This window comes from Hevea brasiliensis, chromosome 6, assembly GCF_030052815.1.
Source record: "Hevea brasiliensis isolate MT/VB/25A 57/8 chromosome 6, ASM3005281v1, whole genome shotgun sequence".
NCBI classification, from domain to species: Eukaryota; Viridiplantae; Streptophyta; class Magnoliopsida; order Malpighiales; family Euphorbiaceae; genus Hevea; species Hevea brasiliensis.
In genome coordinates, this window is record NC_079498.1 from 58,841,280 (window position 1) to 58,913,368 (window position 72,089).

Sequence of the window (72,089 nt, forward strand, 5' to 3'; positions counted from 1 at the left end):
AAATTGAAAGGAAACATGTATGGAAATCTAAACTAGGGTTTTGGCCAACTTAGAGGAAATTAGGGTTTTAATGTATTTTAGTTAAATTGATGATAAATCTAAGTTAAATTGAAGTAGTATGCATGATTGGGAGTAGTAAGATTTCATGAGATTGCATAAATTGAATTATGGGAGATTAGGGTTCATGGAAAAATCGGGTTTTGGTGCTAGAGAGTGAAATTGGTGTGTGTAGTGTTAAACTATGATCATTAAAGGTTTATTTAGTTTGAATTGACATTGGGTTGATGAATGGAAGTAATGAAATGGTAGGATTAAGGAAAATTACAAACTTTGGTATTTGAAAATTATGGGGTTTGTGCTAGGAAGTGCCACTGATGTGTCAATGCTAAATTATAGTCATTTTGGGTGAATTAAATGTGAATTGAGGTTGGTTAAAGGGAATAATTGAAGAAATGAAAATTTTAAACCTAGGGCAGAATTTGCACACTGAGTTCAGTGTGTTTGACAGCCCATAAATTGAGCTACACAACTCCAATTGGTGTGAAACCAATTGGAAATGAAACTTAATACATAGGGCTAGAATTTTCATGAAGAGACACAATTGCCTAAACCTTGGCTTGAACTTAGAGACACAACTCTGGAACCTGCAGAATTTAACCATATGAACAGTAAAATTTAGATGGCCATAACTCTCTCTAGAAAACTCTGATTAAGGCGATTCTTAAACCGATGGAAACCTAAGACATAGTAGAACATTTCATATGAAGAACTTGAGGCCAAATTATGGACTTAACCCAATCAAATTACTGAGCAAAGTTGAATCATCGAATCTGCAGAACTGTAGATTTATCATATGAATAGTAAATTTTACATGGCCATAAATCTTTCTAGGAAACTCCGATTTAGACGATTCTTAAACCGATGGAAGCCTAAGACATAGTAGAACATTTCGTATGAAGAACATTAGACCAAATTATTGACTTAACTTGATCAAATTGCTGAACGAAGTTGGATTGATAAATCTGCCAGAGCTGATTCTGCAGCATGAACAGTGATGTGAACAGTAACCGTATTTTGGTTGTAACTTGAGCTACACAGCTCCGAATTAGGCGATTCAAAAAGGAAAATAAAGTTAAGACCTAAATTAACAATTTTCATGAAGAACACCTCACCAAATTATGATCAAAACTAGGTAAAAATTGGGTTCAAAGATTGGGGCACCAAGTTGTCCCAAAACCAAAATATTCTAAAATTTTCAAAGCTAGCTTGGGATGCATTAGACATGCATGTAATGAGTTCTTGGCAGCAATTGAGATTGGTATTGAGGTATTCTATTTGTGTATTTTCTGTTGAAAAAGAAGTTGGAATGGACAAGGAGAAGTAGGTAACAAGAAAGGAGAGCATTGAAGGTTTATGCACTGTAACGGCCCAGCCCACTAGTGATATTGTCCGCTCTGGGCCGAAGCCCTCACGGTTTTAAAATGCGTCACTAGGGGTTACGAACCACCAACTTATAAACCCAGCATCTCTCCCGTGTTTTGTTGATGTGGGATTTGCCTAGGGTGTTACAATCCACCCCCCTTATGGGACTCAGCGTCCTCGCTGAGGTTTGCCCCACCATCGTTCAAGGTTGCACGCGGAGCAGCTCTGATACCACAAATGTAACGGCCCAGCCCACTAGTGATATTGTCTGCTCTGGGCCGAAGCCCTCACGGTTTTAAAACGCGTCACTAAGGGTTACGAACCACCAACTTATAAACCCAGCATCTCTCCCGTGTTTTGTCGATGTGGGATTTGCCTAGGGTGTTACAATGCACAACTAACATTTTCTTTGTTTTTGAACTTGTAAATTGCTTGGAATGTGTTAAATTGAATGAATTTGCTTTGAACAAGTTTACTTTGATTGAAATATGGTTTTTCTCTTATATTTAAGAAATTTAGGTGTTGCCACCTTTATTTGGATATTATGATGAATTTAAATGTGATTGTTGAATGGAAAATTTTTGAAAACTGTTTTGAAACCACAGTTAGCATGACAGTCCCTTTCAGAACTCCCTAGTAGTAATGGCTACTTGGGGTTGGTAATTGTTATTGATTATGTCTCCCATTAATAACTGTTAGTGGGGTAAGACTACATGAGCACTCATTAGCTAGCTTGCCCTTCCCTCATTAATAACGGTTAGTGAGGTTAAGATTGCTTTGTCGTGGTGTACAACACGGCACTGATCATGAAATTTTGTGTCATGGCCTGAACTGTGTGTTAATGTTGGCAACACTAATGCTTTGTGAATTGTGATTTATGAAGTATGATTTCTCATTTGAAATGTTATTCCAATAAATGGCTCTTATGAACTTAGAACTATTATGAAGTTTCCATGCTGAAGAAAAATGTGATTTATTATGCTTTGAAAAATTGTGTTTTACCTTAAGTTTTAAAATTATTAGTTATGCACCACTGAGTGATATACTCAGCGATAGCTTCTTTATGCTGTCGCAGGTAAGGGAAAGGAGAAGGCTACCGAGTGAGAGACTTGAAAACAGCATTTTGGTATTGATTGTGGGTATATATCGTAGGTATCTGTAATTTCCTTTTGATGTATTTTGTACCTATATGTATGGATGTACGGATATTGAGCAGTTTGTATTTAAAAGCATTGCATTGCTATCACATTTTGAGTTTGTAACTATTTTGTATTTTACTTTGAGACTTATGAAAATGTAACTTTTGCAATATTTAGTCTATCATTATTTCCAATGAATGTTTACATGGAATTTTAACTATTCTCATACAGTTTTCCACGAAAGAATTGATAAAAAAACTATGGTTATATTAAAATCCTTTGTAGCATAACTAATGGGTTATCGGTAGGTTGAGTTCGGTGATTCATTAGGTATGCTATGAGAATATGTCGTGCCTTATAAGGGATAAGGTGTGACATGTTTTAGTGGTATCAGAGCTTTGATTTTTATACAAGTTTTGAAATTGCATGTTTGAAATTTTTTGATAAGTACAACTGCTCAATTGTCATTATTGATACATATAGTGCATTACATCATAAATATGGACTAATGGAGGGAAATCTCCTTGTGTTGGTTGTTCAGGGAGTAGAATTCCTTGTGATTCAATATGGAAGAGGGGGATCACACAGTAGAGCAATCAGTAGCAGCTGAGGTATAGGGGGAAGCCCCAGCTCCTCAGAATGCCAGTGGATCAGCTGCACCCATCCCACCCATGTAGTTTCCTGCTCAGTTCGTTCAGCAGATGGCTGCATTATTTCAACAAATGGCTGGCAATATACCAGTCCAAGCTCCTGTGCAAGCACCTCCAATGCAACCACCATCCCCAGCCAGACAATATGATAAGTTAATGAAATATGGGGCAACAAAGTTCAAGGGTACAGTGGACCTATTGGAAGCTGAGCAATGGTTAGAATGGATGGAGAGGGTCTTCAAGAAATTGCACTGCACAGATGAGTTGAAATTTGAATATTCAATTTCCTTGCTGCATGGAGATGCATATGAGTGGTGGAAGACCATTCCCCACAGTTTGGTTGAGCCGCCAGTGCTGACATGGCATGACTTTCTAAGGGAGCTTAGACAGAAGTATGTTCCTGATACCTATGTGGATATGAAGCTACAGGAGTTTCTCAGTTTGAAGCAAGGGAACAAGACTACAGCCGAGTATGAGAGAGACTTTTCTTGCCTCAGCCACTCTGCTGGAAGCCTACTCACTACCAGTAGAGACAGATGCAAACAGTTTGAGGCCGGTTTGAGGCCTAGTTTGAGATTGCAAGTGGTTGGGTTTCGACATGACAACTTCTCTGGGTTGATATCACAGGCCCTTGAATTGGAAAGGATATAACTGGAAGGGATATCTAAGAAGGTAACCACTGAAAAAGAGAATAGCAGTAAGCCTACAGGTCAGAGTCCAAGTAATAATTCGGGTAAGAGGAAGAGCTTTGGGGGACTAAGTAACAAAGGATCTAGTAAGGGAAGATTCTCAGGGCAGAGGCCACCTAGATACGGACAGCAGACATCTAGGGGTTCCTTTCCTACCCGTGCTTGTGAAACTTGTGGCAAGACTCATGGAGGAGTATGTCATAAGGCCATGGGAGCCTGTTATAATTGTGGTGGAAGTAGGCATTTTGCTAGAGATTGCACTAGTGCCCGTAGATCTGGGCCGCCTACTACCACTGAGGGATCTGTTCAAGGTTTTGCTTCTAGAGGACAACAGACAATTAGTAGAGGCAGAGGCAGGGGTAGAGGTAACACTTCTGGCAGCCAGGGCACAGTGAGCCAACCAGAGCAGAGTGGTGCACCAGTCAGGGTGTACACCATGCGCCAGAGGGATGAAGCTAAGACATCAGATGTTGTGGCTAGTACTTTCTCCATTTTTGATAGAGATGTATATGTGATGTTTGACCCTGGTTCTACACATTCTTATGCTAGTGCCAGTATTGCATGCTCTGTTGCTATTCCTTGTGTGAAATTGGATTATGATGTGCTAGTGACTAGTCCTTTAGGACAAGAGGTTAGGGTGAACAAATTACATAAGGATTGTCCTCTGGTGATCCAAGGACATACTTTCTTGTCAGACTTAATTGACATGCCCTTCCGAGATTATGATATCATCTTGGGCATGGATTGGTTAGCCAAGCATCACGCCATGATCGACTGTAGACTGAAGACAGTCACTTTTGGTCTTCCCGAGTATGCAGACATAGTGATACACGGGGAAAGGCAGTTATTGCCATCCAACATTATTTTAGCTGCACTTGCTAGAAAGATGATTAGAAAGGGATGTGAAGCTTATCTAGCTCATGTGATAGACACCCAGGTGGGGACTCTAGATCTTAAAGATATTCCTACGGTATGGGATTTTCCGGATGTATTTCGGGAAGAATTACCGGGATTGCCTCCAGAAAGAGAGGTACAGTTTGAAATTGAGACTATGCCTAGTATAGAGCCAATCTCCATCACTCCTTATAGGATGGCACCTGCTGAGTTAAAAGAGTTGAAGGTGCACTTGCAGGAATTGTTAGATAAGGGTTTCATCCGCCCTAGTGTGTCACCTTGGGGAGCACCGGTATTATTTGTGAAGAAGAAGAATCGTACTCTCTGTCTATGCATAGACTACATACAATTGAATAAAGTGACCATAAAGAATAGATATCCTCTGCCACGGATCGATAATTTGTTTGATCAGTTGAAGGATGCAATTGTATTCTCCAAAATTGACTTGAGATTAGGCTACTACCAGTTGAGGGTGCAGGAGCAAAGTATTCCTAAAACTGCCTTTAGGACTCGGTATGGCCACTATGAGTTTTTGGTAATGCCATTTGGGTTGACTAATGCTCCAGCTGCTTTTATGGGCCTAATGAACACTATCTTCAGGCCATATTTGGACCAGTTTGTTGTGGTGTTCATTGATGATATTTTGGTGTACTCAAAGAATGCAGAGGAACACGACAAGCACTTTAGGATTGTATTTCAGACTTTGAGAGAGAAGCAGTTGTATGCCAAACTATCGAAATGTGAGTTTTGGCTAAAGGAGATTTCATTTTTGGGGCATATTGTATCTGCAGAGGGTATCCAGGTGGATCCTAGCAAAGTAAAAGCCATTCTTAATTGGAAGCCACCTAGAAATGTCATAGAAGTTCAAAGTTTCCTTGGTTTAGCTGGGTATTATCGAAGGTTTGTGAAGGGATTCTCCATGCTAGCATCTTCACTGACCAAGCTACTTAGGAAATATGTAAAATTTCAGTGGACTGATCAGTGCTAGGAAAGTTTTGATGAGTTAAAGAGGCATTTAACTAAAGCTCCAGTCTTAACCTTGCCCACTTTGGGTAAGGAGTATACCATATATATTGATGCTTCTCATAACGGATTAGGCTGTGTGTTGATGCAAGATAGAAATGTCATTGCCTATGCTTCAGGCCAGCTTAAACCGCATGAGAGGAATTATCCCACGCATTTGTCTTTACCTTGAAGATCTAGAGACATTACTTGTATGGGGAGAGATGTTATATATACACAGATCATAAAAGTTTGAAGTACTTGGGGGCACAAAAGGAGTTAAATTTGAGGCAGAAGAGATGGTTAGAGCTAATAAAAGATTATGGTTATTTGATAGACTATTAGCTTGGAAAAGCTAATGTTGTAACTGATGCTTTAAGTCGTAAGACTATGGCTGGCTTGAGGGTTTCTCCATTGTCCATGGTGCATGAGTTAAGGGCATTGCATGCTAATTTGGAGATTAATAAAGATGGTCAGATGGTAACTGCTTGGCAAGTGAAGCTAATGCTGACAGAACAAATTAAAACAATTGCACATAAGGATGATAAGTATGTGAAGTTGATGGAAGAGGCTCGGGATGGCAAGAAACCAGAATTATCAGTAAATGATGAGGGCTTATTGTTATATAAGGGCAGAATGTGCATTCCTGATAATGTTGAACTGAGGCAGACCATTTTAAAGGAAGCACATGATTCACCTTTTGCAATGCACCCCGGTGGAACCAAAATGTACAGAAGTGTGAAAGAGCACTATTGGTGGAGAGGAATGAAGAAAGACATTGCATAATATATTGCTAAATGCCTAACTTGTGAGCAAGTAAAGGCAGAACACCAAGTGCCTGCAGGGTTGCTACAACCATTGCTAATTCCCGAGTGGACATGGGAAAGAATCACTATGGATTTTGTGACAGGACTTCCACATACACAAAAGAATCATGATGCAATTTGGGTTATTGTTGATAGATTGACCAAGTCTGCACACTTTTTGCCAGTGAGAATGGATTACAACCTGGAAAGATTGGCCAAACTATACATTGACGAAGTGGTGAGGTTGCATGGAGTGCCAATGTCTATTGTGTCTGATAGAGATCTTAGGTTCACTTCTAGATTCTAGGGTAGTCTCCAAAAAGCCTTAGGGACTAGATTGAACTTTAGTACAGCATTCCATCCACAGACGGACAGCCAGCCTGAAAGGACCATTCAGATTTTGGAGGATATGCTTCGAGCTTGTGTGATTGAGTTTGAAGGGAGTTGGGACACACACTTGCCTTTAATTGAATTTGCTTACAACAACAGTTATCAGTCAAGCATCGAAATGCCTCCATATGAAGCACTTTACGGCAGGAAGTGTAGAACTCCCTTATGTTGGGATGAAATGGGTGAGAGGAAGTTGATTGGTCTAGAATTAGTGCAGCAGACAGAAAAAAAGGTTAAACTCATTAGAGATAGACTCAAAGTTGCAACGGATAGACGGAAGTCCTACATTGACCTAAAGAGAAGAGATATTCGGTATAGTGTGGGTGACAAGGTTTTCCTGAAAGTTTCCCCATGGAAGAGGATCATGAGGTTTGGTAGAAAGGGGAAACTAAGTCCTCGCTTCATTGGGCCTGTATGAGGTTCTAGAAAGAGTGGGTCCATTGGCATATAGACTTGCATTGCCTCCGGAGTTAGAAAAGATTCACAATGTCTTCCATGTCTCCATGTTGAGGAGGTACAGATCAGACCCCTCTCACATTTTGCCAATAGAGGAGATTGAGGTGAATTCAGACCTGACATATGATGAAGAGCCTATAAAGATCTTGGCACATGAGGTGAAGCAGCTGAGGAACAAATAGATACCTCTAGTCAAAGTGTTGTGGAACCATCATTCAGGCCAGGAGGCTACATGGGAGCGTGAGGAGGACATGAGGAGACAACACCCACAATTATTCAGAGACTGAGACCAGGTAAATTTCGAAGACGAAATTTATTTTTAAGGAGGGGAGAATTGTAACAGCCCGAACCTCCGAGTTATGAATAGTACCATTTTTTGTCCGTGACTAGTACTATTCAAAGACACCTTGAGGACTAAAAATAAATAAAAAATTAATTGAGATAGACACAATAAAAATTTAAGTGAAGCAAAGACCTAAGGATTTAACGGGTATAAAAAAAAAAGGGTTATGACCCGATGAGGGGCATTTTGGTCAATTCACTTCAAGAGTTGATTTTTGACCAAAATATCAATTTAATTACATGAAAATAAAATATTGAATTATGAAGAAATATTGGGGGAAAAATTAGAGTAAAAGTGAAAAGAAAATAAAAGAGGCAAAAATCTACAATTTTAAATTGCATTTTTGACCTAAAAAAAAATTAAGGGACCAATGGGCTTGTGACAATTAAACTTAATTAACTAATTAAAAGAAATAAAATGGGTATGAAAGAAGACAAACCCCTCCCTTTTATTCTCTATGTGCCACCACCCATCTTCACTCTCCCTTTCTCTTCTTTTCTCTTCTTCTCCAATCTTTTTCCACCATTGTTTTCCCTTCCAAGTCTTGATTCACTTCAATTCCCTTCATAAATCCCATAACCCACTAAAAGAAAAGATCAAAGAGAACTTTGATTGAGGTATTGGAGCAAGTAGAGCAAGAGAAATTGGAAGAAAAATTGAAGTTGGAAAGAAATCACTTGAGGTAAGTTTCTTTTCATGTTAGATTAGTTGTGTAAGCCTTGAATGAAGTTAACTTATGATGAAATTTCATGAGAAATTGAAAGGAAACATGTATGGAAATCTAAACTAGGGTTTTGGCCAACTTAGAGGAAATTAGGGTTTTGATGTATTTTAGTTAAATTGATGATAAATCTAAGTTAAATTAAAGTAGTATGCATGATTGGGATTAGTAAGATTCATGAGATTACATAAATTGAATTATGGGAGATTAGGGTTCATGGAAAAATTGGGTTTTGGTGCTAGAGAGTGAAATTGGTATTTGTAGTGTTAAATTATGATCATTTAAGGTTTATTTAGTTTGAATTGACATTGGGTTGATGAATGGAAGTAATGAAATGGTAGGATTAAGGAAAATTGCAAACTTTGGTGTTTGAAAATTGTGGGGTTTGTTCTAGGAAGTGCCATTGATGTGTCAATGCTAAATTATAGTCATTCTGGGTGAATTAAATGTGAATTAAGGTTGGTTAAAGGGAATAATTGAAGAAAAGAAAATTTTAAACCTAGGGTAGAATTTGCACACTGAGTTCAGTGTGTTTGACAGCCCATAAATTGAGCTACACAACTCCAATTGGTGTGAAACTAATTGGAAATGAAACTTAAGACATAGGGCTAGAATTTTCATGAAGAGACCCACCCTAGAAACTGCCCAGAAATTGCCTAAACCTTGGCTTGAATTTAGAGACACAATTTTAGAACCTGCAGAATTTGACCATATGAATAGTAAAATTTGAATGGCCATAACTCTCTCTAGAAAACTCCGATTTAGGCGATTCTTAAACCGATGGAAACCTAAGATAAAGTATAACATTTCATATGGAGAACTTGAGGCCAAATTATGGACTTAACCCAATCAAATTGCTGAGCAAATTTGAATCATCGAATCTGCAGAACTGCAGATTTACCATATGAACAGTAAATTTTGCATGGCCATAACTCTTTTTAGAAAACTTCGATTTAGGCAATTCTTAAATCGATGGAAACCTAAGACATAGTAGAACATTTTGTATCAAGAACATTAGACCAAATTATGGACTTAACTTGATCAAATTGCTAAACGAAGTTGGATTGATAAATCTGCCAGAGCTGATTCTGCAGCATGAACAGTGACGTGAATAGTAACCGTATTTTGGTCGTAACTTGAGCTACACAGCTCCGAATTAGGCGATTCAAAAAGGAAAATAAAGTTAAGACCTAAATGAACAATTTCCATGAAGAACACCTCACCAAATTATGATCGAAACTAGGTAAAAATTGGGTTCAAAGATTGGGGCACCAAGCTGTCCCAAAACCAAAATTTTCTAAAATTTTCTAAGCTAGCTTGGGATGCATTAGACATGCATGTAATGAGTTCTTGGCAGCAATTGAGATTCGTATTGAGGTATTCTATTTGTGTATTTTTAGTAGAAAAAGAAGTTGGAACAGACAAGGAGAAGTAGGTAACAAGAAAGGTGAGCATTGAAGGTTTGTGCACAACTAACATTTTCTTTGTTTTTAAACTTGTAAATTGCTTGGAATGTGGTAAATTGAATGAGTTTGCTTTGAACAAGTTTACTTTGACTGAAATATGGTTTTTCTCTTGTATTTAAGAAATTTAGGTGTTGCCACCTTTATTTGGATATTATGATGAATTTAAATGTGATTGTTGAATGGAAAATTTTTGGAAACCATTTTGAAACCACAGTTAGCATGACAGTCCCTTTCGAAACTCCCGAGTAGTGACGGCTACTTGGGGTTGGTAATTGATATTGATTATGTCTCCCATTAATAATGGTTAGTGGGGTAAGACTACATGAGTACTCATTAGCTAGCTAGCCCTTCCCTCATTAATAACAGTTAGTGAGGTTGAGATTTCATTGTCGTGGTGTACAACACGGCACTCATCGAGAAATTTTATGTCATGGCCTAAACTATGTGTTGATGTTGGCAACACTAATGCTTTGTGAATTGTGATTTATGAAGTATGATTTCTCATTTGAAATGTTATTCCAATAAATGGCTCTTATGAACTTAGAACTATTATGAAGTTTTCATGCTGAAGAAAAATGTGATTTATTATGCTTTGACAAATTGTGTTTTACCTTAAGTTTTAAAGTTATTAGTTGTGCACCACTGAGTGATATACTCAGCGATAGCTTCTTTATGCTGTCGCAGGTAAGGGAAAGGAGAAGGCTGCCGAGTGAGAGACTTGAAAGCAGCATTTTGGTATTGATTGTGGGTATATATCATAGGTATACCCCTGTAATTTCCTTTAGATGTATTTTGTACCTATATGTATGGATGTACGGATATTGAGCAGTTTGAATTTAAAAGCATTGCATTGCTATCACATTTTGAGTTTGTAACTATTTTGTATTTTACTTTGAGACTTATGAAAATGTAACTTTTGCAATATTTAGTCTATCATTATTTCCAATGAATGTTTACATGGAATTTTAACTATTCTCATGCAGCTTTTCGCAAAAGAATTGATAAGATAAAAAGCTATGGTTGTATTAAAATCCTTTGTAGCATAACTAATGGGTTATCGGTAGGTGATTCATTAGGTATGCTGCAGGAACATGTCGTGCCTTACAAGGGATAAGGTGTGACAACTGGTGCCAGTTCTCACATTTCTTATGATATGCAAGAACTAGCAAATAGTAGCAGCTTGCGTTCTCAAGATGTTAGACTCCGGATTGGCAATGGCTCAACTATTAAAGCTTTAGCCATAGGATCTAAATCTTTTTACATGTTTAAACATGTTTTGTGTTTGGAGAATATTTTATATGTGCCTGATGCTTTTAAGAACATCATTTCTATATCTAGTTTGACTAGAAATGGCTATGAATTTCAGTTCACAGATGATGTTTGCAATATTTATTTTGGAAATAAATATGTTGGTTCGGGTTATATGAATGATGGTCTTTATTCTTTAGATAATAATGACAAACACAAAATGAATGCAAGCGATCTAAATGAATGCAATGCCATGGTGAAAACCTACTCAATTTCAAAATATATTTGGCACTTAAGGTTATGTCATGCTACAGAAGATAGGATTGAAAAATTGGAGAAAATAGGGATTTTATCCTCATTGGGCTCTGAGCCTACTCCAACTTGTGAATCTTGCCTTCAGGGCAAAATGACTAGATCACCCTTTGTTGGACAAGGTGTGACACCCCTAGCCCGTCTATAGTATAGCCGAGTAAAATATGTCACACAGTGTACCGGAACACCCTATTTTTATCTCAATCATTTTTATTCTTCCTTAATTTATTTTTATCATAGTTATGAAGTAAAATATATTTAATATAAGTTATTTATTGAAATTATAATTTATTTGAGGTTTTGAAAATTTTATATAAAATCTGGCAGAGTGCCAGCTAAAAATGGATAAAACAGTTCTTCGGAACCTGAGAAAAACACTTCCAAAATTCTCAATCAATCCCAAATTTCATTTCATCATCAAAATCTCAATATTTTTCAACAATATTTCCATTTATCAATCATTCATTTCATATGATATTCATGTAAGAGTCATCAATAAATATTCACTTTTTTATTCATAAACATAATTTTCACTATTTACTTTGATAACAAAATACATTATATGAGCTTCAATTTCACATGAGAAAATAAAAGTTAATTACAAAATATCAAAACAAAACCTAGTGTCCTACCAATGCACTGATGATGGTGAGGTGACACGGACACTGTGCAGAGCTGCAGAAGATCTCACCCAGTCTGTGGTCTACTAGGCTCTGGGTCGGTCTCTCCAGAACCTACACGTGGCAAAAAGCAACGCGCTAAGCAATAATGCTTAGTGGTGCCAATAATAAAATAAAAAGAAATAACAAAAAATAAATATGCAGTGCATGTCCTGATGTCTTATGCAGATAATTTTTCGATCATTATTAGTAATCTTATTTATTTTGTACTCATTATATTCATAATTTTATTAAATTTATTCACTTTCATTTTTGGTTGCCCAAGTAACCTATACTGGATGACTGGACTGGATAAACGGGTAAACTAGCACTGGGTATCAAGTATCTAGGGCCGTCACACCATCGGTCACATATGTATCTCCCGGTGTGCAACAGAACATCTAATGAGCTGTAATAAATATTAGGCACAAGGCCAAGTATCATCACAATGTCAGAATGGCTAAAAGCCATAAAATCACAGAATGGCATAATGCCATGTGTAGTACTGCTAACTGAACCCTATTGGCATGCCAACCTATCCAAACCAATCTTGCTAGGTGTATTAGGGCATGTTACACTTTTAAATTGTACAATTCTTAAAATTTAAGTTTAGGTGTTACTATTCATTTCATTAGTCAACCAAAATGTTGACTTTTGCATTGACAATAGGTACATTGGTTCTAATACTCCCAACATACCACATTTTGCATTCTAAAATTATTGGTATTGGTTGCAAATACCATTTCTAAGATTAGTGTTAGTTATTCAAAATTTTCAGATTTCAAGTCTCATATTTACTGTTCCATTGGTCATTTGTACAATAGGAATTTGGCAAAATTGTCTTCATGAAAGTTGTTCCTTATTTTGTCTAGTTACATTTCCTTTTTTGAATCACTCCATTTGGAGTTTTGTAGCTCAAGTTATGGCCTAAACACCATAAATGGCCGGATTAGACAGAATCCAAAATTCTGGGCAAAACTGGTTCTGCCAGATTTGGTAACCTAAGTTTGGTTGGCAATTTGACTAGGTTATGGTCAGAATTTGGATTTGTGTTCTATGAAAGTTGTAGGTATATGTCTCAACTTTCTGCTGGTAAAATTTCAGGTTAATTGGACCTTTCTACACTGAGTTATGACCAAATGAATAAACACTATTCATTTAGTCATTTTGCCCAGGCAGAATGCAAGTCACCCAGATTAAGGTAATTTTTAGGTCAACTTTGTTTGGTTTTCTGGGCAGGGTTTCTTCACTAAGGTGGTGCCATTATGTGTCTAGTTTCATTTTCAATTGGCTTTGTATCAATTGAGCCTCTACAACTCCATTTATAACTGCCCAAACCTGCTGGACTCATGCTTAGTCCTATAGGTTAGCCAAGGCAGCTCACCCATACACAAATGCCAAGCCTCAACTCACTTGAATTCCTCATCATACACAGCCAAATGGTCACTAATTGACCATTTAAACTTTCATTCACCAACATATAAACAAAATCCAAGTTTTGTGCCTCAAACCCTAACTCCAACAACTAAAATTTTTATACACATACAATCCATGAATTTCAACACCAAAATCATGTTCAATGGTAGCCATACACAAAAATTTTTGAAGAAATTGGCACTAACCTTGACTTAGGCACTTTCCAAGGCTTCAAAACTTCACTTTCTTCCCTTCTTTTTGCTACCCAAAGCTTGCTCTAGGTGTGACGATGTAACATCCCTATTTGCATAGTCTGGTAAGTTATACTGTTCCAGTGACCGGTGTAGGTCCGAAAAATTAAGAGAATTAGAACCACACTTAAGATAACTAGATAAGCTATAAACACAAGTAATTAGTAATTGATAATTAGTTAAGTATAAATAAGAAAAATAGAACATAAGAAGTTAAACGAGCCAAGAGTCACAGCGATGGGTGACCTTCTTGGGAAGGATTACGAAGTCGATTTAAACTCAAATTTCGAATCGTAAAATATGACGCCGCGGTCCTTAGGACTATTACGAACACAGTGGAAAAGAGAAAATTATGGAAAAATTTTGCTAAGCCAGTCAAATAATTAGGTCAGGGAACTAAAAGAAATATTGAATTATTTACAAACCGAGTTAAACCGGCGAGGGGCAATTTGGTCAATTGACCCTGAGAGCTGACTCCTGACCTAACTGTCAAATAAAATCGGAGAAAAGAAAATTTCAGAGTCGGGAATTAAATTAAAGTACTAATAGAAAAATAAATAGAAGAAAAAAGAAAAAGAAAAGTTAAAAAGGTAGTGACATCATCATGGTGACATCATACATGAGGTCATAAATAAATTTTATTTACTTGATAGTTTGACTAAGTTAATTAGAGGATAAATATACCAAATAAAGAAACAAAAATCATTTTTCCTTCTTCTTCTTCAAGCCAGCAGAAACCCTCTCTCTCCCTAAACTCCATGATTGTCCACCATTGATGAGTTATTCAAGCTTGAATAACTTGAATCTTTCCCATCAATTTTAACCTTGAACCCTAGAAAACTTCTAAATTACCATAGAAAGGAAGAATAGAGGAAAGAAAAAGTGAGAAATTGGAACAAAAAGTGAAGATCAAAGGCTTCACCTAAGGTTGGTATTCTAACCTTCAATTTCTATTTTGAATGCATTTTTAGTTACTTAAATGAACTTAGAAACTAAAGAAATGAAATAAAAACATTTGCGGAGGACCAAACTGAAAATTCAGCCAGCTAGGGTTACTGTACATATGCTTGTGTTTTGATTGAATTTAGTATGTTAGGCAAGTTTGTATGAATGTGGTAGTGAGATTGAGATGCTTAGATTTGGTTAAATGCAACAATTTAGTGAGTTAGGGTTTTGGACACTTAGGTTTTAGAGACAAAAATATGAGAAATTGGTAAATGATGTCTTTGACCTATTTTGAGGTGAGAAATGGTTATTTGTGACTAAATGAAGTGTGTTGGAAGTGTTGGAGTTGAGGTTAAATTCGGATTCAATGTGGTCATGCTGCTGGCAGCAGGACCAAGGTCCCTTTGAGGGACCAAAACTAAAACTTTACAAGTCCAATTGGTATGAGACCAATTGGGACTGAAAATAGACACTAAATGACACAATTTTCATTTGGGAAGCATGCCCAAAAAGTGACCAAAATCTAGTGAATAAATTGACCAAATCTGGAAATTCTCAGTCTGCCCTGTACAAACTGACCAAATGAACAGTGTTTGGTCATTTAGCCATAACTTGAGTTAGGCAGGTCTAAATGACCTGAAAGTTTACCAGTAGACAGATGAGATATAGACCTAATACTTTCATGAAGAACACAAACCCAAATTATGCCATTAACCTAGTCATTTGGCCATCCCAAGTTGGTGACGTAAAACTGCTAGAACCAAAATTTGCCCAGAAATCTGTGTTAAGTCCAATCTAGTAGCTATGATTCAAATGGCTATAACTTGAGCTTAAAAACTCCAATTTTAGTGATTCGAAAAGCAAAATAAACTTAAGAAAATAGGGAACATTTTCTATGAAGAAAGTTTTCCAAATTCTAACAGTAAAATGATCAATGGAACAGTGCAACTTAAGACACCAAAACTGAAAATTTGCAAATTTGCCTAAAAGACTTAGAATTTGAGTAAACAACCAAAACCAATAAATTTAGTGACCAAAATGTGGTATGTGGGTGAAGTTAGAATTCCCATACCTATTAAGCCTTAGAAAGTCAACAAATTGACTTGAATAATATAGTGAATAGTAACCCGAAACACAAAATTTAAAGAACGTCAAGTTTAGCACATTAGAGCTAGGTAAAAGTGAATTTAAATTTATTTTTGGATTTATGCTAAGTTATGATACTGAAAAACTGTGCAACTATGTGTTTCAGTGGAAAAGAATACTAGGAAGGAACCCAAAGAATCGAGTCAAGGCCAAGAGGCGACTCGCTTAAGATTTGTGCACAACAAACTTAAAATTCTTTGTTTCTACTTGACAATTCTTGAAATAAATGTTGTGAATAATTTTGATTGTTATGGCTTTGAAAATATTATTTGAAAAATAGTGTGTTGCCTACTTTGTAAATGAAAAGTTTAGAATGAAATATGATTTGTGAATTGTACAAAATATTTGAATAACTTGATTTAAATTGTTTTTAGTTCATACTTGGCATGACAATATTAATATGTTCCTCCTCCACTTGTGGGGTGAGTTTGATATTTGATCACTTTCCTCGCTCTTTGGCTACCTAGTCTGAGGGGTGAGTTTGGATGAGTACTCATTAGATAGCTAGCCACCTCCCTCATTGATTTCGATTAGTGGGGTGAGTTTGCCTTGTCATGATGTACACACGACATGTTCGGAAATTTTATGTCATGGCCTAAGTTGTGTTATTGTTTGGCAACACTATGTTTACTAAATTGTTTGATCAAGTTGTGTTATATTAAGCTTTGAAAATTATGATTTGTTATAAATGTGATTTGAGAAAAAAAAAATTGTGAAATACGATTATGAGATTTTTGAATGATGATTTGTTCATAAATATTTTATATTATGCATTTTCTGCTTTATTGTTCACCACTGAGTATCTATATACTCAGCTATAGCTTTAACTTGCTGTCGCAGATAGAGAAAAGGACATAGCAGTAGAGCGAGCTGCTACAGTTAGAGAGGAACACAATTGAAGAATTTTTGTACGGGTATTTGTCTATACCCTGGTAGTTTAATTTGTTGTAAATATGATAGTACGCATATGTATCTCTGTAATTTGAGCAGTTGTATAGATAAAATTGTAATAATATTATTTTTGAGATTTTGCATCTGTAAATTAACTTATGATTATAAATTAATGATTTAAAATGTAATGTGCATGAGTTATGAAATGTTTTGAGATATTAATTCTTGATTTGAAATTTGGATTTTAAATTGAAGTGCTACTATTTCTATTGATTTGAAGTTTGGCAGTTGCAAATGGAGTTGTGATTGAGAAATATATTGGGAGTGATGCTATTTTCAGGTTTTGAAGAACTGTTTTCTCAAAATACAGACGACACTCTGCTGAAACTTTTATAAAATTTGCAGAAAAATAAAATGGGCCAAAAATTTCAACTAGCTTTCAACTTTAATTAAATGTTTTGATACCAATTAGAAAATGCTCACCACTTATCAAAAGTAAGAAAATTGTTTTAAAATCCCTTGTAGGGTATTTAATGAGTTATCGGTAGGTGAAGTTCGGTAGTTCATTAGGTATTCTACGGAATCATGTTATGCCTTACAAAGGGGTAAGGTGTGACATGTTTTAGTGGTATCAGAGCAAGGTTTTAAAATAAATTTTGAACTGTGAATTTGAAATATTTTGTCGATAAATACAACTGCTCAAATGTTGGATATATATGATATATTTACATCATGAATATGCACTAACGGAGGTCAACCTCCTTGTGTTTGTTATCAGAGAGTAGAAAATTTCTGGAAAACAAAATGGAAGAGGGAGATCATTCCGTAGAGCAATCTGTCGAGGCTGAGGCTCGAGGAGAAGCCCCAGCACTCTAGAATGTGAGTGGGTCAGCCACTCCAGCTCCTCCTCAAGCACCGCAGTTCCCTGCTCAGTTTGCACAGCAGATGGCTGCGTTCTTTCAACAAATGGCAGGAAATGTGCCACCTCAAGTACAGACACAAGCACTTGTAGCACAACCACAGCCTCCAGCTCGGCAATATGAGAAATTAATGAAATTTGGGGCTATAGAATTTAAAGGAAAAGTGGATCCACTGGAAGCAGAACCGTGGTTAGAGAGGATGGAATGGGTTTTCCAAAAACTACAGTGTGCTGAAGAATTGAAGCTCGAATATTCAGTATCACTTCTGCAAGGGGATGCATATGAGTGGTGGAAGACCATCCCCTATAGTCTGGTAGAGCCACCAGTCCTCACATGGGCAAACATTTTAAGGGAATTTCGGTAAAAATGGGTCCTCGATACTTATGTAGACATGAAGCTGTAAGAGTTTTTAAGTTTGAAATAAGGGGATAGAACTGTAGCAGAGTATGAGCGGGACTTTTCAAGGCTAAGCCATTATGCTGGAAGCTTAGTCTCCACCCCCAGAGACCGGTGTAAAAGGTTTGAGGCTGGGTTGAGGCCTAGCTTGAGAATGCAAGTGGTAGGATTTTGACACCAGAATTTTTCTGAATTGATTTCATAAGCCCTAGAACTGAAAAGGATAGAATCATAATGGGCAGTGAAAAAGAGTACACAAGAGAAAGAGAAAACTAAAAAGGTTACTAGTCAAGCTACTGAGAGTGGCTCTGGGAAAAGAAAACATTTTGGAGGATCTAGCTTGCGCGAATCGGGTAGAGGTATATCTTCTAGACAGAAACCATCCCAATCTGATTAGCAAACTCAACAGACACGCAAAAATACGCTTTCGGATTGACTTTGTGAGACTTGTGGTAAAACACATAGTGGAGTATATTATAGAGCTATAGGAGCATGTTTCAATTGTGGAGGGACTGGTCATTTCGCTAAGGATTGCATAAGTCCACGCCGTTATGGATCATTTACCACGGCAGAAGGATCAGCCCAAGTTTCTACCCCAAAGAGTTTACCAACAGTTGGTAGAGGCAGAGGCAGAGGTAGCGGTAGTACACCTAGAAGTCAGAGTACTGTGAATCAACTTGGACAAGGTGATGCGCCAGTGAGAGTATACACTATGTGATAGAGGGACGAGGATGAGACTTCTGGTATGGTTGCTGGTATTTTCTCAATTCTTAACTGAGATATGTATATGTGTAAAAAAAATATATATAAATTTTGATATGTTAGTGACTAGTCTTTTTAAAATTAATTTTGGAAGAGTTTGTCAGTGAAAAGTATTTGCTAGCACACAAGAATTTATAAAGTTAATTAGTAAGCCAAATTATGTAAGGAAAGAGAACCTAAAAGTAAGTTATAGTAATATAGCTACCTTAGATGCGGGTAAGGGTATTACTGCTGATAGATGTCAGTGGGTACCATAATCAAAATAAGTTCAAGATATTAGTGAATTTAAAAGAAATAAGATATAGGGAAGTTTATTCTATTGGGATGTATCGTTGTAACTATGCAATATTCTTGATATTTGTGCTGTAGGCAGATTACAGTACTGACTTGGGATTTATTGTGTAGAGCTACGTACTACCCAATAGCACACAAGAATAAGAATAGTTGCAAACAGCATCTTTTTTGGTACAGTTATGATAAGATAAAGTTTTCTTATTGGAAAGGAGTTTGAAAATCCTAACCTGGGATTTAAAACTCTAAAGTTAGAATATTGAAAGGTTATAATTCAGTACAAAAGAAAATAATGACTACACATCAGTGCAAAATAAGCTATAGAATATCGATAGATAAAAATAAATAGAACAGTAAGAAATGAGAAAAATATCAGATGAGGAATTACCACCAAGGCAAGCAATTTACTTAAGATGCGTAACGATATTCCGAACTATTTTATCAAGAAAGAAATAAGTTAAACCAAAGCAAACAAGATAATGCAAAATGGCACATAGGCCTTGGTCGTAAATGGAGATGGTAAGATAATGGTTATGGACCTATGGCCAAGAAAGAAAAGACTACAAAAGAAAATAATTGCTAAAGTAACAGCAAGAAAAGACTAAAATATTCTAAACTAAACTGAAGGTTACATCAAATGATTAAGAGATTTGATAAGAAAAGAGTAAAACTAAGTTCTCACCCATAGGATCGTACGAGGTCCTAGAAAAGTGGATCCACCAGCACGCAGATTTGCTTACCTCAAAAATTGAAATAAATTTGAATCTAACCTATAACAGAAGCTCATAAGGAACATGACACATGAAGTAAGCAATCGATGAGTAAATAATGTTGGTTAAAGTGCTATGGACCATTATTTCGATTATAAAGCTATGTAGAAATGTGAGAAAAACATGAGAAAACAACGTGAATGACTATTTGATGACAGATAGTGGACACAATTTCGAGGACGAAATTATTTTAAGGGGGGGAGAATTGTAATATCCCTATTTGCATAGTCTGGTAAATTATACTATTCCAGTGACCAGTGTCGGTCTGGACAATTAAGAGAATTAGAACCATACTTAAGATAACTAGATAAGCCATAAACACAAATAATTAGTAATTAATAATTAGTTAAGTATAAATAAGAAGAACAAAACATAAGAAGTTAAAAGAGCCGAGAGTCACAACGATGGGTGACCTTCTCTGGAAGGATTGCGAAGTCGATTTAAACTCAAATTTCGAACCGTAAAATGTGATGCCACGGTCCTTAGGACTATTACGAACACAGTGGAAAAGAGAAAATCATGGGAAAAGGTTGTTAAGCCAGTCAAATAATTAGGTCAGGGAGCCGGAAGAAATATTGAATTATTTACAAACCGGGTTGAACCGTCGATGGGCAATTTGGTTAATTGACCCTGAGAGCTGACTCCTGACCTAACTATCAAATAAAATCGGAGAAAGGAAAAATTCAAAGTCGGAAATTAAATTAAAGAACTAATAGAAAAATAAATAGAAAAAAAAAAGAAAAAGAAAAGTTAAAAAGGTAGTGACATCATTATAGTGACATCATGCATGAGGTCATAAATAAATTTTATTTACTTGATAATTTGACTAAGTCAATTAGAGGATAAATATACAAAATAAAGAAACAAAAATCATTTTTCCTTCTTCTTCTTCAAGCTAGCCGAAACCCTCTCTCTCCCTAAACTCCATGATTGTCCACCATTGATGAGTTATTCAAGCTTGAATAACTTGAATCTTTCCCATAAATTTTAACCTTGAACCCTAGAAAACTTCTAAATTACCATATAAAGGAAGAATAGAGGAAAGAAAAAGTGAGAAATTGGAACAAAAAGTAAAGATCAAAGGCTTCACCTAAGTTTGGTATTCTAACCTTCAATTTCTATTTTGAATGCATGTTTAGTTACTTAAATGAACTTAGAAACTAAAGAAATGAAATAAAAACATTTGTCGAGGGCCAAACTGAAAATTCAGCCGGCTAGGGTTACTATGCATATGCTTGTGTTTTGATTGAATTTAATATGTTAGGCAAGCTTGTATGAATGTGGTAGTGATATTGAGATGCTTAGATTTGGTTAAATGCAACAATTTAGTGAGTTAGGGTTTTGGACACTTAGGGTTTAGAGACAAAAATGTGAGAAATTGGTAAATGTTGTCTTTGACCTAGTTTGAGGTGAGAAATGGTCATTTGTGACCAAATGAAGTGTGTTGGAAGTGTTGGAGTTGAGGTTAAATTCGGATTCAATGTGGTCATGCTGCTGGCAGCAGGACCAAGGTCCCTTCGAGGGACCAAAACTGAAAATTTACAAGTCCAATTGGTATGAGACCAATTGGGACTAAAAATAGACACTAAATGACACAATTTTCATTTAGGAAGCATGCTCAAAAAGTGACCAAAATCTAGCGAATAAATTGACCAAATCCGGAAATTCTCAGTCTGCCCTGTACAAACTGACCAAATGAATAATGTTTGTTTATTTGGCCATAACTTGAGTTAGGCAGGTCTAAATGACCTGAAATTTTACCAGTGGATAGCTGAGATATAGACCTAAAACTTTCATGAAGAACACAAACCCAAATTACGCCATTAACCTAGTCATTTGGCCACCCCAATTTGGGGACCTAAAACTGGCAGAACCAAAATTTGCCCATAAATCTGGGTTAAGTCCAATCCGGCAGCCATGATTCAAATGGCTATAAATTGAGCTACAAAACTCCAATTGGAGTGACTGAAAAAGGAGAATAAACTTAAGACAATAGGGAACATTTTCTATGAAGAAAGTTTTGTCAAATTCTAACAGTAAAATGAGCAATGGAACAGTGCAACTTAAGACACCAAAACTGAAAAATTGCAAATTTGCCTAAAAGACTTAGAATTTGAAACACAACCAAAACCAACAAATTTAGAGACCAAAATGTGGTACGTGGGTGAAGTTAGAATTCCCATACCTATTAAGCCTTAGAAAGTCAACAAATTAACTTGAATAGTGTAGTGAATAGTAACCCAAAATACAAAATTTAAAGAATGTCAAGTTTAGCACATTAGAGCTAGGTAAAAGTGAATTTAAATTTATTTTTAGATTTATGCTAAGTTATGATACTGAAACACTGTGAAACTGTGTGTTTCAGTGGAAAAGAATACCGGGAAGGAACCCGAAGAATCGAGTCAAAGCCAAGAGGCGACTCGCTTAAGGTTTGGGCACAACAAACTTAAAATTCTTTGTTTCTACTTGACAATTCTTGAAAGAAATGTTGTGAATAATTTTGATTGTTATGGCTTTGAAAATATTATTTGAAAAATAGTGTGTTGCCTACTTTGTAAATGAAAAGTTTAGAATGAAATATGATTTGTGAATTATACAAAATATTTGAATAACTTGATTTAAATTATTTTTAATTCACACTTGGCATGACAATATTAATATGTTCCTCCTCCACTTGTGGGGTGAGTTTGATATTTGATCACTTTCCTCTCTCTCTGGATACCCCGTCTGAGGGGTGAGTTTAGATGAGTACTCATTAGCTAGCTAGCCACCTCCCTCATTGATTTCGATTAGTAGGGTGAGTTTGCCTTGTCGTGATGTACACACGACATGTTCGGAAATTTTGTGTCATAGCCTAAGTGGTGTTATTGTTTGGCAACACTATGTTTACTAAATTGTTTGATCAAGTTGTGTTATATTAAGCTTTGAAAATTATGATTTGTTATAAATGTGATTTGAGAAAAAAAAAATTGTGAAATGCGATTATGAGATTTTTGAATGATGATTTGTTCATAAATATTTTATATTATGCATTTTCTGCTTTATTGTGCACCACTGAGTATTTATATACTCAGCGATAGCTTTAACTTGCTGTCGCAGATAAAGAAAAGGACATAGCAAAGCAGAGCTACTCTGATTAGAGAGGAACACAATTGAAGAATTTTTGTACGGGTATTTGTCTATAGCCTGGTAGTTTAATTTGATGTAAATATGATAGTATGCATATGTATCTCTGTAATCTGAGCAGTTGTACAGATAAAAGTGTAATAATATTATTTTTAAGATTTTGCACCTGTAAATTAACTTATGATTGTAAATTAATGATTTAAAATGCAATGTGCATGAGTTATGAAATGTTTTGAGATATTAATTCTTGATTTGAAATTTGGATTTTGAATTGAAGTGTTGCTATTGCTGTTGATTTGAAGTTTGGTGGTTGCAAATGGAGTTGTGTTTGAGAAATATATTGGGAGTGTTTCTATTTTCAGGTTTTGGAGAACTGTTTTCTCAAAATACAGACGGCACTCTGCCGAAATTTTTATAAAATTTGCAGAAAAATAAAATGGGCCAAAAATTTCAACTAGCTTTCAACTTTAATTAAATGTTTTGATACCAATTAGAAAATGCTCACCACTTATCAAAAGTAAGAAAATTGTTTTAAAATACCTTGTAGGGTACTTAATGAGTTATCGGTAGGTGAAGTTCGGTAGTTCATTAGGTATTCTACGGGATCATATTATGCCTTACAGAGGGGTAAGGTGTGACAGAGGATGAGTTTTTATGAAGGGAGGCTAGGGTTTTGAGGTAGTTTGATGGGTGAACCAAAGCTTGGAAAAGCTTTAATGGAGGAAGAGGATGGAGGTGCTGGTTCGGCCCAAGGAAGAAGATAAGGAAATTTTGATTTTTTTTCTTTCATTTGCTGCCCATTTATTTATTTTAAGTGAGTGCTAGCCATGTGTCATCATGTGATTGGTTAAAATTGTTTTAATGACATCATAATGACGTCAAAATTTCCATTTTCTTTCATTTTCTTTCCTTTTATTTTCTACTCATTTTCAAATTAATTTTTAGCAATATTTATTCATATTTTATGTCATAATAATTATTTAATTAACTAGACAAGTTGGCCAAAAATCACCTCTGCAGGCGAAATGACCAAAATGCCCTCCGTTTGGCTTAACAGACTAAAATTTGTTTGTACCAATTGAAAAATTTTTCTAAGCATTTTTTTGGCATTCTAATACCATAGGAACCTCAATGACCCTTCTCTGGAGTCCCAAAAATTATTTTATGAATTTTCCCTTGGGTCTAGGGCTCTTAGTTGTGAGAACCGAAACTTCCCACTAGGTTACCCATCGCTAGGGTACCGGCTCATTTAACTTGGTTGTATTTTATTACTAAAATTTTTCCTAAATTTTTCTTATTAATATTTTAGTTAATTATGGTTCCTCACTTTAGTTTAAAAATTTTTCTAAACGTTCTAGCTGTCCGGGCCGACACCGGTCACCGGAACAGTAGAATGTACGTAATTGCTACAGGGAGAGTGTTACAACTCTTCTCCTCTAATTTAAATTTCGTCCTCAAAATTTACCTGCTGCAAACAGTTGAGGGAACTGTTGCCTCATCATCTCTTCACTTTTCCAAGTTGCCTCCTCGGTGTTGTAGTGCCTCCAAAGCACTTTCACCAGTGGAATTTGCTTATTCCTCAACTCTTTCACTTCTCGAGCCAGAATCCGTATGGGTTCTTCTTCATATGTCAAGTCCGGTTGTACTTCAATTTCTTCCATGGAGATGACATGTGAAGGATCTAAGTGGTATCTTCTTAGCATAGACACGTGGAACACATTGTGGATCTTGTCCAGCTCTAGTGGTAAAGCTAGCCTATAGGCCACTGGACCCACACGTTTAATGACTTCATATGGGCCAATGAACCTAGGGCTTAACTTACTTTTCTTCCAAACCTCAGTACCTTCTTCCACAGTGACACCTTGAGAAACACTTTGTCGCCAACCGCATATTTTATTTCTTTTCTCTTCAGGTCGGCATAAGATTTTTGTCTGTCTGAGGCAACCTTCAGATTGGCTTTGATTAGCTTTACTTTCTCCTCAGTCTGTTTCACCAGGTCTGGCCCTATCAGTTTATCTTCACCCAATTCAGTCCAGCACACTGGAGTTATACATTTCCTCCCATATAGTACTTCATATGGGGCCATTTGGATGCTAGCTTGGTAGCTATTATTGTATGCAAATTCTGCCAGTGGGAGGTATCTATCCCAACTTCCCTCAAATTTAATGACACAACTCCTCAGCATATCCTCAAGGACTTGGCATATATTTCATGTTATTATTATCATTTCAGTTCAATACTTATATTAATTCAATTGGTTTTAATTGTTTACCTGGATTATTCTTTCTTATTGCCCATCCGTCTGAAGATGGAAAGCTGTGCTGAAGTGGAGTTGTGTACCTAAGGATTCATGCAACTTCTTCCAAAATCTCAATGTAAACCTTGGGTCTTGATCAGATATGATGGAAAGTGGAATTCTATGCAATCTAACTATCTCACTGATATACAATTCTGCTAACTTTTCCAGTAAGTAGTCAGTCCTAACTGGCAGAAAGTGTGCTGACTTCATCAATCTATCTACTATCACCCATACTGCATCATGCTTCTTCTGGATGAGAGGAAAACCACTTACAAAATCCATGGTGACCTGATCCCATTTCCATTTAGGTATGCGTATAGGCTGTAGCAAACCCGATGGAACTTGATGTTCTGCCTTAACTTATTGACATGTCAAGCATTTAGTCACATAGTCAGCTATGTCTTTCTTCATACCAGGCCACCAATACTGAAGCTTTAGATCATGATACATATTTATACTTCCTGGGTGCATAGCATAAACACTGGTGTGTGCCTCTTTTAGAATACTGGCCTTCAATTCCCCATCATTTGGTACACATAATCTTCATTTGTAGTACAGGAATCTATCTACTTTCACCTCATAGTTAGTTGCTTTCCCTTCTGAGATTTTACTCACAATAGCCTTTAGCTTCTCATCTGCCTTCTGCCCATCTAAAATCTGTTGTAGCAGGTTTGGCCTCACTTGTAACTTAGCCAAAAATAGCTCCATCTAGAGCGAAGGATAGACGGGCATTCAATGATCTCAAAGCTGTGATGGATTTTCTGCTCAAAGCATCGGCAACTACATTTGCCTTCCCAGGATGGTAGTCAATCACACAATCATAATCCTTCAGGAACTCAATCCATCGCCTCTGTCTAAGGTCGAGCTCCTTCTGGGTTGGCAAGTATTTTAGGCTTTTATGGTCTGTGTAAATGTAGCACTTTTTACCATACAAGTAATGCCTCCATATCTTCAGTGTGAAGATAATTGCTGCAAGCTCTAGATCATGGGTAGGGTAATTCTGTTCATGTGGCCTTAGCTGCCTGGAAGCATAAGCGACCACCTTCTCCTCTTGCATCAATACACACCCTAACCCATTATGAGAGGCATTACTATAGACCACAAAGTCTTTTCCCGACACTGGCTGTGTTAACACTGATGCCTCTGTCAACATAGCCTTACACTTCTCAAAATTGGTCTGACATTTCTCATTCCAGTCAAATCTGACATTCTTGTGTAACAACTTGGTCATTGGAGCAGCTATTAAAGAAAATCCCTTCACAAATCTTCTATAATACCTAGATAGCCCCAAGAAACTTCTGACCTCAGTTGTATTTCTGGGAGGCTTCCATTCCATCATTGCTTCTATTTTCTTGGGATCCACTATAATACCATCAGCTGACACTATGTGTCCAAGGAATGCAATTTCATTCAACCAGAAGTCACACTTAGACAACTTAGCATGCAGCTTCTTTTCTCTCAGGGTTTGCAGAACAATCCTCAAATGCTCATCATGTTCTTCATTAGTCTTGGAATACACCAAAAATATCATTAATAAAGACACTACGAACCGATCTAGGTATGGATGGAAGATACAGTTCATAAGGTCCATGAATGCTGCCGGTGCATTTGTTAAGCCAAAGGGCATCACCAGGAACTCATAATGCCCATACCGGGTCCCGAATGCAATCTTTGGCACATCTGCATCCTTCACCCTCAATTGATGATACCCTGATCTAAGATCAATTTTGGAAAATACTCCTGCTCCCTTCAATTGATCAAACAGATCGTCAATTCTAGGTAACGGATACTTATTCTTCACAGTCACTTTATTCAACTGTCGGTAATCAATGCATAACCTCAAAGTCCCATCCTTCTTCTTTACAAACAGCACTAGAGCTCCCCATGGTGACACACTGGGGAGTATGAACCCCTTATCTAGCAACTCCTGTAACTGGATTTTCAGTTGCTTCAATTCTGTGGGTGCCATCCTATAAGGAGCAATAGAGATTAGTGTTGTACCCGGTAGTATCTTAATAGCAAATTCAACTTCCCTTTCTGGTGGCAAACCAAGCAATTCTTCAGGGAACACATCGGGAAAGTCTCTTACTATGGGTATGTCACACAAATCTAGCTTAGCCTGCCTAGTGTCCACCACATGTGCTGGGTAGCCTTCACAGCCTTTTCTCATCAGTTTTCTTGCAACTGTGGCTGAGATGACATTAGACAAGAAATCTGTCCTTTCCCCCACAACTGTGATCTCATTACCCTCAGGAGTTTTCCAAGAAATCCTCTTCAGTTTACAATCAACCATTGCTTGATGATGTGACAACCAGTCCATTCCCAAAATCATGTCAAAATCATGGAAAGGCAACTCAATCAGGTCTGCCAAGAATTCATACCCCTGAATCCTTAACAGGCAACCTTTGTACACCTTGTTCACCACTACACTGTAGCCTAATGGATTAGTGACCAGAATGTTTTGGTCACTCTCCCCTACTAATATCCCCCTTTCTACGGGTAGGTTGATGCAGATGTATGAATGAGTGGATCCTGGATCCACCAATGCATACACAGATGTATTGTAGAGGGAGAATGTACCCCTTATGACGTTCGGGGCATCTTGCTCCTTCTGAGCTCTTATGGCATAGGCTCTGGCAGGTGCTCTAACCTCTGGCCTCTCTGCTGGCTCAGATGCAGATCTCTGTGATGGTCCTACTGCCTCAAATTTATCAGATTTCCTACCCCTTTGTGGTGTAAGAACAGGTCTGTCTGCTTGTGTTAGAGCAGCTATTGCAGTTTTGTGTGGATAGTTCCTCAACTTATGCTCTATCGACCCACACCTTAAAATAGCACCAGTCACTCTCCAACACTCCCCCTTATGCCATTTTAGGCAATGCAAACATGCAAAAGATGCTGGGGCTGGTCCCCTGAACCCCGTCCCTAGAGAGCTGCCCACTGATGGTGTGGACTGACCTCTCCTAGGGGTAAACTATGGCCTGGGCCCCTGAGACTGACCCTGACCTTGAGGTTGACCTGAACTCTGTGCAAGTGGACCTTTGAACTTTTTTCCTGGTGCAGGAGATGAGCTAGACTGACCTGGGCCCCTCTTCTACTGTCTCTCCCTTCTAGTCTGCTCACTTATTATGATCTTTTCAACTTTTATTACAGCTTCCACTAACTTGGTGAAGTCTGTAATTATCAAGGCAGTAATTATGATCTTTATGTTGTCATTTAATCCCTCTTCAAATCTCTTACACCTTTTGGCTTCATTAGGGACTATCTCCCTTCTGTAGTAGCTCAGTCTAATAAATTCCTTTTCATACTCGGCTACTGTCAGCTGTCTCTGCCTCAAATTAATGAATTCTCTTCTTCTCTCTTCCAGGTATACACTACCCACATACTTTTTCTTGAATTCTGAAAGGAAGAAGTCCTAAGTTATTACTTCTGGCTGCACTTCACTAGACACTGTATCCTACCATTGGTAGGCATCATCTTGCAACAGAGAGAATCTGACTTCTAGATTTTGTTGGAGTGCGGTGGAATTGTTTAAAACTCCCCTGCTACATTCAACCGGTTTTGTTTACCATGTAATCATCTTCTCCCTTGCCAAAGAAGTCCACTGCTCCAAATTTTCTCAATCTTTCTAAATGTGATTTCTGTTGTGGAGGTAGTGGTGGTGGTGGCATTACCCGAGCTATTTGTCTGAAAAACTTAGCCATTTGCCAGAAAATAGTTTATGGAGGCTGAGCAGGCTCTGCAGGAGCTAGCAGAGCAGGTTCTCCCCTACATTCAGTCTCAGCTGCTGCAGGTGAAACATGACTCTCCACTTCCTCCTCAACTGCCCTCTGAGATGTAGGGTCCATATCCTATTTAACAAAGACAACAGATCTGCATTAGTGTCACCTCGACTCTTACAAATGTAATGCATGGTATGGACTCGATCTAGGCCTAGAAACGCCTAAACCAGGCTCTGATACCACTAAATGTTATACCCCTTACCCGTCTATAGTATAGCCGAGTAAGATATGTCACACAGTGTACCGGAACACCCTATTTTTATCTCAATCATTTTTATTCTTCTTTAATTTATTTTTATCATAGTTATAAAGTACAATATATTTCATTTAAGTCATTTATTGAAATTATAATTTATTTGAGATTCAGCAAATTTTATAGAAAATCCGGCAGAGTGCCGACTAAAAATGGATAAAACAGTTCTTCAGAACCTGAGAAAAACACTTCCAAAATTCTCAATCAATCCCAAACTCCATTTCATCATCAAAATCTCAATATTTTTTAACAACATTTCCATTTCTCAATCATTCATTTCATATGATATTCATGTAAGAGTCATAAATAAATATTCACTTTTTTATTCATAAACATAATTTCCACTATTTACATTGATAACAAAATACATTACATGAGTTTCAATTTCACATGAGAAAGTAAAAGTTAATGACAAAATATCAAAATAAAACCTAGTGTCCTACCAATGCATTGATGATGGTGAGGTGACACAGACACTCTGCAGAGTTGTAGAAGATCTCACCTAGTCTGTGGTTTACTGGGCTCTCAGTCGGTCTCTCCAGAACCTACGAGTGGCAAAAAGTAATGCGCTAAGCAATAATGCTTAGTGGTGCCAATAATAAAATAAAAAGCAATAACAGAAAATAAATATGCAGTGCATGTCATGATGTCTTATGCAGATAATTTGTCGATCATTATTGGTAATCTTATTTATTTTATACTCATTATAATCATAATTTCATTAAATTTATTCACTTTCATTTTTGGTTGCCCAAGTAACCAATACTGGATGACTGGACTGGATAAATGGGTAAACTAGCACTGGGTATCAAGTACCTAGGGCCGTCACACCATCAGTCACATATGTATCTCTCGGAGTGCAACAGAACAGCTAATGAGCTGTAATAAATATTAGGCACAAGGCCAAGTATCATCACAATGTCAGAATGGCTAAAAGCCGTGAATGTCACACCCTACCCTTCTGTAAGGCATAACATGATCCCGTAGTATACCTAATGAATTACCAACTTCGTTTACTGATAACCCATTAAATATACTACAAGGGATTTTAAACCTTTTCTTACTTCATTTTAGAGTGGTGAGCACTATTTACAAGTGTTAAAAACTTTTTGAACTGAAGTGAAACTGCTAACACATTTGAAGAATTAATAATTTATGCAAGAATTTTGGCAGAGTGCCATCTGTATTTTGAATAAAACAGTTCTTCAAAAACCTGTAAAAAGTACTTCAATTATTTTGTTCAATCCCCAAACTCCAATATTCAATCAACACAATAAGTTTCTCAACATTTGCCAACTCAAATCCACAATAACTTTTCCAGTGTTTTCAAAAGCTAAGATAAAAGAAATATATCAAAAATTTTACAAGCTAAAATAATTTACAATTTATTTTACATCTTCAAAGTACAATTTTAATTTACATTTGCTCAAAACCAAGAACAATATATACATACAGTGATCATACATTACAATATAAAATGCAAAATATGGTATACTCAATATACCCGATGATCTCTCAGTGTAGTACTAGCAGCCTAGTCTGCTACCGATCTGTCTACTGCGACAAAGAATGAACGCTATCACGAGCCAATGTCTCAGTGGTGCAAAACATTAACAAAATGCAACTTTAAATCATAAATCATAAGTCGTATAAATAGTGGATACTTAAAACCATAGTTAAATTCAAAGACAATGAATGTCATAAAGAATTTAAACTCCATTTCACAATATCACAATAAATATCAATAAATCACACACATAGCTTAATCATGGTTTCATAGTCCAATTCGTCCTAAGAGCTGATGGCTAATGAGGAATAATATAGCTAGCTAGCAATAATATGAGTACTCATTCTATTCGCCCTCAACAGGCACACACCTCAACACTTCAGCCAGAGAGGGAATTTAAAGTCAATTCGTCCCACTAGACAAGCTAGCGAGGAATTCAATCAATATACATGATAGCTGTGGTTTCAAACCATTTACAATGTTTTTCAAGCAATAAGTATCCATCAAATATCATTAAGACAATTTTTCACAATTTAAACAATAATAGACAAATTGTCATAATTCATTTCAATTGAAAATCCAAAAGAAGTAACTGTTGTGCACAAATCTTTGATAAATGTCTCTTGGCCTTGACTCAGTGTTTTCTTCCCCTTCCTTGAGTCTTTGCTAGCTGAAACACACAATTTGAAGTGTTTCAGTACTCATTTAAATTGTCTCTAACAATAAGGTTCAATAATTAATTTATTGAATTCTATTATTTTCCTTAGTCAACCTAAAATGTTGACCCTCGATGCACTCTAGGTGAATTAGATTTAATGTTATCAATATGTCACATTTTATAGCCTTTTAGTGTTGGTACATGTTACTTGATTCATTTTCAAGTGTATTGCATTTTATTGTAATTTGTCGAATTTTGGTATACTAATTTGACCTAGCGGAATGACCTAGTTCCCTCGATTTTTGAGTTTTGGTCCAAACTACAAACTTCTAGGTCTATATATCATTGCATATGGGGCAAAATTTTAGGTTATTCTGAGTTATGGTCAATTTACCAATGCTGGACAGAATGTACCAAAATGATAGGCTTAGGTCATTTTTAGGTCACTTTTGGTTCGGCCAGTTTTTAAACCTGAACTTGTGCTAGCCATTTTTGGGCTTTGGTCTCTTCGTAAGAATTGTAGATATATGTCTCAACTATTCATGGTAAAAAGTTCAGGTCAATTGGACCTGTTTTGAGTAAGTTATGGTCAAAACACTAACTACTACCCAAATAGTCAATTTTCAAGCTTTCAAAGCACTAATACGGATTTGGTCATTTTTGAAGTCACACAATTCCATTTATAACCTAAAGTGTATATTGTTTTTACTAACCATACTTTGCATTGAACATTGGCACTTCTAATAAACACCATTCACATTTCTTTTTGGTCAATTGTCCAACCATAACTCAATTTGTCAATTTTTCCAGCAACAACTCAGTTTAATGAAATGAAATATCCAGAATTTACACATTCACTCAATTCAACTAGATTAAACGTCCAACAATATGCACAAATCTCAAATAACTAACTCCAAACCCTAATCCAATTGATCAAAATTAACAATACACTTTCATTAACTCATTAATCAATGTTGACATACATGAAATAATGCTCTCCTAAGTAAATCAAAGCTGCCCAATTTGTACATATGCACCAAACTTCCATATTCATTTTATAACCTTAGTACAAAGTGTCCATTTCAAGCACACACGTGACAATTAAGCTCTAGTACATGTAAGCCCTCCAATCAACCTCACTAATCACCATATACATGAAAGAACAAATCATATTCCCATGGAGTTTAAGGCTACCAAAATTGAACACATTAACTACTCATCAAATCCTTCAATTTTCTCAACCAATCAATTCACCATAACCTTAATTCAAAGTTTAATTAAACAAGAAAGAGAAAATGAACACTTACCTTAACTTGAGCTTGACAAAACCTTGAAATTTTCTCTCCTTTTTGTTAACTATATCTTTTGCAAGATGTGTAAGCAAAATTTAATGAAGGAAAATGCAAGGATCATGGCTCGAAGATGGAAGAGTGGAGCTTGCATGGTTGGCCATCCATGGAGGATTTGAGAGCATTTCAATTCGACAAGGTGAGTGAGGTTGAAAAAGATAAGTGAAATGGCAGTCCTTTTGTCCTCACACGCCTTATATAGCTCCACTAACCCTCCACTAACCTTAGTTTAAACATTATAATAATTAAAGTTTAATTAATTCTAATTACACCCTCATTTTTCTCGATTTACATTATGTGCCACTATTTTAATTTTTTATGACATTTCCCAAGTGTAATATCATTTATTTTTAATGGACATTTAGGTCAAAAGGCAACTTGGGGTATCAAATGACCACAATGTCCCTGTTCGAGTTATATTCCCGATTTTTCAGTAACACCGAGTTTTGTCATTTTCTCGATTTCTCGTCTTTCTTTGTACTAATTAATTAATTTTTCTTTGATATTTTTAATGACATTTATACTTCAATAAGTCTTTAATTATGTCTTAAAAATATTTTCCAGGGTTCCTCGCAGTCCAGGGCTAGTCAACGGTCCACGCCGCAACTTCCCAGTGCAGTCACCCATCGCTATAGTTCTCGGCTCGTTTAACTTGGTTACATTTCATTGCTATTATTTTTCCTTTTTTTTTTCTTGTATTTTCTTTTCTTGTATTTCATTATTTTATGTCTCCTCACCCATATCTAAGTGTAGTTCTAGGCATCCTAGCTATCAGACAGCACTGGTCACTGGAACAGTAGAACGCACTATCGAACATAGGGGTGTTACAATTCTCCCCCCCCCCCCCTAAAATAAATTTCGTCTCAAAATTTTACCTGGCATCAGTCTCTGAACAACTATGGGTGCTGTCTCCTCATGTCCTCTTCACATTCTCAAGTAGCTTCCTGGCCTGAATGGTGGTTCCACAGCACTTTAACAAGGTGTATCTGTTTATTCCTTAGCTGCTTCACCTTATATGCCGAAATTTCTATGGGTTCTTCCTCATATGAGAGGTCTGGATTTACCTCAATCTCTTCAACTGATAGTACATAAGATGAGTTAGATCTGTACCTCCTTAACATGGACACATGGAAGACATTGTGTATCCTTTCTAGCTCTGGAGGTAATGCTAACCGATATGCTAAAGGACCCACTCTTTCCAGAACCTCATATAGTCCGATGAAATGAGGACTCAATTTCCCCTTTCTGCCAAATCTCATAATCCTCTTCCAAGGAGAAACTTTAAGGAATACCTTATCACCCACTGTATATTCAATATCTCTTCTCTTCAGATCAACATAGGACTTCTGACGGTCTGATGCAGCCTTGAGTCAATCTCTGATCAATCTGATCTTTTCCTCTATCTGCTGAACAATTTCTGGCCCAATCATCTTTCTTTCACCTACTTCATCCCAACGTAGGGGAGTTTTGCACTTTCTGCCATACAAAGCTTCATATGGAGGCATCCCAATGCTTGATTGGTAGTTGTTGTTATAAGCAAACTCAATCAAAGGCAAGTGTATATCCCAACTACCTTCAAACTCAATCACATAAGCCCGTAGCATATCCTCCAATATCTGAATTACCCTCTTAGACTGGCCATCTGTCTGTGGGTAGAATGCTGTGCTAAATTTCAATCTAGTTCCTAGGGCTCTCTGAAGACTACCCCAGAATCTAGAAGTGAACCTGGGATCTCTGTCAGATACAATCGATACTGGCACTCCATGTAGTTTTACAATTTCATATATGTACAATCTGGCCAATCTCTCCAAACTATAGTTTATCCGGACTGGCAAAAAGTGAGCAAACTTGGTCAGTCTGTCAACTATAACCCAGACTGCATCATGACTATTCTGTGTCCTCGGAAGTCCCATCACAAAATCCATAGTTATCCGTTCCCATTGCCACATTGGTACTGGCAATGGATGTAACAAACCAACTGGAACTTAATGTTCTGCCTTTACTTGCTGACAAGTTAGGCATTTGGAAACAAAATCAGCTACATCCCTTTTCATACCCATCTACCAGTAATGCTCTTTTAGCTTTTGTACATTTTAGTTCCACCAGGACGCATAGCAAATTAAGACTCATGTGCTTCCTTCATAATGATCTGTCTCAATTCCACATCACTAGGAACGCACATTCTACCCTGATGTAGTAGTAAACCATCATCTCTCATAGAGAATTCAAGTTTCTTGCCCTGCTGGACTTCTTTCAGTAGCTTTTGATATTTTTCATCACTCTGAGCAGCCATTCTGATATGATCAATCAACACTGGTTGTACATGCCATGCAAGTACTGTCTATCCCTCATCATCAATCTCTAAACTGGCATGTTGTGCTTTCAATTCATGTACCATGGACAAAGGAGAAACTCTGAGACTTGCCATAGTCTTGTGACTTAAGGCATCAGCCACCACATTTGCTTTCCCTGGCTGATAGTCTATTAAGCGATCATAGCTTTTAATCAGTTCTAACCATCTCCTCTGCCTCAAATTCAATTCCTTCTGGGTGCCTAAATACTTCAAGCTCTTGTGATCTATTTAAATGTAGCATTTCTCCCCATACAAATAGTGTATCCAGATCTTCAGAGCAAAAACAATAGCTGCTAGCTCCAAATCATGTGTTGGGTAGTTCCTCTCATGCGATTTCAGCTGGCGTGATGCATAAGCAATGACATTTCGATCTTGCATCAGTACACAGCCTAACCCATTATGAGAAGCATCACTATAAACTGTGTATTCTTTACCTGAAGTAGGTAAAGTAAAGACTAGAGCTTCAGTCAAACACCTCTTCAACTCATCAAAACTTTGCTGGCATTTATCTGTCCACTGAAATTTTACATCTTTTCGAAGCAGCTTGGTTAGTGGAGAAGCTAACATAGAAAACCCTTTCACAAATTGACGATAATATCCAGCTAAACCCAGAAAATAGCAAATTTATGTGATATTCCTGGGCGGCTTCCAATTAAGGATAGCTTCTACCTTGCTGGAATCTACCTTGATCCCTTCAGCTGACACAATATGTCCCAAGAAGGAGATTTCTTTCAGCCAAAATTCACATTTTGACAATTTAGCGTATAGTTGTTTCTCCCTTAAAGTCTGCAGTACAATCCGCAAATGTCTGTCATGCTCCTCTGCATTCCTCGAATATATCAAAACATCATCAATAAACACCACCACAAATTGGTCGAGATATGGTCTGAAGATAGTGTTTATCAGATCCATAAAAGCAGCTGGAGCATTAGTTAACCCGAATGGCATTACTAAAAACTCATAGTGGCCATATCGAGTTCTGAAAGCAGTTTTTGGAATACTCTGCTCTTGCACTTTCAACTGATAATAACCAGATCACAAATCAATTTTGAAGAATATAGCTGCACCCTTCAACTGATCAAACAGATCATCAATGTGAGACAATGGATATCTGTTCTTTATTGTCACCTTATTCAACTGCCGGTAGTCAATACATAAGCGGAGAGTGCCATCTTTCTTCTTAACAAAAAATACTGGCGCTTCCTCGGTGCCAACGACTGTTATCCAAATTATCGATCCAAAGATAGGTTACTTGGGCAACCAAATGAATGGAAAAGTATAACTGTGAACTGATTATTAAAGAAAATACGAAAATTAATTATCAGGAATGATTACAAAAATACAAGGAAGCTCAAGATCATGAAAAAAAAAATAATTAACGAAATGCATGAAGAAGTTAATATCATAAAACATGATTAGCCCTCGACTAAACAATAAGTTAGTAATTATTCATTTCTTATGAACACAATAGCAACGAAATTACTATTTTTATTTGCATATTATATTTTCTTGTATTATTGGCACTACTAAGCTTTATGCTTAGCGCGTCGCTTTTGCAACGCCTAGGTACTGAAGATTTGGACAGAGGGCCCAGTAGACCACAGATTCGGTAAGGCAGTTCACAGTTCTGCATAGTGTCCGTGTCACCTCACAGTCTACAGTGCATTGGTAGGACACTAGGCTTCATTTTGGTATTTTGTAATTGATTTTTATTTTCCTTTGTGTAAATGAAACTTATGTAATGTATTTTGATTTTCATGTAAATAATGCAAAATTGTGTTTGTAAATGGAAAAGTGAATATTGATCTGTGACTGTTACATGACTATCAAATGTGATGAATGATTGAGAAACGAATGGTTGAAAAATATTGAGATTTTGATATTGGAGTTTGTGAATAGATGAATATGATTATTAGAAGTGTTTTTCACAGGTTCCGAAGAACTGTTTTCTCCATTTTTAGCCAGACTCACGATTTTCTTTAAAATTTTCGGAACCTCAAATAAATTACAATTTCAATAAATGAATTATATTTCACAAGTTATATTCAAAACTACGATAAAAATGAATTAAGATAAAATAGAGTGCTCCGGCACACTGAGTGGCATAACTTGCTCGGCTACACTGCAGTCGGGTAAGGGGTGTCACACCCGCAGTCCAGGGCTAGTCAACGGTCCACGCCGCAACTTCCTAGTGCGGTCACCCATCGCTATGCTTCTCGGCTCGTTTAACTTGGTTAAATTTCATTGCTATTATTTTTCTTTTGTTTTTCTTGTTTTTTCTTTTCTTGTATTTCATTATTTTTTGTCTCCTCACCCATATCTAAGTGTAGTTCTAGGCATCCTAGCTGTCCGAACAACACTGGTCACTGAAATAGTAGAACGCACTACCGAACATAGGGGTGTTACAATGAAATCATAGAATGGCATAATGCCATATGCAGAACTGCTAACTGAACTCTATTGGCATGCCAACCTATCCAAACCAATCTTGCTAGGTGTATTAGGGTATGTTACACTTTTAAATTGTACAATTCTTGAAATTTAAGTTTAGGTATTACTATTCATTTCATTAGTCAACTAAAATGTTGACATTTGCATAGACAATAGGTACATTAGTTCTAATACTCCTAACATACCACATTTTGCATTCTAAAATTGTTGGTATTAGTTGCCAATACCATTTCTAAGCTTAGTGTTAGTTATTCAAAATTTTCAGATTTTAAGCCTCATATTTACTATTCCATTGGTCATTTGTACAGTAGGAATTTGTCACAATTGTCTTCATGAAAACTGTTTCTTATTTTGTCTAGTTACATTTCCTTTTTTGAATCACTCCATTTGGAGTTATTTAGCTCAAGTTATGGCCTAAACACCATAACTAGCCAGATTGGACAGAATCCAAAATTCTGGGCAAAACTGGTTCTGCCAGATTTGGTAACCTAAGTTTGGTTGGCAATTTGACTAGGTTATGGTCAGAATTTGGATTTGTGTTATCATGAAAGTTGTAGATATATGTCTCAGCTTTCTACTGCTAAAATTTCAGGTTAATTGGATCTTTTTATACTGAGTTATGACCAAATGAATAAATACTGTTCATTTAGTTATTTTGCCCAGACAGAATGCAAGTCACCCAGATTAGGGCAATTTTTAGGTCAACTTAGTTTGGTTTTCTAGGCAGGGTTTCTTCACTAAAGTGGTGCCATTATGTGTCTAGTTTCATTTTCAATTGGCCTTGCACCAATTGAACCTCTACAACTCTATTTATAACTGCCCAAACCTGCTAGACTCATGCTCAGTCCTGCAGGTTAGCCAAGGCAGCTCACCCATACACAAATGCTAAGCCTCAACTCACTTCAATTCCTCATCATACATAGCCAAATGGTCACTAATTGACTATTTAAACTTTCATTCACCAACACATAAACAAAATCCAAGCTTTGTGCCTCAAACCCTAAATCCAACAACTAAAATTTTTATACACATACAATACATGAATTTCAACACCAAAATCATGATCAATGGCAGCCATACACAAAATTTTTTGAAGAAATTGGCACTAACCTTGACTTAGGCACTTTCCAAGGCTTCAAAACTTTACTTTCTTCCCTTCTTTTTGCTATCCAAAGCTTGCTCTAGGTGTGAGGATGAGTTTTTGTGAAGGGAGGTTAGGGTTTTGAGGTAGTTTGATGGGTGAACCAAAGCTTGGAAAAGCTTTAATGGAGGAAGAGGATGGTGGTGCTGGTTCGGCCAAAGGAAGTAGATAAGGAAATTCAAATTTTTTTTTCTTTCATTTGCTACCCATTTATTTATTTTAAGTGAGTGCTAGCCATGTGTCATCATGTGATTGGTTAAAATTGTTTTAATGACATCATAATGATGTCAAAATTCCCATTTTCTTTCATTTTCTTTCCTTTTATTTTCTACTCATTTTTAATTTAATTTTTAGCAATATTTATTCATATTTTATGTCATAATAATTATTTACTTAACTGGACAAGTCAGCCAAAAGTCACCTCTGAAAGCGAAATGACCAAAATGCCCTCCGTTTGGCTTAACAGACTAAAATTATTTGTACCGATTGAAAATTTTTTCTAAGTATTTTCTTGGTATTAAAAATGACCCTTCTCTGGAGTCTCAAAAATTATTTTATGAAATTTCTCTCGGGTCTAGGGTTCTTAGTTGCGAGAACCGCAACTTCCCACTGGGTTACCCATCGCTAGGGTACCGGCTCATTTAACTTGGTTGTATTTTATTACTAAAATTTTTTCTAAATTTTTCTTATTAATATTTGAGTTAATTATGGTTCCTCACTTTACTTTAAATATTTTTCCAAATGTTCTAGCTATCTGGGCCGACACTGATCACCAGAATAGTAGAATGTACAAAATTGCTACAGGGAGGGTGTTACACAAGGGCTAAAGGCTGAAAATATTTTGAAGCTAATACATAGTGATGTATGTGGTCCATTCAAAGAAATAGGTAGAGGTGGTTTTCATTACTTTATTACCTTTACTGATGATAAATCAAGGTTTGGGTATTTGTATTTGATGAAATACAAACATGAATCCTTTGAAAAGTTCAAAAAATTTAAATCTGAAGTAGAAAATCAAACAGGAAGGAGTATTAAAGCTCTTTGATCATATCATGGAGGTGAATATTTGAGTACTGAATTTGATGAATACTTGAGAGAACACAACATTGTTTCCCAGCTAACTCCTCCAAGAACACCATAGCTGAATGGTGTATCAGAAAGGAGAAATCGTACCCTATTGGATATGGTACGTAGTATGATGAGCTATACTGATATGTCAATCTCCTTTTGGGAATTTGCATTAGAATCAGCTTTATATGTTCTGAATAGGATTCCATCAAAATTAGTTTCTTCCACACCTTATGAGATATGGCATGGAAGAAAACCAAGTCTTAAGCATGTTAAGATTTAAGGTTGTCCAGCTTATATCAAAAAGCTGAACACTGATAAATTGGAAACTAGATCAGAAAAGGGTCAATTTGTTGGATATCCAAAAGATAGTTTTGGATATTATTTTTATTTGTCTACTTCACAAAAGGTTGTGATAAGTAGAGATGCCACATTTCTTGAACAATAGTTTATTCAAGAAGGAGGCAAAGGAAGGCAAATAGAGTTAGAATTGGAGAATTCTGACCAACCAACAAATCAGATGGATATAGATCCATCTAGTCAACTTACACCCATTAATGAAACATCTACAGCTATTCCTCGTAGAACAACCAGGGTATCTCACCCACCAGTGAGATGATTTCCTTCATAAAGAAAAACAAGAGTTGTCTACTCATGAAGAAGTAGATAATGGAGATGATCCACTAACCTATGAAGAAGCCATATCAGATATAGACTCTTCAAAATGGATTGATGCTATGAAATCTGAAATTGATTCCATGTATAAGAATCAAGTTTGGGATCTTGTTGACCCACCTTGTAACACCCTCCCGATAGCAACTCCGTACATTCTACTGTTCCGGTGACCGGTGTCGGTCCGGACAGCTAGAACGTCCGAAAAAATATTTAAACTAAAGTCAGGAACCATAATTAACTCAAATATTAATAAGGAAAATTTAGTAAAAATTTTAGAAATAAAATACGACTAAGTTAAATGAGCCGGTGCCTAAGCGATGGGTAACCCAGAGGGAAGTTGCGGTTCTCACAACTAGGAGTCCTAGACCCGGGTAAAAATTCATAAAATAATTTTTGGAACTCCAGAGAAGGGTCATTGAGGTTCTTATGGCATTAGAATGCCAAGAAAATATTTAGAAAAATTTTTCAATCGGTACAGACAATTTTGACCCGTTAAGCCAAACAGAGGGCATTTTGGTCATTTCGCCTTCAGAGGTGATTTTTGGAAGACTTGTCCAGTTAAGTAAATAATTAATATGACATAAAATGTGAATAAATATTACTAAAAATTAAATTGAAATTGAGTAGTGATGAAAAGAAAAGAAAAATAAAAAAAAGGCTCATTTATGACATAATGTGATGTCATTTAAAAAGCTACCACCAATCATATTTAAACAAACATTTAACTAACTAATAAAAAGAACTAAATATGACCAAAAAGATTAAAAAAGCAGCTGCCTTCTTCTTCCCCAAAACCAGCCGAAACCTAGCCCTTGCCCAAACCTCCATTAACACTTCAAAAAAGCTTCATTTCTCCCTTTGTTTCACAACAAAACCCTAAACCCCTTTCATTAAAACTTGTCCACTCATCTTGGGAAAGTGTTTGGCAGCCTAGAAAAGGAAAGAAAGTGAAGTTTGAGCTTAGAAAATTCTGCCCTACAAGAGGTTAGTGCACCTATCTACTTAAAACCCTTATTTTCCATGTTAGGGACTTGAAATCAACATGAATTTGTGAATTAAATGAACCAAATTTGTGTGTATGCCTACCATGAATTTCGGCAGCCCTAAGGAAGGAAAAATGATGGATTGTTTTGATGGACTTAAAGTGGATTAAAGATCATGTTTAAAGCATGTATGCATGTGGTTAGTGAATGAGTTAGTATTTAAGGTATGTTGTGAAAATTTATAATGGAAACTAGGGTTTTGAGAGTAAAATGTGGACTTGGCTTATGAAATTGTTAAAGAACATTCTAATGGTCAATTAGTGACCATTTGAGGAAATTTGACCATAATTTGGACTGAAATATAGCATGGCAAAGTGAATGAGTATGCTGCCCAGTGAGTGCAGCAGGGTGGCTGTGATTCCAGCCCACTTGGACTGCCATATCTTTGGCTATGTTGGTTCAATTGGTGTTTGTCCAATTGGACATGAAACTAGACTTATAATGGCACATTTTTGCTGAAGAAACCATGCCCAAAAGATCAAAGCAAGAGGACCAAAAGTTGGCCCCAATCCGGGTACCCTGCATGCCAATTCTGCAGAATGACCAACTGTTCATTTGGCCATAACTCACTGTAGATATGGTCAATTGGCCTGAAATTTTTACAGCAACAAGTTAAGACATAGAAAAACAACTTTCAGGAAGAAACCTACCCCAAATTATGGCCAGAACCCATCCAACAAGGCAGTGGCAGTCACTGTTCATGGTACTGTAGATTTGGTAAATTCTGCAGAATTGAAATCCGGCCAGCTGTGGTTTTTGGACCATATCTGGAGCTACAAAACTCCAAATGGAGAGATTCAAAAAAATAAATTCAACTAGACAAAATAAGGAACAACTTTCATGTTTACCATTTCCTCAAATTCCCACTGCAACAGTGCCCAATAGAACAGTAAAGTTGGGCTACAAAAACTGAAAATTCTGCTTCCCTTGGTTTAAGCTTAGAAATGGTATTAATGCTTAATGCCAACAAGTTTTAAATGCAAAATGTGGTATGTTGGGAGTGTCAAAACCATTGTACCTAATTTCTATCAAAAAGTCAACATTTTTGTTGACTAATGAGGTGAATAGTGACACAAAAACTTGAAATTCAAAAATTGAAGAACTCAAAAGTATCAAATGCCCTAGTATACCTAACAAGATTGGTTTGGATAGTTTGGCATGCCAATAGGGTTCGGTTAGTAGTACTGCACATGGCAATATGTCATTCTGTGATTTCATGGCTTTTAGCCATTCTGATCTTGTATTGAGATGTGGCCTCGTGCCTAATATTATTTACAGCTTGTTAGCTGTTCTGTTGCACACCGGGAGATACATATGTGACAGATGGTGTGACGGCCCGAGGTACTTGATACCCAGTGCCAGTTTACCCGTTTATCCAGTCCAGTCGTCTAGTATAGGTTACTTGGGCAACCAAATGAATGAAAATGGACAAAGTTAAGGAAATAAATGAATATAACAGACACAAAACAAATAAGACATATACATTAAATACATATTTATTTTCTACTATTTTCTTTTATTTTATTATTGCACCACTAAGCATCATTGCTTAGCGCGTTGCTTTTGCCACGCGTAGGTCCTAGAGATACTGATCGTGAGCCCAGTAGACCGCAGACTGGGTGAGTCCATCCTGCAGCTCTGCACAGTGTCCGTGTCACCTCAACTTCTACAGTGCAATGGTAGGACACTAGGTGTCATTTTGGTATTTTGTGACTAAATTTTTATTTTCTCATATGTAGTTGAACTTATGAAATGTATTTTGATGATCATGTACATAATGAGAACTGTGTTTGTGAATGGAAAAGAGAATGTTTATTTGTGATTTATACTTGATTATCACATGTGATGGATGATTGAGAACTTAAATTGAAAATTGTTGAGATTATGATATTGAAGTTTGAGAATGATTGAATATGAACATTGGAAGTGTTTTTCATAGGTTCCGAAGAACTGTTTTCTCCATTTTTAGCCGGTACTCTACCGGATTTTCTATAAAATTTTCGGAACCTCAAATAAATAATAATTTTGATAAATGGTTTAAATAAATTATATTTCATAAATTATATTCAAAACTATGACAAAAATTAATTAAGTTAAAATAGAGGGTGCCGATACACCGTGTGACATTGCTTACTCGGATATACTGTACACAGGTAAGGGGTGTCACACACCTAAAGGTATTGTACCTATAGGGAACAAATGGGTTTTCAAGAAGAAAATTGGTTCTGATGGAAAGGTAGAGAACTATAAGGCAAGGCTAGTAGCAAAAGGGTTTCGTCAAAGGCAAGGAATCAACTATGAGGAGACTTTCTCGTCTGTTGCCATGCTTAAATCAATTAGGATTATATTAGCAATAGCTGCATACTATTATGAGATTTAGCAGATGGATGTCAAAATAGCTTTTCTCAATGGATACATTGAAGAAAACATTTTCATGGAATAACCTAGGGGGTTTTGAATCCCAAGATGGTTTCAAGGTATGCAAGCTAAAGCGATCCATTTATGGGTTGAAACAAGCTTCGAGGAGTTGGAACATCCGTTTTGATGAAGCCATTAAATCATTTAGTTTTATCAAAAATGAGGATGAGCCATGTGCATATAAGAAGGTTAGTGACAGTGCTATCACTTTTCTTGTCTTATATATGGATGACATACTATTGATGGGTAATGATACAGGCATGTTGACAACTGTAAAGGTATGGTTGTCAAATACATTCTCCATGAAAGACTTAGGGGAGGTAACCTATATTCTTGGGATTTGCATCTATAGAGATAGGCTGAAAAGAATAATTGGTTTGTCCCAAAGTCTATACTTGGAAAAAGTGTTAAAGAGGTTTAATATGCTTGATTCCAAGAGAGGATTATTACCAGTGAGACATGGTATCCACTTTTCTAAAGAGATGTCTCCAAAGACACTTGAAGAAAGAGATAAAATGGCCAGGATTCTATATGCTTCGGCTATTGGAAGTTTAATGTATGCAATGTTGTGTACTAGGCTAGATATCGCATATGTTATTAGTTTGACTAGCAGGTATCAATCCAATCCAGGTTTGGAACACTGGATAGCTGTCAAGAATATCCTTAAGTACTTAAGAAGAACTAAGGATTTATTCTTGATTTATGGAGGTGGAGACTTGCAATTGGATGGTTATACTGATTCTGATTTTCAATCAAATAACGATGATAGAAAGTCTACCTCTGGGTATGTGTTCATTTGTAATGGAGGTACAGTCAGTTGAAAGAGTTCCAAACAGAGTACAACTGCAGATTCCACTACCGAGGCTGAATATATTGCTGCATCAAATGCTGCAAAGGAATCTGTTTGGATAAAGAAGTTCGTGACAGAACTTGCAGTAGTTCTTTCCATTGAGTTAGCAGTTCCACTACATTGTGACAACAATGGAGCAGTCATACAGGCTAAGGAACCCCAGTCTCACTAGAAATCCAAACATATAGAAAGGCACTACCATATTATCAGAGAAATAGTTGGACGAGGCGATGTAGCCATGCAGAAAATAGCATCAGCTGAAAATCCAGCTGATCCATTCACTAAGCCTATGTCACAGACTCAGCTAGATCGACATCTTGAGAAGATGGGTCTAAGATATTGTAATGAATGGCTCTAGTGCTAGTAGGAGATCATTAGTAGTATGCCCTAGAGCATATCATTTAGTATGTATCTTGTACATTTTTTATTAATAAAAGGCATTTCCACTTTTCCATTTACATAATATATTTATGTGTAATAGAAAAGGTCCATTGATATTTTGTTAGAAATTCTATTCTTAAGTTGTTAAGAATATGAGTGACAGTATCTTTAGCACAAAGTATCATAAATAGGTTCACAATCGAGGATACTTCATAAAAAGGACATGACTTATCCAGAAAGATTGTATTCATGTTTTTTTTTCAAGTTACTTATATGAGATATAAATAAGATAGAATGGTGAGTCTCATGCCATATAACAAACATGATAGGCACTTATCCATGATAAGTAGGCCGAACCAGTGACGCTTATGACAAGCACATGGAGTTTACTCTTGTCAATGTATTTTCATAAATCATATCAGTGCATATAATCTTTAGACCTGAGATAGCACAATTATCTTGTATATAGGTGGTTTGAGTTTGATACTGCTTTCATACTTGTACTGTGTATGGGTATATGGGCATGTATTGGCTCCTACTAGTTATATATGGAGGTAGGTGTTGATCAAGATGGAATCCATTCCTCTAAGTAAATAGGGATAAAATCCTATGTTCATTTAATTGTTCTTGATGTTTCAAGTTCCTGGCCAGGACGGATAAATTTAATCAGAAAAGGGTTTCTGATGAGAAAATCTTTTTAATCAAGAACTGTAATTAAAAGAGAACATAATATTCATAGCAAATGGGGTTTGACATAAACCATGACTCCAGACCGAATTGGGATTTTGTAACAAAGAGATTCTAGTGAAGGAACGGAAGCGTGAAAAACACAAGATTATACCATTGAATTCAAAAATTTTCACCTAGGGTCACATGCACCATGCAAGATTTATTTTTATCTATTTGATTTCAATGATAAACAACATATTAAAACTCTTTTAATATGTTTTTGGATCTGTATTTGCCATTTAAGATTTTAAAATTAATCAGATTAATTTTAGAACCCTAGATTAAATCAAGAACGATTACACTAACCTCTTGATGTGCTGCAGCGTGTCTGCGCCTTTGAGATTCGTCTTCAGGACACCAGATGTTGTCCCTCTAGCTTGTCCACACCAAGAACACCTATGGCAGCCCTTGAACAGCTTCTAAAGCCTTTTCTATTAATTAGAAATTCAAGTTCTGCCTTTTAAGAGATTAGAGATGCAAACAGGACACTAGAAACAATTTCTAGTGTTCTTAATTCAAGAGATTGATGGCTAATCTCTTTGAATTGATGAGAGATGAAGAGAAATAGCTGGAGAGGCTCAAAGTGGCGTGACATATGAGAGGAGAGGCTGCTGGTTGTGTTTTCTTTTCATAACCCCACTTAAATAGCTAGGTTAACACATTAAACCCTAGCCACATGTCACCTTTTGATTAGCTCTAGGTTTAAGTGACCCAATCACATTGTGCCAAGTGTCAAACCTATATTTAATCTTGATTTTAATCATCTTACATGATTAAAAATATTTGGCAAGCTTATGTGTTATGCCATGTGTCACCATCTCACGTGTCACACTGCAAAATGACCAAAATGCCCCTGTGTCTTAATTTTGAGTTCTTAACCCAAAATAATTATTTTCTTCTTCTAATTAATTTATATCAAATATAAATTAATTAATTAATCTCTATTAATTAATTTCTCATCAATTAAATTCATATTTAAACACTTTAAATATAAATTTAATTTATACTACACATCCAATAATCTAGATTTGGTTTCAAGTCATGCTAGGGACTTTGCAATTTTATTGCAAACCAAATCTATTTAATTAATCAATTAAACTCTTTAATTAATTAATTAAATCATATTTAAATAGGTGATAACTTGTGTATGTGTGTGACTTACTAGGCTCATCACTAATTGGCAATGAGACATGATATCAACTCTTAATATCATCAGAACTCTTTCTTACCATAAATGATTTCTCTAAATCATTTTATGAACCTCATAGACCATGGTTAACACCTAGCATAGCATGCCATGGCCACCCAATTAGTAATAAGATTTACCTTAAATGAACCTATAATCATATGTTACCATGCACTAGAATCACTCTGTTACAAAATCCCAACTCAAGCTGGAGTCATGGTTTATGTCAAACTCCATTTGCTATGAATATTATGTTCTCTTTTAATTCCAGTTCTTGATTAAAAGATTTTCTCATCAGAAACTCTTTTCTGAATAAATCTATCTGTCCTGGCCAGGAACTTGAAACATCAAGAATAATTAAATGAACATAGGATTTTATCTCTATTTACTTAGAGGAACAGATTCCTTCTTGATCAACACCTACCTCCATATATAACTAGCAGGAGCCAACACATGCCCATATACCCATACATAGTACAAGTATGAAAGCGAGATCAAACTCAAACTACCTATATACAAGATAATCTGTGCTATCTCGGATCTAAAGATTATATGCCGATATGATTTATGACAAAACATTGACAAGAGTAAACTCCATGTGCTTGTCATAAGTGTCAACTGGTTGACCTACTTATCATGTATAAGTGCCTATCATGTTTGTTATATGGCATGAGACTCACCATTCCATCTTATTTATATCTCATATAAATAACTTGGGAACAAACATGAATACAATCTTTTTGGATAAGTCATGTCCTTATTATGAAGTATCCTCGATTGTGAACCTATTTATGATACTTTGTGCTAGAAATATTGTCACTCATATTCTTAACAACTTAAGAATAATATTTCTAACAAAATATCAATGGACCTTTTCTATTACACATAAATATATTATGTAAACGGAAAAGTGGAAATGCCTTTTATTAATAAAATTATGTACAAGATACATACTAAATGATATGCTCTAGGGCATACTACTAACAATCTCCCACTAGCACTAGAGTCATTCATTACAATACCTTAGACCCACCTTCTCAAGATCGTGCTCTAATTTAGCTTGTGACAAAGGCATAGTGAATGGATCAGCTGAATTTTTCTGCTGATGCTATTTTCTGCATGGCTATATCGCCTTTGCCCAACTATATGTCGATAATGTGGTAGTGCCTTTCTATGTGTTTGGATTTTGGTGAGACCTTAGTTCCTTAGCTTTGTATGATCGCTCCATTATTGTCACGGTGTAGTGGAACCGCTAACTCAATGGAAGGAACTCTGTAAGTTCATCACGAACTTCTTCATCCAAAGCGACTTCTTTTGCGGCATCGATGCAGAATATACTCGACCTCGATGAGTGGAATCTGCGATGCGTGCTCTGTTTGGAACTCTTCCAACCGATCGCACCTCCATTACAAATGAACACATATCCAGAGGTAGACTTTCTATCATCGATATCGATTGGAAATCGAATCGTATAACCATCCAATTGCAAATCTCCACCTCCATAAATCAAGAATAAATCCTTAGTTCTTCTCAAGTACTTAAGGATATTCTTGATGACTATCGATGTTCCAAACCTGGATTGGATTGATACTTGCTAGTCAAACTAACGAGATATGCGATATCCGCCTAGTACACAACATTGCATACATTAAACTTCCAATAGCCAAGCATATGGAATCTGGCCATCTTATCTCTTTCTTCGGTGTCTTTGGAGACATCCCTTTAGAAAGGTGGATACCATGTCTCACTGTAACAATCCTCTCTTGGAATCAAGCATGTTAAACCTCTTTAACACCTTTTCCAAGTATAGACTTTGGGATAAACCAATTATTCTTTTCGCTCTATCTCTATAGATGCGAATCCCAAGAATATAGGTTGCCTCCCTAAGTCTTTCATGGAGAATGTATTTGACAACCATACCTTTATAGTTGTAAACATACCGTATCATTACCCATCAACAAGATGTCATCCACATATAAGACAAGGAAAGTGATAGCACTGTCACTAACCTTCTTATATACACATGGCTCATCCTCATTTTTATAAAACCAAAAGATTTAATGGCTTCATCAAAGCGGATGTTCCAACTCCTCGAAGCTTGTTTCAACCCATAAATGGATCGCTTTAGCTTGCATACCTTGGAACCGTCTTGGGATTCAAATCCCTTAGGTTGTTCCATGAAAATGTTTTCTTCAATGTATCCATTAAGAAAAGTCGTTTTGACATCCATCGCCAAATCTCATAATCATAGTATGCATTATTGCTAATAAAATCCTAATTGATTTAAGCATGGCAACAAAGTAGAAAGTCTCCTCATAGTCTATTCCTTGCCTTTGGCGAAACCCTTTCGCTACTAGCCTTGCCTTATAGGTCTCTACCTTTCCATCGTAACCAATTTTCTTCTTGAAAACCCATTTGTTCCCTATAGGTACAATACCTTGGTGGGTCAACAAGATCCCAAACTTGATTCTTATACATGGAATCAATCTCGGATTTCATAGCATCAATCCATATTGAAGAGTCTCTATATGATATAGCTTCTTCATAGGTAAGTGGATCATCTCCATGATCTACTTCTTCATGAGTAGACAACTCTTGTTCTTCTTCATGAAGAAAACCATATCTCACTGGTGGGTGAGATACCCTGGTTGTTCTACGAGGACCAGCTGTAGATGTTTCATCAATGGGTATAGGTTGACTAGATGGATCTATATCCATCGATGCATTGGTTGGTCAGAATTCTCCAATTCTAACTCTATTTGCCTTCCTTTGCCTCCTTCTTGAACAAACTGTTGTTGAAGAAATGTGGCATCTCTACTTATCACAACCTTTTGTGAAGTAGGCAAATAAAAATAATATCCAAAACTATCTTTTGGATATCCAACAAATCGACCTTTTCTGATCTGGTCTCCAATTTATCAGTGTTCAGCTTTTTGATATAAGCTGGACAACCCCAAATCTTAACATGCTTAAGACTTGGTTTTCTTTCATGCCAGATCTCATAAGGTGTGGAAGAAAGCGATTTTGATGGAATCCTATTCGAATATACAAAGTGATTCTAATGCAAATCCCCAAAGGAGATTGGAATATCAAGATGACTCATCATACTACGTATCATATCCAATAGGGTACGATTTCTCCTTTTAGATACACCATTCGTTGTGGCGTTCTGGAGAGTCGGTGAGAAACAATGCCATGCTCTCTCAAGTATTCATCAAATTCAGTACTCAAATATTCACCTCCACAATCTGATCGAAGAGCTTTAATATTTTTTCCTGTTTGATTTACTACTTCAGATTTAAATTCCTTAAACTTTTCAAAGGATTCATGTTTGTATTTCATCAAATACAAATACCCAAACCTTGATTTATCATCAGTAAAAGTAATAAAATAATGAAAGCCCCCTCTAACCATTTCTTTAAACGGACCACATACATCACTATGTATTAGTTCCAAAATATTTTCAGCTCTTAGCCCTTGTCCAACAAAGGGTGTTCTAGTCATTTTGCCTTGAAGGCAAGATTCACAAGTTGGAGTAGGCTCAGAGCCCAATGAGGATAGAATCCCCATTTTCTCCAATTTTGCAATCCTATCTTCTGCAACATGACATAACCTTAAGTGCCAAATATATTTTGAACTTGAGTTGGTTTTCACCATGGCATTGCTTTCATTTAGATTGCTACACTCTGGCCAGTGGAAACACTTTCTTACTGGCAATGGAAACACTTTCCTGTTGGCAGTGGAAACACTTTCCTTTGCCTCCATCAGCTTTAGTCTTACTTTTCTGTTTAGCTATTTTCTTGGAAGGACCAGGAATCTGAGGTTTCTTTTTCTTATTGCCTTTCTTCTTGTTGGACTTTCCAGCAGAAGAAGATGCAACCAAAGCTACCTCTTTTTCTTTATTGCCTGGCATATTCTTTTGGGCAATAACCAGCATGTTGAGTAAACCAGCTAAGGTGCATTCCTGTTTAGTCATATAGAAATTTGTCACAAAATTTCTAAAAGACTCAGGAAGGGACTGAAGGATCAAATCTGTTTGTAGTTGGAAATCCATGTTGAAGTCAAGATGTTCCAACTGCTCAATCAGCCGAATCATCTTGTGGACAGGATCCCCAACATTCTATCCCTCAAAACTCCTCAGACGGAATAACTGTTTAGATATCTCATACCTAGCATTCCTGCTGTGCTCACCATACAACTCTTGTAGGTGAAGGAGGATCTCACTAGCACTCTGCATGTTCTCATGTTGCTTCTGTAACTCATTACTCATGGAAGCAAGCATGTAACACTTAGCTCTCATATCATGCTCCTTCCACTTGTCCAAAGTATCATGTTCCTCTTGTGTGGCCTCTGGAGGTAAGGGACCAGGAACATTTGAATATAGAACATATCCTATATGTTCAAGGTTCAGACAAGTTTCAATTTCTTAGCCAATCGCATGATTAGGTCCATCAACTGTTGTGATCAAGTATGCTTGCAAGGATATTGGATGGTGGTGGTTGTTTTGTGCTCATTTTATCGAGAAAATTAGCTGAGAAAATAACCAGATTAATTAGTAAATGTATCATGTAATTAACCAAAATGATTATGGTCTTTTAATCAAATTGGTCCTCCCACTAACTTAGCGAATCCTACACTTCCAAAGTAGAAAACGGAAATCCTAGTTGGATGGATTTCTAGTGGGTGATTGAATTCTTATAATTCTATTGATCATCCTCGGTACATCCATTATTGGAATTACAATAAACTATAAGTGAGCAACTCCTTGCCCATCACATCTCATGTGAGGTTCAATCCTTTACTAGCCCCTAATGCTCAAAATCTCGGTACATCCAATATTGACTTATCTTGCATTAGTTAAGTTGATCCCATTGAGCGATAATTATGCAAATAATTTTAATGTCCTCAGTACATCCAATATTGGCCACCAAACCATTTACATATTTACAACATCTCATGCTTAACAATTATTCTTAAGAAAATCTCTTAAATTAATTGCATCTCATGCAACTATTTAAAATTTCTTAAAATAATTGCCCCAATGGAGGGCTTATGTTATAATTACTTTAATTATAGCATTTCCAACTTAATCATTTGTTTGGAAGATTTTATAGCCATCCTAATTACTATTAAGGTCTCACTTTGCACATTATCCATTTAGCATGCATATATCATATAATTGCATACATTCCCATACATCTCATGCATTCATGGATAAGCAGTAAATATGGTATGATCATGGACTTTCTAAGGATTCAATTCTGAGCCACCAAGAATTGAATCATGGCATTCCTAGGTGCATTTCATTCATTCATTTTACAAGAGTTGCTGAAGGAGTACATAATCAACACTTGATCTTGAATTCCTCCCACTGGTCCCACCAATGCTCTTGACCTCCTTGAACTTCTTGCAATCCAATATTACATAGTAATCCTTGGCATACCAAGGCGAATTTACAAGAACTTAAATAAATGAAATTACAACCCAAAAATATTACAAACTTAATAATATATGCCCAAAATAAATTAAAATAAATTAATTTACAATCCCAAAGAAACATAAAAGAAATAAATCCAATCACATTGGTCTTTTATAGTCCATGATCATCCATCATGCATATCACTATTTAACAATTAAATAAAACATACATACTTATATTAAATTGAATATCTCATATTCAACTTAAAAATCCAGATTTGAATATGATTCAAATAAATTTAAAAATTCAGATTTGAATCTCATTCAAACAAATTTAAAAATTCAGATTTGAATCACATTCAAACAACTTCAAAAATTCAGATTTGAATCACATTCAAATATTTTTTAAAAAATCAGATTTGAATCACATTCAAATATTTTTTAAAAAATCAGATCTGAATTTTATTGAATCAATTTTAAAAAATCAGATTTAAATATGATTCAAACAACTTTAAAAATTCAGATTTGAATCACATTCAAACAACTTTTAAAATTCAGATTTGAATCATAATTTAATTGTGTGATAAAAATTCTAATTAAACAATTTAATTAGACATAAAATGGATCTTAAATCATACAACAATTTCACATTCACCATCCATTTACCTTTGCACACCATTGTGATGCATCAACCATGCACACCATGGTGTTCATCATTTGTGCCGCCACTTTGACTTTGCAACCAGCAATAAACTCTTGATCTCATGATCAAACACACAATTAAATCATATAAACATCAATCTAAATGGCAAATATAGTGGCTCTGATACCAATTGAAGGAACGGAAGCGTGAAAAACACAAGATTATACCATTGAATTCAAAAATTTTCACCTAGGGTCACATGCACCATGCAAGATTTATTTTTATCTATTTGATTTCAATGATAAACAACATATTAAAACTCTTTTAATATGTTTTTGGATCTGTATTTGCCATTTAAGATTTTAAAATTAATCAGATTAATTTTAGAACCCTAGATTAAATCAAGAACGATTACACTAACCTCTTGATGTGCTGCAGCGTGTCTGCGCCTTTGAGATTCGTCTTCAGGACACCAGATGTTGTCCCTCTAGCTTGTCCACACCAAGAACACCTATGGCAGCCCTTGAACAGCTTCTAAAGCCTTTTCTATTAATTAGAAATTCAAGTTCTGCCTTTTAAGAGATTAGAGATGCAAACAGGACACTAGAAACAATTTCTAGTGTTCTTAATTCAAGAGATTGATGGCTAATCTCTTTGAATTGATGAGAGATGAAGAGAAATAGCTGGAGAGGCTCAAAGTGGCGTGACATATGAGAGGAGAGGCTGCTGGTTGTGTTTTCTTTTCATAACCCCACTTAAATAGCTAGGTTAACACATTAAACCCTAGCCACATGTCACCTTTTGATTAGCTCTAGGTTTAAGTGACCCAATCACATTGTGCCAAGTGTCAAACCTATATTTAATCTTGATTTTAATCATCTTACATGATTAAAAATATTTGGCAAGCTTATGTGTTATGCCATGTGTCACCATCTCACGTGTCACACTGCAAAATGACCAAAATGCCCCTGTGTCTTAATTTTGAGTTCTTAACCCAAAATAATTATTTTCTTCTTCTAATTAATTTATATCAAATATAAATTAATTAATTAATCTCTATTAATTAATTTCTCATCAATTAAATTCATATTTAAACACTTTAAATATAAATTTAATTTATACTACACATCCAATAATCTAGATTTGGTTTCAAGTCATGCTAGGGACTTTGCAATTTTATTGCAAACCAAATCTATTTAATTAATCAATTAAACTCTTTAATTAATTAATTAAATCATATTTAAATAGGTGATAACTTGTGTATGTGCGTGACTTACTAGGCTCATCACTAATTGGCAATGAGACATGATATCAACTCTTAATATCATCAGAACTCTTTCTTACCATAAATGATTTCTCTAAATCATTTTATGAACCTCATAGACCATGGTTAACACCTAGCATAGCATGCCATGGCCACCCAATTAGTAATAAGATTTACCTTAAATGAACCTATAATCATATGTTACCATGCACTAGAATCTCTCTCTACAAAATCCCAACTCAAGCCGAGTCATGGTTTATGTCAAACTCCATTTGCTATGAATATTATATTCTCTTTTAATTCCAGTTCTTGATTAAAAGATTTTTCTCATCGTAAACTCTTTTTCTCAATAAATCTATCTGTCTGGCCAGAACTTGAAACATCAAGAACAATTAAATGAACATAGGATTTTATCTCTATTTACTTAGAGGAACAGATTCCTTCTTGATCAACACCTACCTCCATATATAACTAGCAGGAGCCAACACATGCCCATATACCCATACATAGTACAAGTATGAAAGCAGATCAAACTCAAACTACCTATATACAAGATAACTGTGCTATCTCGTGTCTAAAGATTATATGCATCGATATGATTTATGACAAAACATTGACAAGAGTAAACTCCATGTGCTTGTCATAAGTGTCACTGGTTCGGCCTACTTATCATGTATAAGTGCCTATCATGTTTGTTATATGGCATGAGACTCACCATTCCATCTTATTTATATCTCATATAAATAACTTGGGAACAAACATGAATACAATCTTTCTGGATAAGTCATGTCCTTATTATGAAGTATCCTCGATTGTGAACCTATTTATGATACTTTGTGCTAGAAATATTGTCACTCATATTCTTAACAACTTAAGAATAATATTTCTAACAAAATATCAATGGACCTTTTCTATTACACATAAATATATTATGTAAACGGAAAAGTGGAAATGCCTTTTATTAATAAAATTATGTACAAGATACATACTAAATGATATGCTCTAGGGCATACTACTAACATCTAGTGCATGGTAACATATGATTATAGGTTCATTTAAGGTAAACCTTATTACTAATTGGGTGGCCATGGCATGCTATGCTAGGTGTTAACCATGGTATATGAGGTGCATAAAATGATTTAGAGAAATCATTTATGGTAAGAAAGAGTTCTGATGATATTAAGAGTTGATATCATGTCTCATTGCCAATTAGTTGTCACACCTTACCCCTCTGTAAGGCATAACATGATCCCGTAGAATACCTAATGAACTACCGAACTTCACCTACCGATAACTCATTAAGTACCCTACAAGGGATTTTAAAACAATTTTTTAACTTTTGTTAAGTGGTGAGCATTTTCTACTTGGTATCAAAACATTTAATTAAAATTAAAAGCTCGTTGGGCCCATTTTATTTTTCCGTAAATTCTATAAAAATTTACGGAATGATGTTTGATGGCAGTAAATGCCTCTCCCCATGTATTACCATATCACCGTACAGAGGGAGACCAAAAGTGACTGTCTTCAGTCTATAGTCAATGATGGCGTGATGCTTGGCTAACCAATCCATGCCCAAGATAATATCATAATCTCTGAAGGGTATTTCAATCAAATCTGACAGAAAAACATGTCCTTGGATCACCAAAGGACAGTCCCTATAAATTCTGTTGACTCGGACCTCTTGTCCTAACGAACTAGTTACTAGCACTTGAAAACCCATTTAGACACATGGAACAGCAAGTGAACTGACTATGCTAGCACTAACATATGAGTGGGTTGAACCCGGATCAAATAACACAAATACTTCTTGATCAGAGATAGAGAATGTACCGGCTACCACATCAGAAGTCTCAGCATCTTCTCACTGTCTCATTGTGTAGACTCTGGCTGAAGCACTTCCTTGTGCTGACTGACCAACTGTACCCTAGCTGCCAGAGCCTTTACCTCTGCCTCTTCCTCTGCCAACTGATTGTGAACCTCTGGGAGCAGGACTCTGAATAGATCCTTTGGCAATAGTAGGAGCTGGACCGTATCTAGGAGCACTAGTGCAGTCTTTAGCAAGATGGCCCTTGCCTCCACAGTTAAAGCAAGCTCCAGTGGCCTAATAGCATTCTCCCCCATGAATCTTGCCACAAGTCTCGCAGGGACGAGCAGGATATGAATCCCTGCTCGACTGCTAACCAGACCTAGGGGGTCTTTGTCCAGAGGATCGGCCCCTTCCAAATCTTCCACTTCGACCTCTGCTAGGTCCACAAAATTTCTTTCTCTTCCCAGAAGTACCACCAGAACTTTGTTCAACTGATTTTTCCCCTTTGTCTTTCTCTGATTTTTCAACTTTTTCTGATTTTTCTTTTGTTGGGGTCGCTTCTGATTCAATCCTTTCTAACTTGAGTGCTTGAGACATGAGTTCTGAAAAATTACTGTGTCTGAATCCCACTACTTGCATCCTCAAACTGGGCTTCAAACCAATCTCAAATCTCTTGCACCTTTCCTTGCTGGTAGAAAGGAGACTCCCAGCATAATGACTTAAGCAGGAGAACTCCCTCTCATACTCTGCCACTTATTAGTTCCCTTGTTTTAAACTAAAAAATTCTTGCAATTTCTGATCAACATATGCATCTGGGATGTATTTCTGTCTAAATTCTCTGATGAAGTCATCCCAGGTCAGTACTGGTAGTTCAGCCAAGCTGTGGGGGATGGTCTTCCACCAATCATACGCATCCCCTTGTAGTAATGACACAGAATATTCAAACTTCAGTTCATCTTAGCAGTGCAGCTTCTTAAATACTCTATCCATCCTTTCAAGCCATTGCTCTGCCTCTAAAGGGTCCAATGTACCCTTAAATTTAGTAGCCCCATACTTTAATAACTTATCATACTGTCTGGCTAGAGGCAGTGGTTGTGCCATAGGTGTCTGGGGTGGAGCTTGAGCAGGCATACCTCCATCCATTTGTTGAAACATCGCAGCCATCTGCTGTGCAAACTGTGCAGAAAACTGTGGCATTTGTGGGGCTGGTGCTACTGACCCACTGACATTCTGTAGAGTTGGGGCTTCCCCTTGTGTCTCAGCTTCAACAAATTGCTCGACTGAGCGATCCCCTTCTTCCATTTCAGTCTGAAGTTAGGGTATCTCCTGAACAAGTAACACATGGAGATTTCTCTCCGTTAGTTCATATTTATGATGTAATGCACTGTATGTAACAAATATAGACATTGAGCAGTTGTACTTAACAAGGAAAGACACAAATTCTCAAGTTAAAACATACTTCAAAAATTTTACTCTGATACCACTAAAACATGTCACACCTTACCCCTCTGTAAGGCATAACATGATCCCGTAGAAAACATAATGAACTACCGAACTTCACCTACCGATAACTCATTAAGTACCCTACAAGGGATTTTAAAACAATTTTTTCACTTTTGTTAAGTGGTGAGCATTTTTTACTTGGTATCAAAACATTTAATTAAAATTGAAAGCTAGTTCAAATTTTTGGCCCATTTTATTTTTTCGCAAATTCTATAAAAATTTCAGTAGAGTTTCGTCTGTATTTTGAGAAAACAGTTCTTCAAATACCTAAAAAAAAATACTTCCAATAAATTTTCTCAATAACTTCTTCAAATTTACAACCATCTCAATCAATTTCAACACATTTATCAACTTCCAATATTCAAATCCACCCTTTCCAATATCCAACAATAATCAAAATACCATTAATGAATTTCATTCAATTTAAAATAAAATACTACCATTCATATTTCATTAATGACAAAATAATTTATATACATCATTGCAAAAATTTACATTAAGAGAAATTCAAACTAAAATTTATTACAAACTTGTACAAGCTGCTCAAGACCCATTTTCACATGTCCATACATTTACGTGCCTTATATACATCAAAATAAATATTTACAGTTAGGGTATAAATTATACCCGATAACTTCAAGCAGGTAGGTCCTCAATCCTCAGCAGCTCAGTCTATTGCTCCTCTAGTCTCTAAATCTGCGATAGCAATAACAGCCATCGCTGAGTACTAGGACTCAGTGGTGCACAACATACTAAAATAATCTTTATGCAGAATTTAAATCACATTTGTTTAAAAATTTGACTGAACATGAGAATTAAATTCAAAACATGAAATATGAGATTTTAATCCAAACAAGTTCATTTCGAAGTGCCAAAACACATTTCATAAAACCCACAGTTATATCATGCCATTCGAAACAAATATAATCTCAATAGCCAGAGGCTAAGGAGAAGTCACATCACAAGGCTAGCAAGCTCAAATATATGGATATCCATTCAATTTCTTCTTCTACTGGCACACACCTCAACACTTCAGCCAGAGAAGGAATCAAAATTCGAAACTGATTACCCCCTCTAGTCATGCTAGTGAGTTGTTCAAATATATGGTCATGACACTGTGGTTTCAAAACTTATCTTAACAATTTACTGAACATTGCCATTTCAAATATACACAATAACTTTCAACAATTTAAATCAAAGCATCATAAATAATGTCACAATTCACTATTTCAAATTATTCAAAACAATATGCAGAAGATAATTTACGAAAATTATACATTGTGCACAAACCTTAAACGAGTCACCTTTTGGCCTTGACTCGATTCCTCGGGTTGTTTCCCGATGTTCTTTTCCACTGAAACACACAGTTTCATTGTGTTTTAGTATCATAACTTAGCATAAATCCAAAAATAAATTTACATTTACTTATACCTAGCTCTAATGTGCTAAACTTGACATTCTTTAAATTTTGTGTTTCGGGGTTACAATTCACTTCACTATTCAAGTCAATTTGTTGACTTTCTAAGGCTTAATAGGTATGGGAATTCTAACTTCACCCACATACCACATTTTGGTCACTAAATTTGTTGGTTTTGGTTGTTTACTCAAATTCTAAGTCTTTTAGGCAAATTTGCAAATTTTCAATTTTGGTATCTTAAGTTGCACTGTTCTATTGGTCATTTTTCTGTTAGAATTTGACAAAACTTCCTTCATAGAAAATGTTCCCTATTGTCTTAAGTTTATTCTTCTTTTTGAATCACTCCAATTGGAGTTTTTTAGCTCAAGTTATAGCCATTTGAACCATAGCTGCCAGATTGGACTTAACCCAGATTTCTGGGCAAATTTTGGTTCTGGCAGTTTTAGGTTAACAAATTTAGGTGGCCAAATGACCAGGTTAATGTCATAATTTGGGTTTGTATTCTTCATGAAAGTTTTAGGTCTATATCTTATCTGTCCAGTGGTAAAATTTCAGATCATTTAGACCTGCCTAGCTCAAGTTATGGCCAAATGAATAAACACTATTCATTTGGTCAGTTTGTACAGGGCAGACTGAGAATTTCCAGATTTGGTCACTTTGTTCACTAGGTTTTGGTCACTTTTTGGGCATGCTTCCTAAATGAAAATTGTGTCATTTTGTGTCTATTTTTATTCTCAATTGGTCTCATACCAATTGGACCTGTAAATTTTCAGTTTTGGTCCCTCAAAGGGACCTTGGTCCTGCTGCCAGTAGCATGACCACATTGAATCCGAATTTAACCTCAACTCCAACACTTCCAACACACTTCATTCGGTCAAAAATGACCATTTCTCACCTCAAACTAGGTCAACCACATCATTTCACCATTTCTCCATATTTTGTCTCCCAAACCCTAGGTGTCCAAGACCCTAGTTCACCAAATCATAATCATTTAACACAATTAAGCTCACATAGACATATATCAAAACCCTAGTTGTTGAAATTCAACTTGGTCCTTCACAATTGTTTTTATTTCATTTCTTTAGTTTCTAAGTTCATTTAACTAACTAAACATGCATTTAAATAGGTAATTGAAAGTTAGAATACTAACCATTAGTGAAGTCTTTGATCTTCCCTTTTTCCTCCAATTTTTCACTTTTTCTTTCCTCAATTCTTCCTTTTTAGGGTAATTTAGAAGTTTTCTAGGGTTTAAGACCAAAATTTATGGGAAAGATTCAAGTTATTCAAGCTTGAATAACTCATTAATGGTGGAAGCTATGGAGTTTAGAGAGAGAGAGGAGTTTCGGCTAGCTTGAAGAAAGAAGAAGAAAAATGAATTTTATTTATTTAATTTGTATATTTATCTCCTAATTGACTTAGTCTAATTATTAAGTAATCAAAAATTATTTATAACCTCAAGTGTGATGTCACCATGATGATGTCATAACCTTTTCAACTTTTCTTTTTCTTCTTTTTCTTTTTTTTTTATTTATTTTTCTATTAGTTTTTTAATTTAATTCCCAACTCTGAAATTTTCTTTTCTCTTATTTTATTTGACAGTTAGGTTAGGAGTCAGCTCTCGGGGTCAATTGACCAAATTGCCCCTCGCCGGTTCAACTTGGTTTGCAAATAATTCAATATTTCTTTTGGCTCCCTGACCTAATTATTTGACTGGCTTAACAGTTCTTTTTCATGATTTTCTCTTTTCCACTGTGTTTATAATGGTCTTAAGGACTGCAGCATCACATTTTACAGTTCGAAATTTGAGTTTAAATTGACTTCGCAGTCGTTCCCGAGAAGGTCACCCATCGCTGTGGCTCTCGGCTCATTTAACTTCTCATGTTCTGTTTTTCTTATTTATACTTAACTAATTGACAATTACTAATTATTTGTGTTTATGGCTTATCTAGTTGTCTTAAGTGTGGTTCTAATTCCCTTAATTGTCTAGACTGACTCCGGTCACTGGAACAGTGAAATATACCAGGCTATACAAATAGGGGTGTTAAATTAGTGATGAGCCTAGTAAGTCACACACATACACAAGTAATCACCAAATTAAATATGATTTAATTAATTAATTAAAGAGTTTAATTGATTAATTAGATAGGTTTGGTTTGCAGTTAGATTGCAAAGTCCTTAGCATGGCTTGAAACCAAATCTAGATTATTAGATGTTGTAGTATAAGTTAAATTTATATTTAAAGTGTTTAAATATTAATTTAATTAATGAGAAATTAATTAATAGAGATTAATTAATTAATTTATATTTGATATAAATTGATTAGAAGAAGAGAAATAATTATTTTGGGTTGAGAACTCAAAATTAAGACACAGGGGCATTTTGATTATTTCACAGGGTGACATGTGACACCATGTGATGGTGACACATGGCACTACACATAAGCTTACCAAATGTCTTTTAATCATATAAGATGATTAAAATTAAGATTAAATATAGGTTTGACACTTGGCACAATGTGATTGGGTCAATTAAACCTAGAACCAATCAGAAGGTGACATGTGGCAAGGGTTTTAAGTGGTGACCTAGCTATATAAGTGTTGTTATGAAAAGAAAAATAACAACCAGCTGCTGCCTCCCATTGTGCCCCCACCCTTGAGGCTGCCATTCTCTCTTCTTCTTCATCTCTCATCAATTCCAAGAGATTAGCAAACAATCTCTTGAATTAAAAATACTAGAAATTGTTTTTGGTGTCCTGTTTACATCTTTAATCTCTTAAAAGGCAAAACTTGATTTTCTAATTAATAGAAAAAGCTTAGAAGCTGTTCAAAGGCTGCCATAGGTGATCTTAGTGTGGACAAGCTAGAGGGACAGCATCTGGTGTCCTAAAGACGCATCCCAAAGGTGTCAAACACACTGCAGTGCATCAAGAGGTTAGTGCACTTGTTCTTGATCTAATCTAGGGTTCTAAAATTAATCTGATTAATTCTAAAATCTTAAATGGCAAATACTAATCCAAAAACATATTAAAAGAGTTTTAATATGTTGTTTGTCATTAAAATCAAATAGATAAAAATAAATCTTGCATGATGCATGTGACCCTAGGTGAAAATTTTTGAATTCAATGATATAAACTTTTATTTTTCATGCTTCCGCTCCTTCAGTTTCTTGGGATTAGTTGGGTACTGTAGAAGGTTTATGAAGGGATTCTTCCTTATAGGAGCCCCATTGACTAAGTTGTTGCACAAGAATGTGAAGTTCGACTAGAGTGATAAGTGTTAAGCCAATTTTGAGAAACTGAAGGCTATGCTTACAGAAGCACCTATTTAACACAGCCAGTATCTGGGAAAGACTATGTAATCTACAGTGATGCCTCACATAATGGCCTCGGGAGTGTCTTGATGCAAGAAGGGAAAGTAGTGGCCTATGCATCTAGGCAGTTAAAACCACATAAGAAAAACTATCCTCCACATAATTTAGAGTTGGCAGTGATAGTGTTTGCTTTGAAGATATGGAGGCATTACCTATATGGTGAAAAGTGTTACATCTACACGGATCACAAAAGTCTAAAATATTTGTCAACCTAGAAGGAGCTCAACCTGAGACAGAGAAGATGGATTGAGTTCTTGAAAGATTATGACTGTGTGATTGAATATTACCCTGGGAAGGCAAATGTGGTAGCAGATGCTCTGAGCAAGAAGTCCATAGTGGCTCTGAGATCTTTGAATGCTCACTTGTCTCTAGAATAAGATGGAGCTATATTGGCTGAGTTGCAAGTAAAGCTAAATTTGCTACAGCAAATACAAGAGGAACAGAAGCTAGATGAAAAGTTAACAACCATCATGGGTCGAATTAAAGAGGGGAAGGAAACTAAATATGAGATGAAAAAAGATGGGTGCTTGTACTACAAAGGAAGATTATGTGTACTAAATGATGTAGAATTGAAGAAGAACATCCTGAAAGAGGCACACAGCAGTTTTCATGCTATGCACCTAGGAAGCACCTGAAGGAGCGAAAGCATGAAAAACATAAGTTTAGATCATTTAATTCAAAATTTTTTCTTCTAGAGTCTCATACATCATGCAAGATTCATTTTTATCTATTTGATTTCAATGTTAAACAGCATATTAAAACACTTTTAATATATTTTTGGATCTACATTTGCCATTTAAGATTTTAGAATTAATAGATTAATTCATTAGAACCCTAGATTAAATCAAGAACAAGTGCACTAACCTTTTGATGCACTGTAGTTGTGTTTGGTACATTTGGGAAGCACCTAGGACACCAGATGTTGTCCGTCTAACTTGTCCACACCAAGATCACCAATGGCAGCCCCTTGAACAACTTCTCAAGCCTTTCCAATCAATTAGGAATTGAGATTTTGCCTTTTAGAGAGATTGCAGATGTATGTTGGATACTAGAAATAATTTCTAGCAATTTTAATTCAAAGAAAACAATTGTTTTCTCTTTGAATTTATGAGAGATGAAGAAGAAGAGAGGAGAGGTACTTAATGGGTGGTGGCACACAATGAAAGAAAACATATTATTCTTTTGTTCTTTCATCCTTTCCCTTATATAGCTAGGTCATCACTTAAAACCCTTGCCACATGTCACCTTATGATTAGCTCTTAGGTTAATTGACCCAATCACATTGTGCCAAGTGTCAAACTTAGATTTAATCTTGACTTTGATCATCTTACATGATTAAAAGACAACTGGCAAGCTTATGTGTAGTGCCATATGTCACCATCTCATGGTGTTATATGTCACCCTGTGAAATGACCAAAATACCCTTGTGTCTTAATTTTGAGTTCTCAATCCAAAATAATTATTTCTCTTCTTCTAATCAATTTATATCAAATATAAATTAATTAATTAATCTCTATTAATTAATTTCTCATAATTAAATTTATATTTAAATACTTTAAATATAAATTTAACTTATACTATATATCCAATAACCTAGATTTGGATTCAAGCTATGCTAGGGACTTTGCAATCTAATTGCAAATCAAACCTATTTAATTAATTAATTAAACTCTTTAACTAATTAATTAAATCATATTTAACTTGGTGATTACTTATGTATGTGTGTGACTTACTAGGCTCATTACTAATTGGTAATGAGATATGATATTAACTCTTAATATCATCAAAACTCTTTCTTACCATAAATAATTTCCCTAAATCATTTTATGCACATTATAGACCATGATTCACATCTAGCATAGGATGCAATGGCCACCTAATCAATAATAAGGAATACCTTAAATGAACCTTTAATCATATGTTACCTTGCACTAGAATCTCTTTGTTATAAAATCCCAATTCGAGCTGGAGTCATGGTTTATGTCAAACTCCATTTGCTATGAATATTATGTTCTCTTTTAATTCTAGTTCTTGATTAAAAAGATTTTCTCATCAGAAACTCTTTTCTGATTAAATCTATTTGTTCTGGCCAAGAACTTAAAATATCAAGAACAATTAAACGAACATAGGATTTTATCCTTATTTACTTAGGGTAACTGATTCTATCTTGATCAACACCTACCTCCATATACAACTAGTAAGAGCCAACACATGCCCATATACCCATACACAGTACAAGTATGAACGCAGTATCAAACTCAAACCACCTATATACAAGATAACTGTGCTATCTCAGGTCTAAAGATTATATGCACTGATATGATTTATGACAATACATTGACAAGAGTAAACTCCATGTGCTTGTCATAAGTGTCACTGGTTCAGCCTACTTATCATGTATAAGTGCCTATCATGTTTATTATATGGCATGAGACTCACCATTCCATCTTATTTATATCTCATATAAATACATTGGGAATAAACATGAATACAATCTTTCTAGATAAGTTATGTCATGTGTGAAGTATCCTCGATTATGAACCAATTTATGATACTTTGTGCTAGAAATACTATCACTCATATTCTTAACAACTTAAGAATAGAGTTTCTAACAAAATATCAATGGACCTTTTCTATTACACATAAATATATTACGTAAACAGAAAAGTGAAAATGCCTTTTTATTAATAAAACATGTACAAGATACATACTAAATGATATGCTCTAGGGCATACTACTAACAGCACCAAGATATATCATGATTTGAAGACTGTGACACCTGAAGGAACGGAAGCGAGAAAAACACAAGTTTATACCATTGAATTCAAAATTTTTCACCTAGGGTCACATGCATCATGCAAGATTTATTTTTATCTATTTGATTTCAATGATAAACAACATATTAAAACTCTTTTAATATGTTTTTGGATCTGTATTTGCCATTTAAGATTTTAAAATTAATCAGATTAATTTTAGAACCCTAGATTAAATCAAGAACGATTACACTAACCTCTTGATGCACTGCAGCGTGTCTGTGCCTTTGAGATTCGTCTTCAGGACACCAGATGTTGTCCCTATAGCTTGTCCACACCAAGAACACCTATGGCAGCCGTTGAACAGCTTCTAAAGCCTTTTCTATTAATTAGAAATTCAGGTTCTGCCTTTTAAGAGATTAGAGATGTAAACAGGACACTAGAAACAATTTATAGTGTTCTTAATTCAAGAGATTGATGGCTAATCTCTTTGAATTGATGAGAGATGAAGAAGAATAGAGGGAGGGCTGCAAAATGGCGTGACCAAGGAGTGTAGCTGCTGGTTGTATTTTATTTTCTCATAACAACACTTAAATAGCTAGGTTAACACATTAAACTCTTGCCACATGTCACCCTTTGATTAGCTCTAGGTTTAAGTGACCCAATCACATTGTGCCAAGTGTCAAACCTATATGTAATCTTGATTTTAATCATCTTACATGATTAAAAAACATTTGGAAAGCTTATGTGTCATGCCATGTGTCACCATCTCATGGTGCCACGTGTCACACTGCAAAATGACCAAAATGCCCCTGTGTCTTAATTTTGAGTTCTCAACCCAAAATAATTATTTTTCTTCTTCTAATTAATTTATATCAAATATAAATTAATTAATTAATCTCTATTAATTAATTTCTCATTAATTAAATTCATATTTAAACACTTTAAATATAAATTTAACTTATATTATACATCCAATAATCTAGATTTGGTTTCAAGTCATGCTAGGAACTTTGCAAACTAATTGCAAACCAAACCTATTTAATTAATCAATTAAACTCTTTAATTAATTAATTAATTAAATCATATTTAATTAAGTGATAACTTGTGTATGTGTGTGACTTACTAGGCTCATCACTAATTGGCAATGAGACATGATATCAACTCTTAATATCATCAGAACTCTTTCTTACCATAAATGATTTCTCTAAATCATTTTATGAACCTCATAGACCATAGTTAACACCTAGCATAGCATGCCATGCCCACCCAATTAGTAATAAGGTTTACCTTAAATGAACCTATAATCATATGTTACCATGCACTAGAATCTCTCTGTTACAAAATCCCAACTCAAGCTGGAGTCATGGTTTATGTCAAACTCCATTTGCTATGAATATTATGTTCTCTTTTAATTCCAGTTCTTGATTAAAAAGATTTTCTCATCAGAAACTCTTTTCTAAATAAATCTATCTGTCCTGGCCAGGAACTTGAAACATAAAGAACAATTAAATGTACATAGGATTTTATCTCTATTTACTTAGAGGAACAGATTCCATCTTGATCAACACCTATCTCCATATATAACTAGTAGGAGCCAACACATGCCCATATACCCATACACAGTACAAGTATGAATGCAGTATCAAACTCAAACTACCTATATACAAGATAACTGTGCTATCTCAGGTCTAAAGATTATATGCACTGATATGATTTATAACAAAATATTGACAAGAGTAAACTCCATGTGCTTGTCATAAGTGTCACTGGTTCGGCCTACTTATCATTTATAAGTGCCTATCATGTTTGTTATATGGCATGAGACTCACCATTCCATCTTATTTATATCTCATATAAATAACTTGGGAAGAAACATGAATACAATCTTTCTGGATAAGTCATGTCCTTATTATGAAGTATCCTCGATTGTGAACCTATTTATGATACTTCGTGCTAGAAATATTGTCACTCATATTCTTAACAACTTAAGAATAATATTTCTAACAAAATATCAATGGACCTTTTCTATTACACATAAATATATTATGTAAACGGAAAAGTGGAAATGTCTTTTATTAATAAAAATATGTACAAGATACATACTAAATGATATGCTCTAGGGCATACTACTAACAATCTCCCACTAGCACTAGAGCCTTTCATTACAATATCTTAGACCTATCTTCTCAAGATGTCGGTCTAACTGAGTCTGTAACATAGGCTTAGTGAATGGATCAGCTGGATTTTCAGCTGATGCTATTTTCTGCATGGCTACATTGCCTCGCCCAACTATTTCTCTGATAATGTGGTAGCGCCTTTCTATGTGTTTAGATTTCTGGTGAGACCTTAGTTCCTTAGCTCAGATGATCGCTGCTCCATTATTGTCACAAAGGTAGTGGAACCGCTGACTCAATGGAAGGAACTACTGTAAGTTCTGTCATGAACTTCTTTATCCAAATAGACTTCCTTTGCGATTCGATGCGAGAATATACTCGACCTCTGTAGTGGAATCTGCGATGTGCTCGCTTGGAACTCTTCCAACCGATCGCACCTCCATTACAAATGAACACATATCCAGAGGTAGACTTTCTATCATCGATATCTGATTGGAAATCAGAATCAGTATAACCATCCAATTGCAAGTCTCCACCTCCATAAATCAAGAATAAATCCTTAGTTCTTCTCAAGTACTTAAGAATATTCTTGACAGCTATCCAGTGTTCCAAACCTGGATTGGATTGATACCTGCTAGTCAAACTAACAGCATATGCAATATCCGACCTAGTACACAACATTGCATACATTAAACTTCCAATAGCCAAAGCATATGGAATCCTGGCCATCTTATCTCTTTCTTCAGGTGTCTTTGGAGACATCTCTTTAGAAAGATGGTTACCATGTCTCACTGGTAACAATCCTCTCTTGGAATCAAGCATGTTAAACCTCTTTAACACCTTTTATAAGTATAGACTTTGGGATAAACCAATTATTCTTTTCGCTCTATCTCTATAGATGCGAATTCCAAGAATATAGGTTGCCTCCCCTAAGTCTTTCATGGAGAATGTATTTGACAACCATACCTTTATAGTCGTCAACATACCCGTGTCATTACCCATCAACAATATGTCATCCACATATAAGACAAGGAAAGTGATAGCACTGTCACTAACCTTCTTATATACACATGGCTCATCCTCATTTTTGATAAAACCAAAGGATTTAATGGCTTCATTAAAACGGATGTTCCAACTCCTCGAAGCTTGTTTCAACCCATAAATGGATCACTTTAGCTTGCATACCTTGGAACCATCTTGGGATTCAAAACCCCTAGGTTGTTCCATGAAAATGTTTTCTTCAATGTATCCATTGAGAAAAGCTGTTTTGACATCCATCTGCCAAATCTCATAATCATAGTATGCAGCTATTGCTAATAAAATCCTAATTGATTTAAGCATGGAAACAGGCGAGAAAGTCTCCTCATAGTCGATTCCTTGCCTTTGGCGAAACCCTTTCGCTACTAGCCTTGCCTTATAGGTCTCTACCTTTCCATCAAAACTAATTTTCTTCTTGAAAACCCATTTGTTCCCTATAGGTATAATACCTTCAGGTGGGTCAACAAGATCCCAAACTTGATTCTTTTACATGGAATCAATCTAGGATTTCAAAGCATCAATCCATTTTGAAGAGTCTATATCTGATATAGCTTCTTCATAGGTAAGTGGATCATCTCCATGATCTACTTCTTCATAAGTAGACAACTCTTATTCTTCTTCATGAAGAAAACCATATCTCACTGGTGGGTGAGATACCCTGGTTGTTCTACAAGGAACAGTTGTAGATGTTCATTAATGGGTGTAGGTTGACTAGATGGATCTACATCCATCTGATCTGTTGGTTGGTCAGAATTCTCCAATTCTAACTCTATTTTGCCTTCCTTTGCCTCCTTCTTGAACAAACTGTTGTTCAAGAAATGTGGCATCTCTACTTATCACAACCTTTTGTGAAGTAGGCAAATAAAAATAATATCCAAAACTATCTTTTGGATATCCAACAAATCGACCCTTTTCTGATCTGGTCTCCAATTTATCAGTGTTCAACTTTTGATATAAGCTGGACAACCCAAATCTTAACATACTTAAGACTTGGTTTTCATCCATGCCATATCTCATAAGGTGTGGAAGAAACTGATTTTGATGGAATCCTATTCAGAATATACAAAGCTGATTCTAATGCCAATCTCCTTTGGAGATTGGCATATCAATATAGCTCATCATACTACGTACCATATCCAATAGGGTACGATTTCTCCTTTTAGATACACCATTCAACTGTGGCTTTACTGGAGGAGTCAGTTGGGAAACAATGCCGTGCTCTCTCAAGTATTCATCAAATTTAGTACTCAAATATTCACCTCCATGATCTAATCGAAGAGCTTTAATACTCTTTCCTGTTTGATTTTCTACTTCAGATTTAAATTCTTTGAACTTTTCAAAGGATTCATGTTTGTATTTCATCAAATACAAATACCCAAACCTTGATTTATCATCAGTAAAGGTAATAAAATAATGAAAACCCCCTCTAGCCATTTCTTTAAATGGACCACATACATCACTATGTATTAGCTCCAAAATATTTTCAGGTCTTAGCCCTTGTCCAACAAAGGGTGATCTAGTCATTTTACCCTGAAGGCAAGATTCACAAGTTGGAGTAGGCTCAGAGCCCAATGAGGATAGAATCCCCATTTTCTCCAATTTTGCAATCCTATCTTCTGCAACATGACATGACCTTAAGTGCCAAATATATTTTGAACTTGAGTTGGTTTTCACCATGGCATTGCATTCATTTAGTTTGCTATACTCTGGCCAGTGGAAACACTTTCTTACTGGCAATGGAAACACTTTCCTGTTGGCAATGGAAACACTTTCCTGTTGGTAGTGAAAACACTTTCTTTTGCCTTTGTCAGCTTTGGTTTTCTTTTTCTATTTAGCTATTTTCTTGGAAGGACCAGGAATCTGAGGTTTCTTTTTCTTATTGCCCTTCTTCTTGTTGGACTTTCCAGCAGAAGAAGATGCAACCAAAGCTACTTCTTTTCTTTTATTGCCTGGCATATTCTTTTGGGTAATAACCAGCATGTTGAGTAAACCAGCTAAGGTGCATTCCTATTTAGTCATATGGAAATTTGTCACAAAATTCGCAAAAGACTCAGGAAGGGACTGAAGGATCAAATTCGTCTGTAGTTGGAAATCCATGTTGAAGTCAAGATGTTCCAACTGCTCAATCAGCCGAATCATCTTGTGGACATGATCCCCAACATTCTGTCCCTCAGACATCCTCATACGGAATAGCTGTCTAGATATCTCATACCAAGCATTCCTGTTGTGCTCACCATACAACTCTTGTAGGTGAAGGAGGATCTCACTCGCACTTTGCATGTTCTCATGTTGCTTCTGTAACTCATTACTCATGGAAGCAAGCATGTAACACTTAGCTCTCATATCATGCTCCTTCCACTTGTCCAAAGTATCATGTCCCTCTTGTGTGGCCTCTGGAGGTAAGGGACCAGGAACATTTGAATCTAGAACATATCCTATATGTTCAAGGTTCAGGACAAGTTTCAAATTTCTTAGCCAATCAGACAGATTAGGTCCTGTCAACCTATTGTGATCAAGTATGCTTGCAAGGATATTGGATGGTGGTGGTTGTTTTGTGCTCATTTTTATCAGAAAATTAACTGCAGAAAATAACTAGATTAATTAGTAAATGTATCATGTAATTAACCAAAATGATTATGGTCTTTTAATCAAATTGGTCCTCCCACTAACTTAGCGAATCCTACACTTCCAAAGTAGAAAACGGAAATCCTAGTTGGATGGATTTCTAGTGGGTGATTGAATTCTTATAATTCTATTGATCATCCTCAGGTACATCCATTATTGGAATTACAATAAACTATAAGTGAGCAACTCCTTGCCCATCACATCTCATGTGAGGTTCAATCCTTTACCTAGCCCCTAATGCTCAAAATCTCAGGTACATCCATTATTGACTTATCTTGCATTAGTTAAGTTGATCCCATTGAGCCAGTAATTATGTAAATAATTTTAATATCGTCAGGTACATCCAATATTGGCCACTAAACCATTTACATATTTAAAACATCTCATGCTTAACAATTATTCTTAAGAAAATCTCTTAAATTAATTGCATCTCATGCAACTATTTAAAATTTCTTAAAATAATTGCCCCAATGGAGGGCCTATGTTATAATTACTTTAATTATAGCATTTCCAACTTAATCATTTGTTTGGAAGATTTTATAGTCATTCTAATTACTATTAAGGTCTCACTTTGCACATTATCCATTTAGCATGCATATATCATATAATTGCATACATTCCCATACATCTCATGCATTCATGGATAAGCAGTAAATATGGTATGATCATGGACTTTCTAAGGGATTCAATTCTGAGCCACCAAGAATTGAATCAGGGCATTCCTAGGTGCATTTCATTCATTCATTTTACAAGAGTTGCTGAAGGAGTACATAATCAACACTTGATCTTGAATTCCTCCCACTGGTCCCACCAATGCTCTTGACCTCCTTGAACTTCTTGCAATCCAATATTACATAGTAATCCTTGGCATACCAAGGCGAATT